Source organism: Emydura macquarii, unplaced genomic scaffold (genome assembly GCF_026122565.2).
Source record: "Emydura macquarii macquarii isolate MOO-44397 ecotype Brisbane River unplaced genomic scaffold, CSIRO-AGI_Emac_v2 contig_3114, whole genome shotgun sequence".
In the NCBI taxonomy this organism is placed as follows: Eukaryota; Metazoa; Chordata; order Testudines; family Chelidae; genus Emydura; species Emydura macquarii.
Window position 1 is genome coordinate 5580782 of NW_027133251.1, and position 72089 is coordinate 5652870.

The following is a 72089-nucleotide window of genomic DNA, read 5'->3' on the forward strand; positions in this document are numbered from 1 at the left end:
GTATGTAGAAAACCAGAAGCACAGAAAGATGTCAAAGGTCAGTGGCAGGTCTAGGAATGGTGACTTGTCTGCATAGTGCAACAATGCACACTAGAGGCGAGTGAATTCTAAAAGACACCGACATGTTCTGCATTAACTGGTTCGTGTTGACATAGCTGGTCTGAACTAAAAGTTCCTGAGGGCACACGAATGAGAAACGGTACTATGTTAACGCCCACTCGGGAACTTTTAGTACATTCCAGCAGGGCCTGAAAGGGCCAGTTAGTATGCGACACATTGGTTCACTTTAGAATTCACACCCCCCTAGTGAACATTGCCACACCATGTCAACAAGCCCTAAGTCTCCTGATTTCCAGGCTAGTGCTCTACCCATTTAGAGCATGTGGCCTTGCAACTCTAGCTTCTCAAAATCAGTGATAAGAGATACCCCGAGGTGAAAAAACAAATTTATCTCCAGGAACACCCATTTGGATATCCCTGTTTCCGTCTGCATTGCGTAGGTATACTAGGAAGATCAAGCCTTTCCTATTAATGTCTTCCCTAACCAGATCTTGAATATCTAGATCAAACATTCTTCAGACACTTGCCTTGGGAGTCCCTTTGATTAGCTAGTTGCATTGGTGAGAATTTCTTCTCGTAAGGTCAAATTCTGATTTTGTTTATACTTATGCCAAACCAGAGTAATGGAAGTCAGAATTTGGCCCTCAATCTCCAGCCTTAACTTTCCACTCCTCAGCCTTGCCCTTTTCATTCTTGTCCTACCACCTCTTTATTTATACTGTCATGTCTTTGACGGGATTTGAGGTGGTGATCATGGCCTGTTGATTCTTATATATTCTGGTATTACTCACATCGGTGTTTTCATACTGGATCCAATCAGTGCTCCAGGCAGTCCAGTATCCTCACAGTAGAATCAGATACTTAAAAAGAAGGTGCAGGCCGTACAGCTGCTCTATTTTGCACCACCTTGGAAAAGCCTCTAATAGCATTCAGCTTCCCTCCTGCTCTGCCCCTCCCTAGGGAACATTATCCCCTCTCCAGCTACCCACCCAGAGCACTGTGCTACTCCAGCATTACTGAATTTCATCATCCATCATAGCCACAAAGCTGACTGAAAAGGAGCTTTCTACAGAGCAAACTCAGCAGCCAACAGGGAGAGGGATTGATGTCTCTGCACCAGGAAGTTTTGGCCAGCAGAGTGCATCTGCAATATGACACGTCCTCAGCAGCAGCTGCTCTAGTCACTCCGTGGAAAGCCTCACTTTTAGCAAACATTTTGGGTGTGATAATGGACTCCCTTTATTACTGTGATTAGGCAGCAAATTATTCCATGATCTGGAATGAAATCATTATTATTATTTATTATTTACCGAGTGCCAACAGGGCCGTTAGCGACGTTCATATGTATAAGGGGACTGAAGCAGATTACGGTGCAGCACAGATACAGACAACACAGTAAGATGCATACAGCCAGTAAGGTACTAGTAAAATTTTGGGAGTTACACGAGATCTCATAGAAGTCAGTACCCACGTCCTGGAAGTGTGCTTTGAAACAGGCTTTGGAAGAAAGCTTGCCTGGTGTATGAGAAGAGGGGAACTATTCCAAGTGTTAGGTACAACACGGAAGAAAATATAAAGATAAAATAGCCATCTCTCTTGGATGGTTTATACACAACAAATCCTGCATATTGGCAAGGGGTCAGACTAGATTACCCTGGCAGTCCCTTCTAATCCTGTGGTTCTGTGATTCTATGAAAAGGAGCTAATGAGAAGCGGGTCTTCGAAGAGCTAAGGAAATATGGCAGGAGAGTAGTTATTTATTTTGATGTAAACATGGAAAGATAAAAGACAATTATCCCAGGTTCTAGATGGCCTGATTGATAGCTAAAACCACAGGGACCCGATTCCTTGACATGCTGTTTCTAATGTAGTCATTAACACCATTGCAGAGTGGGCATAACCCACTACTAGATCAGCGTGCATCCCCTTTGCCATCACTTTGCACTGGTGTAAAAGATGTAGAGCAATGGAGATTCAGGCCCATATTCTGTAATAGGTTAGTGGCTAATCCCCTCCCACCCTTTCTGCATCTTGGCTATTTGCCCTGTACTCTCTTTGAAGCAGGGGCTGTTTTTGTTTTGTTTTTTTTAAATTATGAGTTTGCAAAGGGCAAAGCACTACAGGCCTCTCATGCTGGCAGGGACCTTTAGATGTAATTGTATGATGACTAACTAATACTAAATGATAAAGGCAGCCTTTGGAGGCAGTGGCTAGGTGTAAGGTAAGATACCGACAGGATTATTGCAAGAAGGGGTTGATTGATTATTTAAAATGTATCTATCTCAGCAGGTTTTTATAAGGTTACTCTGGTATCTGATACTTCCATGCCCTTCACCTAGGTCTCCTTGAGCTCACCTCTTCCATAGGCCTCTTGGGTCACCTGTTCATATTCCATCCTTCTGGTCTTTTCCCCTTCTTCCCCCTGGACTGGCTTCCTGCCCCAGCTCCTAGTATTACAGCTCCAGTTACTCCAGCATAGTTAAAAGGATTACAGTCTCATTTGATTTAATGGAGTGTGCACAGCTATATTTCATTATTGCCAGAAAAATCCATATGCCACATTTTAAAAAATAAATCCCCACCAGAAATGTTGGAAACCTTACAGACTTTGATTGAGTTGCCCCAGGTCAAGTTGAACATCTGGGAAAGAACTTCTCACTAGGAAGCGTTTGTGCATCCATGAATACTCCTGTGGCCAGCTCTTGGAATATGTTTAAGGGAAGCTGCATGTAAATCATGTGGATATCATTAAATATTTCCTTATGCAGTGCATTTTGTTGTCTAGTAGACATTCCTGCCATGCTGAAAATTCACATATGTCATTGTGGTGCCAGGTCAATGTTAGCACATAGATTGATACATCTGGTCAAATATTTTTTGCCAGGTACAAAACTCAGCAAATTTTGCCTCATGCCAGCCTCCCCCTCCCCCCCTCCCGCCTTTGGTGTTACAAAGTATTTTTTTTTTTAAATCACTTGATAATCTATTCAGGATTTAAGAATAATGAAAAACCCTTTGAAGTTAATGGAAAAACACTTCCGTTGCCTTCAAAGGGTTTTGGCTCAAACCCTAATTGAAGAAGATGACAAACAAGCAAAACGTAGACTATGGAATACTCATAAAGTAATGGGCATGCCTTTGAATATTGTAAAAAATGATCCAGTAATAATAATTACAAGTTGATCTATAGTAATTTAATTTTGAAATTTATCATTGTTCCTTGGGGGAGGTACTATAAACGTAAATAACCAAATGAGCTAATTGATAATATTTTAGTGCTAGAATATAATTCTGTGATGAACATGTGTATTCATGATTATATACTGAATATATATTCAGCTGAATCATACAGACTAGTTTGAATACTTCATGGACTTGTGAATATTAAAGGACTTAAAAATGGTCAAATCAAACCAAAGCCCTCCAGACTTGCCTAATGTTCACAATTTTTTCCTTGCATTTGACCAACTCTATATATCATCCTCTTCCTGTTGCCAAGGCTTTGGAGGAAGTATATCAAACGTGAAAAAATACAATCTTAAAGAACTTCTTACATTCATAGTTCTAACTACCTCAATATTGCACATTTTTTTGCAGAATCTCAGTTACTCAGTAGAATTCATCCTATAGAAAACAAAATTCCTGGTGGAATTATAAATCTGTAGGACTAGATAAGTATTTTCTGTCACTCAGAAGGGCCCCCATGTGCTCTACATTTTCTTTTAACTTATTACAGTGGTTGCCATTCAAAAGTCAGCATTTTCCCCAAAATTGTTGCTATGTGATCTGGGAGACCACAGCCATTTTCTCTTCCAAGTCCTTGGAAATATTGCTGTAACTCACATTCCACTGGATAAGATGATTGGTAATAATAAATACAGGCGTTACCTCATCCACCACCTAAAGGCAGCCAGCCCTGGTGTGGAGGATGGCAACAGGGAGTACATAACAAACATCACAAGGGGAAGAGAAAGTTTTAGGCCAGAGGCACCAGGATACTTCACTACTTCAACAGTATAATGCCATCCAGGAGATTTGGGCTGAGATTTTCAAAGGGGCATACCAAAGTTGAGCACCCAACTCTCATCGACAGAAAACTGGGAACCTAATTCCCTTAGGCCCCCTTTGAAAAATCAGACCCTTAATGATCTCACATGACCCTTGGGTTTTGAGGGCTCTTTCAAAAGACTTGCACAAGGTAAGCTGCATGGCACTCAATTTCTAGTATATACTCTGATGGATGAAGCACTGAGCAGACTCTGGTGGGATTGGAACCACTGATTCAAATAATTAAAAAATAGAGGAGGTGCAGAAGAGTGGGTCTATCCCTCGTGCACCACTTCAGGGCAGGGTATAGGAGGCTCTGCTCATCTAGCGACCCCTCACAAGAACCACCCAGACCAGTGGTCTATTTCCTGTGCCTTAGGCCCCCCATGTGCTCACTTGCTTTGCTGAACAGGAGCTTATTGAAAATATTCAAAGGAAAAGAAATACATTCAAAATGGCCTTGTTCCCAGATCAGAAATGTCACCCAAAAAATGTTTTTCTCATTCTCTACAATTATAACAAAAAATACATTTTTATTTCATTTATCATTTTTTCTGCCCCTTTCCCATTCTCTCTCTGTTTTCAGGGGGAAAAAGAAGGGTTTGGGGAAAGGAAAAATCAGAAAAAGACAACTGAAAAAAACAAACTTTGAAACTGAACATTTTAGATAAAATTTCACAAAAAAATTGGAATAAGCAAAAAAATGAAAATCCACTGAACCAAACGCCTGACATTTTTTTGCAAACATTTTGATTCTTTTCATTTTTTGACCACCTCTAAGTGTTTTGCTCAATCGGGGCCAAGCTTAATGAAAGATGGTGTCGTAAAAGGCGGAGTGGAAATAATGGAGTGTGTTTCTGATCGTGATACTGTAAATTTAGGGTTAAAGAAAGCTGCTGCTAAAATTCCTTTTGTCTAAACTCCCTGTTTAGTCTGGGACTTGAATAGAAAAGGGAGCATCTGTTCATCTGCTATAATAAACAATGACTCCATCCCCTTTGTTAAACTTGGGCTGTCCTCCACCTTTAAAACTTCTCATTGATTTTACATCCATTCCTCTGATGTAAAATCATCAGGCACTGATTTTACATCTGTCCTTAAACAGCTACTGCTGAGCTAGTCTTGGCTTCTGGCACACGTGCTGAACGAGGATTTCTCCTGTGATGGCAGATGATGTTACAATTCGGACAGATCTATTAGATGCCTTCAAATTCTTCACATCTACGGTAGTCGCAATGAAGAAGTGAACATTGATCAACAGTTCCCAAGCAGTAGAGTCTGAGACACTACTCTATTTCCCTAGACAGAGAATAGGAGATGGACACCTTGTCTTGGATATTCTTTATGATAATTTCTATCTAGGTTACCACTGTGCAGTGATCATTGGTAAATGAGCACTTTTAGGCCCATATCCTCAAAGGTATATAAGTGCGTAACTCCTATGGAAACCACACTGAGTGGACCCTACATGCAAGCACAGGGGTCTGCATCATCAGAGCTCACTGCAGGACTGGAGACTTAAACGGCAAATGCACGGAGGGAGACAGAGCGAGCATCCAAATCTAACCTGCTTGACCTCTCTGCTAGAGTGGCATCCATCCCATCCAGTGAGGCAGGAGGCACCAATGTGCTAGATGCGGACATCTCCCCCTTCAGGCAAGAGAATAATAGTAAAGGGAAAAGAAAAGCAAGTAAGAAATGTCTTCATTTTATTTAAAATGACCCATTAAAAATCATTATCAAATGACGAGGTGTACCCAAGGTACACAGAGATAGACAAAGATCAGCAAAATGTACAGCAGAAAGAAGAGTATGTCTTGATTCTCTTTACGCCCATGAACAGAACAGCAGAACTGTTGCTGCTACTCTTATGAGTATGAGGTGAAAGAATCTGATCAGTGGCATGTGCTAAATGACTCTGACACACAGTCATCCAGGGCAGCTGTCAAGTAACACAACTTTCTTCGGCTCGTCTTTTCAGAATTAATTAACAGAAGTACAGCCTTTACTACTCACTCAGTTGCCAAGGCAAACTTGGAAGCAATCTTGTGCTTCCCCCTGCTTCCTGCTGTTCCCTCGCAAGCCCCTAGAGAAGATAAATAAGGCAGTTTGTCCTCTCCAACCATCAGCCTTCCCCCATTAGCAGCTCTAATTCGTGAATTAGGAGAGGCATACGACAAGTTTCTGAATGAACGTAAGAAGGTGGGAGGCCACTTTGGAAGTGCCTGGTTACAGACCTTTTCTAAGTAGATGCCACTCCATTGATTTTCATGGATAGAACGTCCAATTATACTAGATCTGAATCTGTCCCCATAAGTTCACTTAGATGAATCATTTGAAACCTACCATCTCTAACTCGAACTAAGTAACATTAGGAAAACCTTAAGAGGGTTCAGAAACCCAACCCTTCTTTACACCCAGTGTGAAATCAGAGTCAGGCACCAGGTGCTTCTCTACACATAACTCTTCACTCTGGAAGTGTTGTAAGATCAGGCTTTCTCAAGAGATTTCGAGCAGTGGGGCCCAGTTTTAGCCAGCCTTTGGAATACCAGAGCACAGTTTGTCTCACAATAGTTCAATACTCTCCGTATCATCCAAAATCTGTAGGCAGTGCAGAGGCGCAGATGAAAACCTGGCACAGAAAAATTAACTGAACGTTTTGGAATTCAGAGATGTCAAAGCTTGGTTTGGATTGAGTTTCAGGCAGACATCCAAGATGCTTTGCATTTTAACTGAACTGGTTAACTCATCCCAGCTTTTATTTGAATCGGTTCACTTGTCTGTGGTTTGATTTGAATGGGTCCATGCATCCCTAGGTTTGCTTGGGTTTTTTTATTTCCCTGACCTACTTCATGCATTCCTAGCTTAATCTGGACTTTGTCCACCCTTCCTTGGCTTAAGTTATTGAATTTTTTATTGCTCCTGTGGCAAACGGCATCTTTTGAGATCAGACCTCCATTTCAGAGTGACTGAACTACGGGGGAAGGTTGTTTTCAAACTGATTCACAATCCAAAGACTGTCATGGACAAACACGTTTTAAGGACAGCAGAGTTCTAAAATACTTGTGGTTCCAGCAAGTGCCTCTCTAAAATGTCGTTTGGTTGGCTTTGTTTGTTCTTCCTTCAGCTTGATGTTTTTCCCTTCCCTCTGCACAAGCTCCTCTTCCCCTTCATAAAACCATATCACTCTTGATAAACTTTATCTTGAAGGTCTTGCGGTCACTAATAATACACTTCTTATATTCCTATGCCTCGGCCCCATTGCTTTTAAAATGTAGTCCTCAATGCAATGATGTCAGAAAAGGGAAAACATACGATCAACTACCCATGACCCTTAGGATTTGAAAATGTCACAAACACTGAGTTGCAGGTTTTAACTGCCCTTCTCTTTCCCTTTGTCCAACCCCCCCTTCCCTAAATGTGTGGGTACTTGGTGTTACTCAGCTTCTGATTTTTCTCTCCTCAATTTCCATGCCTAATGAGCCTGAGCTGAGTTAATAATGGATGTAATAAGTAATGACTCATTGTTTTGGGGCCTGCACGTCTCCCTGTGCAATGGAAGAGGAAGCTAGGGCTCCAATGCTATTTGTTCTGCCATGTCGCTTACCGCCAAGCAATGCCACTCATCAATAAAAGGCAAGATGACGGATGAGTTCATTTAATGGAATTCCTCCGAGTGAGCTGCAGCCACTGCTCTTCAGTAGGGTTGCTGTTTTGACTCTCTCTTTCTCTCTCTCACTCACCCCCACCCTTATTTTTTAATATTCAGGACAGTTGGAAAGCGTGGCTGGCTGAGCGGGCTTCCATTTGTGCCAGCAGCTCCTTCTGCTCTTCACAACTGCTATCCTAAATCAAATCAAGAGCTTTGAGCAGGGAGATTAAACTGGCACCACCTGACAGTAGCATCTCATGGCATTCGTGCATCTTGCCTTCCCTCTCCCCCCCCCCTCCACCTCACCCCACCTGCACACACTCCTTTTATTTGTTTATTTGTCTATTTGCATCTTGCCATCAGCGGGTGGGTGTGGAGGCAGGATGGGGAAGCATTTGAGGAGAATAGGATTTTAAGTGTTCTCAATATGGCCATGTGCAGGCTGAATAACTAAAACAAACTCGTTCCTTTGGAAAAGTATCAGGCTCTGCCTTTGCGCGTAATCCACAATCCTGCAGGTTTCCAAGGTTGGATCCGCTGAACAGGTTATTGTTGCAGTTTCCATGAGCATGCATCTGCTCTGAAGAGCGGATGCTTTTATTTTTTTTTTCCATTCAAACCCCTGCCATCCTCACCCGCCTCCTCTGGTTTGCCTGCATATTTGTGCCATGTTATGCACTTGCTTCTTACCCCCCCTGTCTCCGATTTACCCGGGTAGAAAACTCACTTGGGTCAGATCCTCAGTGTGGCTCTCTGGAAGTCAACGGAGACAAGTCACTTCACACCAGCTGAGGATCTGGCCTCACTGACTTTAATGAGATCATTTCTGATTTACATGGGAGACAGAGAGCTTGGAAGCAGACCCTGAATGTGCCCCAAAAAGACCACTTCATTTGCCAACTCTGAGACAATTTTAATGTAAAAATATATCCAGTAGGGCTTGAATCTGTGAAATGCTGAACGCCCTCAACTCCTGATGGAGCAACAGGACCAGCCCTCTGATTCAACTCACTTGTTTCTCCCATTGATGTATAAGAGTTCTCAGCTATTTGCAGTCTTGTCACTTGTTCTTTGGGTAACGTGTTTGCATTATACACATATTTAACGATTACCGCCACTCAAGTTACTAAAATCCAAGGACCAGATACTCAACTGGTGTAAATGGCAATAGCTCTACTGCAGTCAATGGTGCAGATTTACACCAACTCAGGATCTAGCCAAAAGTCTCTTGTGCAGTGGAAGCAATTTTCAAATACTTACTCATGCTTTTGAGATTTAGCACAGAAAGGCTAATAGGAGGAATGGCCAGTTTTGTGCAGTTTGGAGAGAGCTGTAGATACAAACCTGGGGCTTAGTAAATGCTATGTGGATTAAAGATTTGTCAAGGAGGAAGGGAGACAGCATAATGTGATCTGACATTATTTAGTAAGAGGCTGTCCTGGTGAAAAACAAGGAGGGAGACACATTGTTTTCTGGTTCCAGGGGGATTTACTAGAAATAATAAGGCACTTCTCAGCTAGTGTAAATCGGCATAGCTGCACTGACCAGTTTAGACCAGCTGAAGCTCTAATCCACATAGCTGAAATTTGGAGATGGGAAATTTAGACTGAATATCAGGAAAAAAAACAACACCCTAAAAAAGAGCTCAGCTACATAGTGGGCTAGGAATCCATGGAAAGTGGTGGAAACACCAATGCTTCGGTCATTTAACACTATATGGATAGAACACTGGAGAAGACTGCATAAGGAACAATGATGGGAACATAAGGTGGGAGTAAAGGGGGAAGGATGCTGGGGCCGGTTTTGTTTAATATCTTTATTAATGATCTGGAGGATGGGGTAGATTGCACCCTCAGCAAGTTTGCGGACGACACTAAGCTGGGGGGAGTGGTAGATACCCTGGAAGGTAGGAATAGGATACAGAGTGACCTAAACAAACTGGAGGATTGGGCCAAAAGAAATCTAATGAGGTTCAACAAGGACAAGTGCAGAGTCCTCCACTTAGGAAGGAAGAATCCCATGCACAGCTATAGACTGGGGACCGATGAACTGGGCAGCAGCTCTGCAGAAAAGGACCTGGGGGTAACAGTGGATAAAAAGCTGGATATGAGTCAGCAGTGTGCCCTGGTTGTCAAGAAGGCTAATAGCATATTGGGCTGCATTAGGAGGGGCATTACCAGCAGGTCACGGGAAGTGATTATTCCCCTCTATTCGGCATTGGTGAGGCCACATTTAGAATATTGTGTCCAGTTTTGGGCCCCCCACTACAAAAAGGATGTGGACAAGTTGGAGAGAGTCCAGTGGAGGGCAACAAAAATGATTAGGGGGCTGGAACAAATGCCTTATGAGGAGAGGCTGAGGGAACTGGGCTTGTTTAGTCTACAAAAGAGAAGAATGAGGGGGGATTTGATAGCGGCCTTTAACTACCTGAAAGGGGGTTCCAGGGAGGATGGGGCTAGGCTGTTCTCGGTGGTGGCAGATGACAGAACAAGGAGCAACGGTCTCAAGTTGCAGGGCGGGAGGTCTAGGTTGGACATTAGGAAAAAGTTTTTCACTAGGAGGGTGGTGAAGCACTGGAATGGGTTACCTAGAGAGGTGGTGGCTTGACAAAGAGTTTAGAAGCTGAGGCTTGACAAATCCCTGGCTGGGATGATATAGCTGAAGTTAGTCCTGCTTTGAGCAGGGGGTTGGACTAGATGACCTCCTGAGGTCCCTTCCAACTCTAATATTCTATGATTCTATGAATACATGACTGAATAGGAGGCTCTCCCAGATGGAATAATTCTCTTTTGTCTGTGATGAATCTAAGGCGATCAACTGGCACCTATTCTCTCAGGAAGTCAGCACTGAATTTGTTTTTCACCTCCTACCCTAGAGCAACAATGCAGACAAGACTCCCTCTGTCAGCAGCTGAAGGAGATGTGGGTTTGCAGGGAGGGCAAATATAGGCAGCTAAACTGGGAATAAAAAAGGGATATGAAATAACTCACAGAGTAAAAGTATATTAAATAACCTATAGAGCAATATACAAAAGTATATTAAAAAGCCTATGGAGGAAAGACAGCCAAGAAACAGATTAACAGAGCATTACATTTTATTGTTGAGCACAAATGTCCCATTCCTTTCTCTGAGTTCCTAATCAGCATTTTTCATTATTTCCCTTCCCCTGTATCTGGCTCCTATGCATCAGTGCCCATAGCAACACCTCCAGTAGTGCTAAAAACTAGACACTGAAAGAGCATTCTCAGGCACAGAGCTGTGCCAAGGCCTACATTTGATCCAGCAAGAAGAACGCGCCTGCCCAGTGGTACAAGGTCATAATAAGAATTGTCCCTTCAGGGCCAAACAGTCTTAGCGATGGTCCCCCACCATTCTCCCCTACGAACTTGGCTCATTTTGATCTCAGTTGTTATTAAGCTCGTTTGATGCTGCAGTCAGAACAGCTCATTTACTTACAGAGATAGTTATTCAGAAAGTGGATGCCTACAAGGAGAGTCTGAGTGTATGAGAGAGGAGAGGGGATTGGTTCGTTTTAAGGCCTCATTCTTTTGAATTCTAGAAAAAAATGGATCTTTTCTTCAAGGGGATATTCTTTATTTTATTTTAGTTTATTGCCCTATGCCATTTTACTCTGTATTTTTCAATGGATGGGAATGAAGGCAGGTGATTTGTGTTCTCTTGAGGGCTGGTGGCATCTCTGGAAATGCTTCTGGTACTGAAATAGACTGAAGTGCAATTTTTATACTGGGATTGTTTTTTCTACATGCTCATCCTTTCTGCTCCCCCACTCCCTCATTGCGGGGGCTTCCTCCTCCTATTTTTGTCCAGATTGTAACCCCCTGATTCCCACTCATGGATCATGTGAACAGCTGCTCACCAGGGTGTATCTTTTGTGGTTAGCACTTGACTGGTCATGAATGAGGACCAGATTCAATGCTTACTGAAGTCATTGCAAAGTCTCCAGTTCACTTCAATGGGTTTTGGAAGGGTATGTGGGTAAATGAGTAGATGGGAAACAAACAGGTGAGGAAAGGGGGAAATGGGAGGGCATTTAGGCAGCTGAATAGGTAGCTGATGGGCAGGGGGACTGATGGGAAGTTGGGTGAATGGCTAGATGAACTTTAGATTAGTTGACTGGGGGGTAGCGGGGTTCAGAGGTGTGTGAGTAGGTAAATGAATGCCCACATATGTAGTTGAACAAACTTTACTGAGATTCTTAGAAGAGTGACTCCTCACGCTACATAGGAGAACATTGGCGTGAGAAATTAATGACAACATATAAAAGTACTGCACTGCAAAAACCTTTAAGGTAGCATTTGGTAGGAAGAGTGTGTGAGTTTTGGGGGGAAGCTAAACAATTAGTGTAGATGGAAAAGGGGCAGAATTCAGTGTTCTGAAATCACAAAATGTCACTGATGTATTTTTTAAAAAACACAATAATTAGTGGCCAAATTCTGCTCTCATTTACACCAGTGTAAATCAGGTGTAACTCCATTGACCTCAGTAGAGTGACTTACAATTAAGAGTGGTGTACTTTAGACCTTTATGAGTCTGAAGTCAATGAAGCTATGCTGATTTATGCTGGTGAGGATCTGGCTTTATGAGTCTTGGTTCTGTAACGCTGGTTTATATAAGACAAATCATCTCTGGGGTTTTTTTTGTGATTTTCACCATGATCACTATGACCAGAAGTGCTGTCAGCATCACTTCTCAAGAGCTTTTCCCCAAAATGTTTCATAAAAAAACTATAGCCCTATAAGCAGGGACCCACAGGGAGATAAGAAAACCTGCAAGACGTATTGAGAACCAAGGAGAGTGGAATAGAAAACACAAATAGTGAAAACTGGTAAATCAGTATGTACCATATATAAGCTATTCTTTAAGTCATGTCTTCTGTATAAACAACAATGGAAGCTGAAAGGCTGACCACAGGACTACTTCTTAATTCAATTCAAAATAGCCATGACCATTGAAATTCTACAAGGGCCCAGACGGAGTCAAAACATGTTCCGGTTATGCTCCTCCCACTACCATGACCTCCAAGAGATCAAGCCACATTTTGAATGCAAGGGCCTGATCCTCAACTGATGCAAACTGACATTGCTCCATTGACTTTAATGGAAACACACCAATTTACACCAATTGAAGATCTGTCCTGGTCCCTGGACATGAAAACCAGCAGTGTGAGTTTTCCTGACAAGACTGCCATGTATTTCTGCATATGTATTTGATCAAAGTAAGACTTAATACATTCTTCATGCTCATCAGGACAATAAAGATAAGAAAGTTGTAAGGAAATGCACTACTCCTTTTAAAAGTTAACCAACCAAGTATCTGCAAGAAAAATATATTTACTCACAATGTAAACAAGAGATCAAGCCTTTGCCAGAGTTTTTTATGCACAGTTTTCTCCTATCCAAACAAGCAAACAAACAACTCCTGACAAAGACAAAATCTTTTAATCTGTTTGAAGAATATTCTCACCTTTCTTCCTTCTTTGTTCTGCTTTATGTTATCTACTGTTCATTCCTATTACCTCTTTATAGCTGTTTTGTTTAAGTTCATACCACAAAGACCTGTAAAAGAAATTTATGGCTCTTGGGGTTTCAGCAAATTCTAAATAACCATAACATGAACACGAAGCATTAATTAAAAGACACTGGAGTCTAAGTTATAACAGAGATTTTGACATTTAAGCCCTCTGCACCATGTAAATTAAAAAATGGTATGACAAACAGTGAGTAATTTGATGGTCAGGGGTTTATAATGGATACCTTAATATCTCTGTCATGAAAAACTGTCTGTCCTTGGTTTAACCCATAGAGAAAGGCCCAAGGGCATGGTTCATAAAGCATGACACCGCCTAAACATTTTTGTAATAATTCACAGAGCAGTCTGGAGTTTGCTTTGCATACACTTGAAACGACACAAAAAAGGAGAAAATTTGTGAACTAGACGCATTAGTGCAAAGATAAATTCACCGCATTGTTATTTCCTCTGGCTTAGGTCTCCCTGGCTGGTTTTTGAAACACTCTGATCCCAATACGCATTTCATCCAATGTCATGGCAGTACTGTGCAGTTCGTGTCGTGCTAATTCATTATTAGCATAACTGTCATTTGCATTCATTAGCACCTAGAGATCAAAACAAAGATCAGGCCCTATGGTGTTGGGTACTGTAGAAAGTAAGAGACAATCCCTACCCTAGAGAGATTACACTCTAAATAGAGAAGACAGACAAAGAAAGTAGTGGAATCCCCATTTTGCAAATGGATGTTGAGCCAAAAAAAAAAAAAAAAAGACTTATTCCCTTTCTCAGCAATGTACTTAGGCATTTGATTAATTTTGAATATTGGCTTCAGTGGAACTAATTTGTGCTTCAGGTCAAGCATGTGGTAAATCCATTGCTGAGTTGGAGCCCAAATAACTCATCCAAGGTCATATTGGAAGGCTATGACAGAGCTAGGAATTGAACCCTGATCAACTGAGCCTCAGTTTAGTGTCTGGACAAGGTGATCCTTCCTTTCTAGGTCATGCCTCATGAGTGAAGCTGTTATTCTTTACCTGTTCATCAGAACCAGCACACTAGATGGGCTTTTCTGCAGAAGGAACTAAACACCCTAGCTAGAAAACAAGCAAGAAAACCCCACTTGGCTTGCTAACTCTTTATGAGTTCTTCACCTTTGCTTTAGATTCATTCTCTCACTTTCCTCGTGTACCCTTCCTGCTTTGTGCTGTTATTTAATATCCCGCCAGTTGTGTAATTTCAGCTCCCAAATTGAATAAGACATTCTCTCCAGTGGAACTCTCACCTTGACAAATAGCCAAATAGTAATTATTATTCTTTTCAGAGCCTGAGCTATGGAATCATGGCTGTAATTTCCAAAGCTTGAGTGCCGAGAAATTTATGCTATACTTTCCTCCGTCGGAGTTTTCATCTGAGATCGTATTTCAAGCCCTCTCCTTTGATGATATGATTAAGATAATTCCTTTATAAAGTTTGAGGCTCTGTGAGATATTCAAGAAGGAACCGGATAATGCTTAAGCTTCATTTTTCCCCCTCTCTGAATATCAGCAATGGAGGAACGGGGTGCAGGGAATAGAGATTTTCTGACAGTTTTTAATACTTTTAAATTTGTTGTAAGTTAATTGTTTTTACTGTGGTTGAACCTTGAGGCCCCAACGCAGATGGGGTATTGTGCCAGGTGCTGTGTAAACATATAATAAGAGGCAGTCTGCACCTGAAAGAGCTTTTAGTTTAAAGACAACATATAGAAGAAAGGAAGTATTGTCATCCTCCCTTTGCAGATGGGGAAATGAAGCCCAGGGAGATTAAGGCCAGACATGTAAGGTTATTTAGGTGCTTAAAGAGACAGATAGGTGCCTAATAGGATTTTCAAAAGCACCTACGGTGCCTAACTTCCATGGGTTTCAATAGGCCTTAGGCACCTACGCACTTGTGAAAATCCTCCGAGGTGCCTATCTGCTACTTAAAGTGCCTAAATACTTTCTACAATCTCTCCCTATGTGACTTGCTCAAGGCTTCATAAGAAGCCTCTTGTAGATCTGGGACATGAATATAGACTCCTAAGTCTCAAATGACTGCGTTAACCATAAGACCATCCACTGTAACTGGATAAATATTGTAAAGAGCAGAGTTGTGCGTTTGTGTGCCTCTACTGAGTCGTCTGAGAAATGTACTTCTCTTGCTAGGGGGTGTTATAGATCCTACGGTGTATTATTAACAGCTAACAGAGATTCTCTTTCTGCTGGAGTGGTTGAGGTTTGTGCTTTTGGACCAAGAGGATTAGAACTATGCACCCAGTGTCATCATGAAGTTCCATTTGGTCACCACCATATACTTTTGGCAGACGTGACATGGATTTCTTACAATATGAAAATAACATGGTTTTCTCCTGTCACACTCAGTTAATTTTTTCAAACTGGGTGAGCGTCACACAAATGGTCTACACTTGTAACACATGCAACACACTGTCATGGGGTCATATAGCTATTGACCAATTATCTTAAGAGCAGTATAAACTATTCACATGTGTGGATGATCCTTTGAAATATTTACCCCCTTCCTGTAGAATGTCCAGAATACTGCATGATATCTCTGAAGTCACCGATAACCAGGCAATCTCTTCTTATCTCTTCTGGTCTCACAAGCTTTTAAAACATAAAAATAAAAAAATAAATCATGGTCAGTAGTTCAATGCCATTGCTGTAGGATAGCGTTCTTCAGGAAGTGTCATTGAACATTCAATAGGTGACATTGAACTGAAGCCCAAGTTCAGCATGAGGGGCCCTCTGTAGCTGTAAGTCCTGTCTTCGAAATGATGTGCACTATCCTGCTCATAGCTAAAGCAGTGTGAAACTCGGCCATTTTCATTTGCAGGAGATTCTGAAAGCTTTTTGGTGGCTTCCGTTTCTGAGTCCTTGAACCATTTGAGGTTCTCCTTGAGTTTTAACATTCAAATGAACCAAAATCCTGGAGCAGGTTTGCTCAGATCTTGGTGCGTAGGGGCAGAGTTTCAGTTTTCGAATGGAAATCACAACTGGGTGGGTTTCACCTAGATAATACGTTTCAGGATTTTTTTATTTATTTTATTTTTTTTGCAAACTATAGTACTTTCTTAACATTTGTGTAGTCATAAGAGGCATTCAAGATCTCAAAAGTTCAGTGAGATTCTCATCTGATTCATTTAGTTGTCTCCGTGTCATGGAGACCTGCTGAAGTTGGTTGAGAAGCTTGCCTTTCAGCTAAATTAAACAGTATCGTATCTTGGGGCCATTGAATTTATTGGTCAATAATTGTTTTGCCATCACTAGAGTTATTGGACAATTGCGTCACAATGTAACTAAGTGTGTGTGTGAGTAACTCATTATACCCTTAGTAGGGAAGATAGAAAATTTATTGATGAAATGCCAATTGGTTAAAATCCAAACTATGCAAAGTGGAACAGTTCTATCAGGAGAGATCTCCACTCCAGAATAGCTAGGTGGTTAGAATTCAGGTTCAAGCCCAGAGGAGATACTTTGAACCTGGTTTTCCCGCATCTAAGGGGAAAGCTCTATTTCCTGAACCACTGTCTATTCTGTTATCTCTTTCCTTTCCTTTTTTTTTTTCAAAAAATAACTGAAATGTTTTGGTTTCATCATGACTCAGGACAGGAAAATTTTTTGAAATCTCAAAATTGTTCATAGGATGGGGAAACCATTTCCTGATCAGTTGTAATGCTCAGATCCTGGACTGCCTCATTAAGGAATTGCCATACCAAATTGATCTAGTGCTCTATCTAGTCTAGTACCCTGACTTGGATAGCAGCCAGCATCTGAAGTTTTGGACTAAGGGCAAGGAACCCTGTAGTGATATTTATGGAATGACCTGACAATGTGGAAAATTTCCTCCTAACCCTATCAGCGAGTGGCTGACTTATGCCCTGAAGCGTGAGTGTTTATCTCTCATATAAAGATATTTTCATCCTTTATAATGCAATTGTGGATGTTGTCATCATCAGGTCATACCCACATTTTTAAAGTGCTTTGAAACCCCAAATTTGTCCTAAGAATTAAAATTATTTCAATCCAAAATTGGGGACATGCATATATTGTCCTATACAGACACTTTCTTGTATTTCTCTAAAACATATTTAGACTTTAGAGAACAGATTAAAATTAACTGTTTCAATGGTGAACAATACAGGAGGTATTTATTTTCTTGCCAAATACTAGACTTGCCCAAACATTTTCTTCACCTGAATGCACTCAAAAACGATGTGCACATTCCATCAGCAGTGAAGGAGATAAAACCTCTCTTTATTACAGCCACAATGCTTAACTAGAGAAAAGAAAGACCCGAGCTGTGTTACCTCCTAATCTGAATAATATGTATATTAAAGCTATCTTCTTGTTATGATCCTATGATAGGGCTTTATGGACTCATTGTTCATGACATGTACACGACAGATTAACACATTTCCACTACTGTCTCCACTGTCTCTATAAATTTCAATTATAGATTGAAATATTATACACATAGTTATTTATGTACTTTGTACTGCTGGAAATACTTTTTGAAAGAAATTCTTTTTCCTTTAGCGTAGGCAAAAGGCAATGGACTGTCCTCTCTTTATCCCCAGCGTGGGTGAATCACCAGTAGTGGGAGTGTAAGCCACTGAACAAAACTCTTCCTGAATAAGCACATTCTCCTTGCACATTTAGGGTCAGATTCACCCTCGTCTTGCACATTGTTCAGGCCTCAAATCAGCAAACCATTTAAATGGCCATGACACTTTAAGCATCTGCTTAAGTTCCATTAGAATGTGACTTAAGCACATGCTTAAATGCTTTGCTGAATAAGGATTAAATGCTAAATGGGGGCAATAGTCATTTTCAGGTGTAAATTGTTCTCACTTTGAATTAGTAGCAGCTTACACCCATTTTACACTAGTGCCAATAATTATGCTAAGGTGCTGGCTAATGCTGAATTGGGCCCTGAATCTGATTGCTGACAAGGCAACCAATTATTGACAATTGTACTGGTGGCTCCTTTTTTGTGAGTGATATAGACATGTGCCCACTGCAAAGTGGACTGAGGTTAACAGCTCATTTCACATCAGCTATTAATTACCAATTACTTTTGTTCACTCCTGATTTAAAGTGGAGATCTCTTGGTGATAGTCGCAAATCTTCATTACCAATTCCCCAAAGCATCCAGTATCCCCTACAATGTTTTTTTCTCTGCATAAAAATTCATTTGGCCTGATCCAAAATGCATTGGAATCAAATTAATTGGATCAAGCCTGTGATCAGGATGACTGTTAGTTCTGCCAGCATCTATCAAACTTTCCATCACAACCGTGTGAACATAAGGGGTGAAATCCTGGCCCAATAGATGTCAATGGCAAAACTTCTGCTGAGTTCAAAAGAGCAGAATTTCACCCAGGGAATGTCTGTCATCATAGCTAAGCATTGGAAGGATAAAATTCCCTGCATCCTTTACTTTCCTTCCAGCCTTTCCCAACCTCCTGTTTCACTTGTAATACCAATAAAGTAAGGGAAAGATTTTAACTAATTTCCTTAAAATATGTTTGCAGCATTGCCATTTCTCAGTGCTATATTTACCATTCACATAACATCTGTTAGATGGAAAAAATAAAAAGTTATAATTCCTGTTACTTTGGTCTGTTGTCAATATTGCTTGAATGAGATAATGCTTTTCTTCCCCCCCCCCCCTTCTCTCTCTCTCTCTCTCTCTCTTTTTTTTTTCTTCCCCTGTCCTTCAAGAAAATTGTCCTTTTATTTATTTTTGCTTTACCCGAGAGTGGCAGCTGATTTTGAAGTGTCAGGCCATTATTTGTTTTTTTGGATGTTACCATTTATTGCAAAGAGGATAAAATCAATGTGACATTTCCAGAACTATGATAGATGAAAATGGTGAGTGGTCTTTAAACGCAGAAGGCTAATTTTTTTAAAATGTCACCAGTGTACTATTTCAGACTTTGTCAAAGATAAAACAATAAAAGTTATAGACATGAAAACTAATAATATTTCACTGGGTAAGCTATAGATAAGGATGATGTACACTATGCAAGTTCTATATGTCTCTCTCTACCTAGTATGATAGAACTGCAGAAAAGGTGTTAAACATAATTTCTTTGGATTAGTTGATTAGAAGATCTTCAATTTTTAAGGTACTGATCTTACTGTCAAGTGTGCTACCATGGATCTATGTACTGGTATGTTACATTGTTGGGAACCCACATGTGCTCAGGTGTTTCATGCTACCTCACCTGATTTCCACATAGTACTCCAATAGTATAAGAATATTTTACCTACAGGTCATGGGTTCAAACCTGCCATGTGTTGACCATCTGACAGCAGTTTGATGAGCAATGTGAAATTGCTCCAGTTCTAAACAGATTAGGGACCATGTAATAGAAACTATAACACAGCTGGAATTTCTCAACAGACAGTCCAAACAATGAATGGTTATGGAGACTAAACAAGTATCCTTCCCTGGAAGAGACCCCGTAGGTCAAGATTGGACAACAGAGCTGGGTGCCCATTGGCCAGCCACTGTACACGCCTCAGGTGGGGCACCCGCTTTAGGCCCCAGACTTGGAATTAACAATGCAACCCACCCATTGTAAAGCCCAGGACTGGAGCCTAAAGTGTATTTTAAAGTACCATGCCCACTCATATGGCCAAGTTCCCTCTGGGCCAGTTCCCTTGAGGTCCGCAGCCCTAAAACAGCATTGAATTATGTCTATGGTGTTTTACAATTAATCCCTATTGTCATCATTATCATCATCAATGATGTTGAATCTGAACACATTACATGTCAAGCTTCATGTAATATACCCAACTTCCAAGAAACTAAACTCACAGTTTTATGAGGATGTGCATCTATCTAACTGGATAATATATGTTCATAGTTTTAAGTTCCACCGGTGAGGTTTACAAGTAGCTAAATACCAGATGTCAGTATTTACCATGCCACAATTGATGCTTTATTTTGCAGCAGTGAAATACTGCAAGAAAGAGGAAATAGCACACATAGCAGTTTAAACTTGATGTTGGTTTTACAGCCTCATTTGGGGGAGGAGGGGGAAATAACTTCACAGTTTAACTGCGGATTAAATCTGATCTGATTCAGCTCTAATCATCTCATTAGAAGCAAATTAGCATAAATTAGGAAGCAATTTGGGGAGAAGTGGGTTGAAAGACTCATTATATTAACTCCTCCCCCACTACTTCCTCATGCACACATACACAGACCAAGATACAGAAAGGAAGTGCAGATAATTTGTCACAGGCCCTATTTAGCCCTTACAATTCTCTGAAAGGAGGCAATTCCGTTTTAAAGGTCCACTTCGGAAGCCAGTGACTAGGCCATATTTTTAATTCAAATAGAGAACAGAGCACTGGATGGTTTCAGAGACTGTAATGAGATATGAACGTTTTGCTTACAGGTCATGGGTTCAAATCCAGATGTAACAGTTAGTGACCATAAATCACTGACTGCTGTTTGCTGGGCTGCATGAAAAATGTCAGTGTTCTCTCTCTAGTTCCGAACAGAAGCCATGACAGCTTCTGATATCTGAAATCTCTGTAGGCAGGGGTTACTAGAGAGGTCAAACAATGAATAGTTATGCAGAATAAACAACCCTCCTACAACTTTGGGGGGGGGACCCTTAAGGTCAAGGTTGGGCAACTGGAATGGGGAATCCATTGATTTAGACACCATATGCACACGTAGCAAGAGACAGTCACTGACCCGAAGAGCTTACAGTCCAAATAGATGAGAGAAAGAGAATGGAAGAAATGGTGTGGTTTTATTGACAGAAGAAACCGAGGCACAGAAAGACCAAGTGATTTGCTATACGTCACACAGTTCAACGATAGTACAGCCAGGAACTGAACGCCAATCTCCCATGGCCCAGGTCAGTGCTTTTACTAATACTCCATCCTTCCTCTAATGTCAAGTTTGATCTATCATGAAATTCCATCATGTGCAAAAAAAACCCACATAGGTTTTACCAGCAAAAATAGTGACCTGCCCAGGAAGCCTTAATTCACCATCCTAGTGCATATGCGTTACGATACAGTCTTTAATTACATTATCATATACTATTGTTTGCACAGGATGTCTACCTCAAGAGAAACAGTCTCCCTGATCCTACTTCCAGCACCAAGTGCCACAGAAATCTATAGCAGCCAGAAGAGCAGCAACTACAGGGAGAGTCCTGCTAAGCCATTGCAGCCAGAGATGAAGCATACATAGTTACTCTGGGGATATTGCATGCACCATCCAGTTGGCACGAAAGACCTAAGGGAATGGAGCATGCTCAGTATCAAAATCTTCAGAGAATTTTGCTGCCAAACTCTGACAAGCCCCTACTGAGCATGTGTGAACTGAGAGTTTTTTGGAGGCCTATAACTTGGCCAACTTTGGGTGAACTTTCACAGGAGTGGGAAAAGACACATGTCTGACACAAGAATGATGATTGTGCAAAATTTGACATCCCTAATCCAAACCCTGGAAGCGCTAGCGCTTCTCAGTCACACAGATGTAAGGATTATTTTTAATGTGGACAAAACAACGTATTTTTCCCCAACCTCAATCTTTGAAATGACTAGTTCCAGAGGCGTAGTTGTGTTAGTCTGTATACAGCAAAAACAACGAGAGTTCTGTGCCACAGAACTTTTGTTGTTTTTTAAATGACTGAATCATTTTAGCTGAGAGAGAGAAATGTGGAATAATATATAATAATATTCTAATACTACATTATAGCAATATATAATATATATTCAGTTTGAAATTTTTTTAAGTCTGGAAATTTAAACCATTGAAAAAAGGGTCATATAATAGAAAGGGCTAGGCAACCTTACCTCTGCACTGATAACGACACTGCCTACCATTTGACATTAAAACAATATTCTCAGGATTTAGATGATTTCACAAAACCTTCGGAAACTCAGAAGAGACAATCCCTGCCACAGTACCACTTTTAAGCATTTAAAAATATTTGACTTTAAAAAGAATATTTTATGTTTAAATGGTGACCAGAAGGTAAATAGTTATATATAGTTAATATCTCAGATCAAAACTGAAAACCCAGCTGCCTTTAACTCTTCAGATTTGGGTAAGTGAATTATTATTTTGACTATGATTATACAGTTTCACCATCCTTCCAACAAAACAATGTCTGCCTTAGGAAACAGCCTTCATGTTCAAGTATCTGTCCAGGGAAAAAAATGCTCCATTGTTTTGATCAATATAATATGGGGTGTAAAGGGTCAGGAAGAGCCATCACACTACCAAATTAGTAAGAAAAACATTCATTTCAGCGGTACTGGCCATCCTAAAGGACTGTCTCCAGTGCACCTCAGAGATCTCAGTTCCAGGCTGGCTAGATGTCTTAATTGAATTGACTTTGCTGTAGAAAGTAGAAAACAAAACCATAGAAAGCATTCCAGGAAGGGGGGGGCGGGTAGGTGGGTGAAGGGAATCCATGATGCCTGCTCAGATCTTTTGTCCAACCTAAAAATGAATCAGCATACACTGACCTATAGGAATGCATTTTCCAAACAGTGTGTCTGCAATTACACATGTGGGCATTTGCATGTTTAATCTGCCCATGCAAATATCAGGATTTGAAACACATTTGTGGCACTGTGCATGTAAGTAATGTATTTACCACTTCATGTCCCTATTACTGTCTTCTCTCACTCTGAGCCTTTTAATGTACTTTTTACCCAACTTCTCCTGTAGCGTTGGTTCTTGTTGTGATTTATGTTTCCACTACCCTCCCTTACTGGCTCCCATCTCTCTCTTATTAGTATGCCTTTTCTTCTGACTCTATACTCAGTCTCCGTGGTTTTCTCCTCTTTCTTTTTGTCTAAGGGAAGCAGCAATGTCTAGTGATTAGAACAGGTTCATGTAATCTCCCGTGTCTCACGCTATCCATATATAAAATTGGGGTAGTAATACCTACCCCTCTTTGTACAGTATTTAAGACTCTCAGGTGAAAGTTTGCTATTTACAGGAAGTATAAGGCATCATTATTTGTTTATCTGTCTTATTTTCCTCAGCTTTTTCTATCTCCCTCCAGCCTAGTAATGAATGGTGTGTCTTGTTTGCTTTGCATCTTTTTCTTTCCCCCAAATCTGCCTGCGTTTCTCTCTCCCTTATTCTCTAACTCTCCTTCCCCATTCCATAAACCAGCTCTTCCTTTCCTCTCCCCATGTGATATTTCCCTCTGCGGTTTGGACTGGTATATCGCTGTGTCACCCCAATCCCCCCACTCCTGGGGCCTGTCGTGCACTTGACCCACTGTGTGAACCACCCACTCCTGGGTCACCCCACGCACAGACTCCTGCAAACAAGCGACCCCTGTTTTAGTGAATGAGTGCTTCTGACCAGCCACTCATGGGATTATGCAATGGTGTGAACCCCACCCACTATCCCCAGTCCCAGATGCAACCCTAGAAACTGTCATCTTACAGAGTTCAGTGCTGCCCACTGAACTCTTCAAGCTCATTGGTTAGTCACTCTCAACGAAGCCTCTACACACACCCAAACCAGAAGCACTGTTTTTGATAAAACAAACAAATAAATGCATTAAATACAGAAAGATTTTAAGTGATTATAAACCAGAGGAATATAAATCAGATTTGATGAGGAAGAAATAAAAGCAAATCACATTCTAAACTAAACTTAGCACTTCAGTAGTCTTACAGCCTTTAGATGGTTCTCACCATAGGTTGGTTGGTCACCCTCCAACCAGTCTCCCCACCGTGGGCAGTCTTGATGTTGTCTTGTAGCTGTATTGCAAGAAAGAGATCCAGAGACCAAAATGCCTCTTCCTGTAATAGATTTCCCCACCGCTGCCTGGGGTCAGATGATCAGCAATGTCTGCCAAGGCTTCCTCTAGTTGAATCAAATGAGCATCACCTTATCAGATACCACAGATTGGCTATCTGCCATCGTAGGCAGTCTCATCATATAAACTGTATAAACTTATTAAGCTCATTCTTGAAAGAACTTTGGTTTTTTTGCCCCCACTGCTCCCCTAAAAAGGCTGTTCCAGAACTTCACTCCTTTGATAGTTAGAAACTTTAGTTTAATTTCAAACCTAAACCTATTGAATGCCAATTTATATCCTTTTTTTTCTTGTGTCCACGTGGGTGCTTAAGTTAAATAACTCCTCTCCCTCCCTAGTATTTATCCCTCTATATTTCTGTTCACTCGGCTTTTTCCATTTAGGCCTTAGCCTGTTTTACAGGCCTTAAGCTCTCACTTCTTACTACACTAATAATTTCCCATGTGCAACTGTATCAAATGCCTTACTGAAATCCAGATAAATTAGATCTACTGCATTTCCTTTTCCTAAAACGTCAGCTATTTTCTCAAAGAAGGAGATCAAGTTGGTCTGGCACGATCTACCTTTTGTATTTTATCGCAATTACCATTCACCTTTATGTTCTTAATCACTTTGTCTTTCAAAATTTGTTCCAAGACATTCAAACAAATGAGGTCAAACTAACAGACCTGTAGTTTCCCAGATCACCTTTTTCCCCTTTACTAAAAAATAAGAACTACATTAGCAATTCTCCAGCCATAGGGTACAACCCCCGAGAATACAGATTCAATAAACATCCTTGCTATTGGCCTTGCAGTTTAGTGTGCCAGTTAATATTGTTGGATGAAGATAATCCGGGCCTCCCGATTTAGGCCCATTAATCTGTTCAAATTTGACTTCCACCTCAGATGTGGTAATTTCTACATCCATATCCTCAGTCCTATTAGCCACCCTGCCACCATCCCCAAGCTCTTCATTAGCTTTGTTAAAAACTGAGGTAAAGTATTTGTTTAGGTGTTGGGCAAGGCTAAGATTATCTTTAATCTACACCCGATCATCAGCGGTTAGTGGTCCCAGTTGTTCTTTTCTTGTTTTCCTTTTACTTCTGTGTCTATAAAACCTTTCACTATTGGTTTTAATTTCCTTTGCCACGTTCAACTCTGCTTGGCTTTTGGTAGTTCTCACTTCATCCCTACCCTTTCTGACCTCCAAGAGGTAGCTTTTCTTGCTGATCTGCTTTCTCTTAATCACCTGTTTGAGATGCTTGCTCATGCAGCATGGTCTGTAACCCTTCCCTACAATTTTTTCCCCTTGCTTAGGATACAGGCTTCAGACAGCTTCTGAAATACACTGGAAAGGAAATATTTTTACCTTATAAAAATGAAACAAAAAAGTCTAAATTAATATTTTTGACTTTTTCCCCATCTAAAATTTCAATTGACACGCTTCCATAAAATGTTATGAAGTTAAGGAAACAGCATTTTTTCAGCTCTATCCGCCACTCCCCATTTCTCCTTTTTCCCTCTCAACCATCTTCCCTCCTTTTCTCATCTCATCCCAAAGGTCTCCTCCTTCCTTATCCAGCATCTAGGTCTTCTTCCCCTTTCCTTGGGTCAGAACCAGCTCTTGGACTATCCTGCTGTGGTCACAGTTCTCCCATCAGGACCACACAGCCAGCTGTCATTACCACTTCTGTTGTGTTCCTGACTTGCTGTTCTTTGCACTTCTCTGTTGTTCGGCAGGAAGCAAATGTCACTCCATGCTGAACAGCTCAGGGTAAGTCTACACTGCAATCAGAGACGTGACTGCAGCACATACAGACATAGCTTTGATCAAGCTAGCTACATTAAGAGAGTAAAGCTGTGATGGCAAGAGACAACAACATGGGCTAACCACTTGAGTATATACCCAGGGTTCTGGGCAGGGTTGTACAAACCATGCTGCTGTGGCTTCGCTGCTAGTGTTACTGGAGCTGGCTAGATGAAAGCTAGTCCAGGTATGTCTACACATGCAGCAGTCACACCTCTGATTCCAGTGGAGATGTAGTCAACAAGGATCATTGGGGCTGAGATGCAGCACTATTGGAGAAGAACTGGGAATGAGTCAGATAGCCCCAGTATGAGTTCCACAAAACTCAGTGTCCGTAAACTAGGACTTTTGGGTATATTACACACAGGAAAGAGAAGCTGGTGCAGACTTGGAGACTGAATGAGAAAAATGCTTTATAGCACAGAATGCAAATAATCAGGTAATTTACTCTGTAGCTGTACAGTAATTGCAGAGTAATTAGAATAATTGCATTTCACCTGCAGGACATGCACTTATGGAAGATTGCATTTGCATTAAATATTCAATATATACATTTCAGACTAAATCTATCTCTGGTGCAATTCCACACTGAAGCCAGCAGAGGTAATACAGGAATACCTGTGGCTCCTAGAGTTAAAATTGGTACAAAGGAACATTCTGTCAGTGTTTGGCCTTTCACAATTAATTCTCCCATTTGCAGCACGTGATGGGTTCTGTTGTGAAAATTGACATCGACTGGACAAACTGCTCCCAGGTTAAGTTAAACTTCAAATCATTTATAAACAAATGTCTCCCCAAACCTGGCAATCATTCACTACAGCAAGCAATCAAACTTTTCACTTCTGGCTCTGGCTCTCACAGACCCCGCTTTGCTCCGAGACCAAGGCCTTAACTCCAGCTGCTCTGTTCCACTGAGGCAATGCAAAGCAACAAGAAAGCTGCCCTAAAGGAGCAACTGAAATTGCCCTGTTTTGGGGGAGTCTTTGAGTGGTGTAAAATTTACATAGCTGGCTCTAAGATAGCCACCTCCTCCCATGGGCATAGGTACAGGGGAGAGGTTTGCTAGCGGCAATAGGGAGCATGATAGACCAGAGGGGAGGAAGGCAATCAGGTGGTTAGTGCAGTAATCTGGGACTCTGGATATTGGGGTTCAGTTCCCTGCTCTGTAGCACACTGCGTGGCCTAGGGCCAGTCACTTAGAGTTTGTCTGTACGGCGAGGCAATGTGAACTACGGGGGTTTCTAAAGCACACTAATGTGCTGCACGCTAACTGGCCAATTAGAGAGATTTTGGTTCATGCCAGCAGGGTCTATGCAGGCTAGCTAGTATGCAGCTCATTAATGTGCTTAAGAAATCACAGCCCTCTAATCCGCATTGCTGCACCATAGAGAGAAACCTTTAGTCTCTCTCTCTCTGCCTCAATTCTCCATCTGTAAAATAGAGATAACAATATTCCCTCCCTTAAGGGGTGTTGTGAGGATAAATACATGACAGAGTGTGAGGTGCTCAGAACTATGGTATTGGAGGCCACATATATATATATAGCACACAATAACCCTGGAGCTGCTCTAAATTACTCTGAGGGCCATTTTGCTTCTGGACAGCCCTGGATCAGAGGGTATTGGAGGTGATGTAAAGCCGTCCTCCTCTTCCCCTACTTAGCTGTGCTGAGTGCAAGTTCAGCACACTTTCCCTTCAGCACAGGTGAGAATCGAGCCCCGTGTGTTCAACGTAGACAGAGCCACAAGTTTACTGTGAGTCACTATGCAAGTAGTACCACAGCAGTCCAATATACTTTAAAGACCATCGTCTGGCCTCTTTTTTATACTGGTGCAAATCAGTTGAAGTAAATGGCACGTATCGGAGATCAGAATCTGGCCATAAACTTCAATTATTGCAGCATAAATTGCCTTACTACTTGTTATAGTAGGGATTTAATGGGAAATAAGACCTTTTTGTCAAAATACTGAATTTCAACAAAAAACACAAAACAGAAACAATAATACTCCATGAAAATGTTTGGAAATATTGTTCTCCATTTTTTAAACCAGCTCTAATTATTATATATTATCAGAAATATAGTAGTATCAATAATTAGCAGGACTCTTTTTGTCGGAACGTTAAAAACCGGGTTCAATAGGATTTTCAGAGTGAGGATCGAGGTTGATTTTTATTTTATGCTAATTGAGTCCCCTCTGATAATGTATCCATGCCTATAACTTAGACCAGGGATGGGCAAACATTTTGGCCTGAGGCCACATCTGCATATAGAAATCATATGGTGGGCCATACAGAGGGACAGAGGTGGAGGGGCGTGGATATGAGGGGTGCGGGGAGTGGCCACCGTGCAGTGATCCATGGGGCCACTGGGCCCTTGTGGTGGGAGAAAGGCTGGAGGGGAAGGGGCGAAGCCGGGAGGGGGGAGCGGCTGCCACATTCCGGCCAGGGCACCGCTGGGCACACGTGATGGGAGAGGGATAGAGGGGAAGGGATGGGGCTGGGAGAGGTCACGGCCTCCGCTGTGCCGCAACCACCGGTTGAGCTGGAGGGCCTCATTAAAAGCTCAGATGGGCTATGTGCGGCCCGTGGCCGTAGTTTGCCTACCCATGACTTAGATACATCTCACATGCACATATCCTACATAGCTGGTAGAAGAAACCTGGTCTTTCAGCTCCAGAAATATACAGCTGAAGAAGATCTCCCTACGGGTATCAGAAATAGATTGATTATTCTTTCTGTGGTCCTGAGAGAGCGACACAGCATCTACATGTACAAAGTTAGTGCATTGCACACTTTCTGTTACAGAGGAAGTACTGTCTAGTGACTAAGCTGTGCGTCTCATCCATGTGAAGCCCCAGGTGCTATTCTCTACACTACTGCAGACTTTGTTTCTGGCCTTGGTCAAATCACTTAATCTGTCTGTGCCTCAGTTACCCATATATAAAATGAAGATCATTGTAATTCTCCACCTCGCATGAGTGTTATGGGGATAAACACAGTGAGGCACTCAGAAACCATGGTAACAGAGGCCACATAGGTTCCTAAGGTTACGTAGTACTCTGACACAGCTTTGCTAAAGCAAAGATGTAAGGTACTTAAGCACGTGCCTAATTTAAAGCATGAGAAAAATCCCAGTGAAGTTAGAAAAACTGCTCAGATGCTGAAAGTTAGGCATATGTTTGTGTATTCTGCTGAGTTGAGGACTAAGACCATTACTCTACTCTTTCCCCATCCTTCTGTATCTGGAAATTGCATACTATGTGGTTCAAAAAGACATGAGCTGTGGTTAGAAACCCAATACACCGAGGCATGATCTTCAGTGGAGCTACTCTAATGTACCCTGAGGTAACTGAGAGGACAACTGAGAGCAGAGTTAAGACCTTGTCTCTGAACTTCCTTGCTATGTTGTAGTTTAAATCAAGGGCGGCTTCTCCCCTCCTTTACATCTGCAACACAGAGTTTAATTTGGCCAAATCCTGAAGTTCTCAACTAGGTAAAGTCCTTTTTGATCTCAGTGGAATTTTTGCTTAAGAATGACTACAGCCCGTAACAGCATAAGTATATTTCACAACGGAGCCAGGCAACCTGTTGAACTCCATCCATTTCTCTATCCTTGTAAGTTCTTTAGTCTCCTACTATTTGTCTCATTGTTTTTTGCAATCTGTTCACTGCTCCATTTTCCATTGTCGCTATCTTTGATAGTGTCTGTTCTGCACATTAATTGCCCAGTGTATGTGCTGAAGGAATTTCTCCTGAGTCCCTTAGCACCTAGTCCTTTCTTAGCTAATTACTATGTACCATACACGGGAGCTATTGGACCTCAGGGTAATTATTTTGTTGACAATGTGCAGCAATAACCATATAATAACAATGCAATTATAGAGCATTTATGGAGTTATTTGTGCCATGTCACATAAGGAGTCAGCAAATGTAATTTACCTTTTATCCCCAAAGAGGACAGAGCCTTAAGATCAGAAGCAGAGTTCTCATTAAAAGTCCAGGCACAGAAACTAGCTTAAAAAAAGTCTTAAATACTAAATACACTAAACCAACCCACATTATTTTTGTTTGTTTGTTTTGTATCATCCCCTAGAAGTCCAGTGCTGACAGCCGATTAACTGTCCTAAATGGCCACAAAACCTAAATGTCTCACCCAAATATTCTAAATAAATAAAGAAATATATACATAAAAATGTTTCCCATCAAGTTCTATCTGTCTCTTGCCACTTCTTATCTGTTCAGATCAAATTCCTACCAGGTGCTGAGTGATTAAGAAGCCCAAAAATAAAACTATTATCTATCAAGCTAACATTTCCTCACATCATCTGTAGTAGCACATTGGCTGCTGCATGGATGCTCAATCATGTCTAGTGTTGTAGGGTGACATTTGGAAAGGAGCCATTCTGCTACAGATTAGGAAAGGAAGCAAAATTTAGCGGGGTGGATATGAGAAGTGAAGAGAACTGACAGATAAGAGATGAGGAGGGGTGAATTGACACATTGAAGGATGCTGTCTGGAATAGGGCAGTGTGGCTAGAAGGGGGCAGGCTTTGTGAAGGAAAAAGGAAGGCAACATTATTTTAATAGTATTGGGCCTTTTCGCCAAAGACGGGTATATTACAGTATATATATTTCCTTTTTTTTTTTTTTTTTCCCAAATAAAAGGGGATATAAGCTTTCAGACCAGCCTTCGTACAGAGTAAGCCTGGAGCCAAAATGTTTTATTCATGAATGATATCTTTTATATATAACACATAAAAATATGAAACAATAAAAGTGATATATACCTAATAATGAGTGAACCAATAAACCCCATCAGGCAACTTAGCTCTGGAAATGGAAAAATTGACTTTGTATAACAAATTGTAGAATTATTAATCCTGTTTGAAACCCTTTTTATATCAGACCATTTACTTTATTTTTTACTACTTTCAACATTCTCCTACGTTATATGTTTGTGGGGAGGGAGGAAGCGAGGGGTGAGTACAGTGTGCTCCCAAATGTTAAAGGGCTGGAAGCATTTTTTTTAACAGAAACCTTCTGGGTAGGGGGGTAAGGGGGAAAGAAAGAGCTGAAGTATATAGGCCATTCATCACCAGAGTATCTGTGCTCCTCACAGACCAATGATGAACTAAGCTTCACAACACCCCTGCAAGGCAAGGAGATATCATCATGCCCATTCCACAAACGGGAGCTGAAGCACAAAGATATTAAATCACTCAGTAACTTTGGGTGACTCCGTTTTGGAGTTTCCCCCTTGTGGAGCCCAGATCCTGATTTTCAGAGGTTCTGAGGATCCACAGTTCCACCCAAAGTCTATAGAAGTTCAATACAACTCGGGGTCAGGTCCAACATACTTAACCTTGGTCACTGTATCAGATGCACAGGATAGAACTATGGAGTCTTGTTGCAGCTGTGTTGGTCCCAGGATATTAGAGAGACAAGGCAGGTGAGATGATATCTTTTAATGGACCAACTTCTGTTGGTGAGAGAAAGAGACAAGCTTTTGAGCTTACACAGAGTTCTGTCAGGCAGGGGTGTGCACTGGAATAAAAATGTGGCTGCTTTTGGAGGGGCACTTTCTGTGCTCTCTGCAGGCCAGAGGAGCTGGCTCTCCTCACGGTTCCAGGGCCGGTGGAACTCATTCTCTTCCCCTACCCTCACGGCCCTGGGGCCAGTGGACCTTGCTCTCCCCCAACGGTCAGAAGAACTGGCTTCCCGGGTCCAGAGGAGCTGTCATCTCCCATGGCCCGACCTGGCCCAGATCAGGAAGAACATGCCCCTTCTTCCCCTGTCCTACTGTCAGACCGCTTGGTCTCAGATCAAGGGATCATTCCATGGAGCACAGAGCAGGGACCATGTGTTAAGTGTAGGATGGGCGCATTTTCATCCGTTTCCTCCACAGGCATCCCCATATTAAGACCACCTGATCGCAAAGTCACCGCCGTCAGATCGATTTCTCTGGATCGACGTACTAAGACCACCTTCGCAAGTGGCGTAGCGCTGCATCGACGGAAATGCGGTTCCCATCGGCGCAGTGCAGTGAAGACGGAACGCAGAAGAGGAGCCCAGAAGTCGATGGGAGTTACGCAAGTTTTTTGCGTAGCTTGCGTAACTCCCGTCGACTGCCACCGAATCCTGGAGGTAAGTGTAGACAGGGTCTACGTCTCTAGTCTATCCTGAATCTTTGAAGTATTCTACTGACCATAGTGGACTAAGGCCCTGCTCCTGATTCCATTCAAATCACTTGATTTTAGAAGGGCAGGGTGAAGTTCTAAGCCCCTCAGAGTTTATTGGGTCAAATTTCACGCTCTTTTATCATGATGTAAATGGTGCTGGACCAGAAAGTGAGTGTAGGCATTAAATACAACATATGTCATGTATAATGTGATCTGCAAACATGAGCTCCGTTGACCTGATTTTTAGAAGGCTGATTTATTATAGGCTTGCCAATGATCTGACCAGAAGATAGGCTCTTGTTCCAAAATCAGACTACAGAATTAGAGACTGTTGAGTTCAATACTTTGTGTGGACCCTTGGGGCGTGTGGCAAGGACATTCACGCTGAGGACAAAGCCAAGCTTTAGAGAGCTTTATTAAAATAAATGACAGAGTTATTAAAACTGCAAACCCCAGAGACATGAAGGTGTAATACAATTCTATCGACCTTGGTGGTAACATTCCTTTATAAAAGCTACTTAAACTAACATACTCACACCCTTCCGAGGGGACCTGGTAATAGGAGACAAAGGACCAGCCTTGTCTCCAACATGCCAAACTGAGTTCAGTCGTCCAGGTTCCTCAGCCCCAAGATGAGAGAGATCAGGGTCGAGTGTTGATTAATCATGCTATATTGCTAAACGCAGGGAAAGCAGGAAAGGACTACTTCCCCATGGAGTGTTGCCCTCTTATTGGGTCTTGGCACTATCCTAAATATTTATGTCAGTGCCCAACCTTCCATGCCCACATTTTATTTCCTCACCCTAATAAACCTTAGGGTACACATTCTCTATTGGCTACATATTAATAATATATCCAGACATAGTAATAGCTATGAGCTCATCCTTGAAACCATTACCTTTGGCTTGAATCGTTGCATCCATGTTCTATGTGCTGTACCTTTGTGGTTACTGGTATGTTCCAGAATCTAGGTGAACACATTCAGTTCTCCATTCAGTTCCCCAAAGAGGTAACCGGTAGGCCATTTACATATGCCAGAGGTTACAAACACTTGTGCTAACTTGCTCAGCTAATCATACAGGATGCAGGGCCTGTAGGTTCCTTTCATTACAGTCAAATATAATGAAGTGTGCCCTTATTGCCAAGAAGCAACATAACAGCATATTGTGCTGCATTACTAGGAGCATTGGCAGCAGATGGAGGGAAGTGATTATTCCCCTCTATTCGGCACTGGTGAGGCCTTGTTTGGAGTACTGTGTCCAGTTTTGGGCCCTCCACTACAGAAAGGATGTGGATAAATTGGATAGAGTCCAGAGGAGGTCAACAAAAATTACTAGGGGGCTGAAGCACATAACTTATGAGGAAAGGCTGAGGTAACTAAGCTTGTTTAGTCTATGAAAGAGAAGAATGAGTGGGGATTTGATAGCAGCCTTTACCTACTTGAAAGGGGGTTCCAGGGAGGATTGAACTAGGCTATTCTCAAGAGTGGTAGATGACAGAACTAGAAGCAATGGTCTCAAGTTGAAGTGTGGGAGGTCGAGATTGGAGATTAGGAAAAACTTTTTCACTAGGAGGAGGTGGTGGAATCTCCATCCTTAGAGGTTTTTGAGGTGCATCTTGACAAAGCCCTAGCTGGGATGGCTTAATTGGGGTTGGTCCTGCTTTGAGCAGAGGTTTAGACTAGATGACCTACTGAGGTCCCTTCCAACCCTAATCTTCTATGATTCTATGAAGTAATGCATACTGGCATTATTCAGTACAAAAACAAACAAAATATTATAATCAATAAAACTAATAAAGAATAAACAGATTATGTAAGAAAGCAACCTTTCACGCTAGTCCCATTTGCTACAACTCTCCCCTCATGCTGCACGTGGTTTTAATTAATGGCAATGGAATCTAAGACAGCTAAAATCCTGGACAATTCTAAAATATAGCCCACAGTGTTGCTCTAAGATCCAAGTTCTTTCCTGCTTAATCACTGAGTCCAGTAATTTGAACAAAGCCGTCAGGCTTGAATCTACTTTCCAGGATAAAGTGCAGGTAAAGAGGTTGGTTTTTAGGCAAGTATTATGCCAGTTCTAATAAACAGTCAATGTAATAAATAACAATAAAAAAGACACCTGTAGTGGACTCTAGATACCCATAGAACATAGTTAACAGTACAACAAAACCTCAGCAGCAGTCAAACCACTATTCAAAGAGGAGCTCTTCCAGCCATCAGCATACAAAAAACCCTCCTTTCCATCCCTTCATCATTCTGGGAAGCACAACCACAGCCCTCCCTGGAAACCGTGTTCAACAGATCTCTTCTGCTGCTTTCCCAGAAAGTCATCAAATCCATGCTGTTTCACCCCCAGATGGGGGACAAGATCTAAAGTTCTGGAGTCCTCACAAAGAACACCCTGTCACTGCCCCTTCTCTTTTGTAACAAGAATGATCCACCTTGAGTGACCATGCTGACCGCAGTTATGGTAGTATGAACCAGGGAGGGAGTTACAATGGCATATCTAAGTCCCACTGTATCAGTAGAATCGCTTGGGTTCGACTTTATCTTTAATGAGTCAGATCCATTCTCTGGATGGTGGGATGCTTGTTTTATGATGTCTACCATCCTCAATGGGTAGAAATTTAGTGCAGCCTTCAATACCTCCTATAAGGGTGATTCTACATCCTCTTTTGCTTCTTTTTTCCCCACTGTTTTAGCTGTTCTTCTGGTTAAAAAGTATTTCCCTGCCCCCAGCCACCAATTCATGAAAACAACTGATAAAGAGCTGCCTTGTAGTTAGCTGCACATGCTATTTTTTTATTCCAGCTGTTTACAATATGGATAGTTCAGTGACATTCAGAGCCAGGAAGGACTAATACAAGTTCAGGAATTGGAGGTTTCCATACTTTTTGCAGCTTCTATTAAGCCATGTTGTGAAGACTCAAAAGCTAGGAGGCATTATAAGTCAGTTACCTCCAGCAAAACACATTTATTTGGAAATTTAAACACTTAATTAATTAATTAAACACAATTTTAAAAGAATTGCATAGTGTCAGTTTTCCCCTCCATGGCCATAGTGTCGAGACGGTCTCTCTCTCTCAATCCACTGTTTCCACATTCCTTTCTCTCTGTGTCTCTTATCCCTCAAGCTTTCCTCCTCCCCTTCAACTTCATCCTACAAAAAAGTAGCCTAGGGCATTGAAATCAGCAAAGTGCTACTGCAATAGAAATAAATAATAATGAAATGTACTGGATTATTTTTACTTTACCTCCTGGCTTCAGTATTAAAAAACAAAACAAAACAAAAAATGTAAGACCAGTCATACTGGGTCAGACCAATTGTCCATCTAGCCCAGGACCTTGTCTTCTGAGAGCAGTCCATGCCAGATGGTTCAGAGAAAATGACCAGGACATGGCAATTTTGAGTGATCCATGTTTTCTTGTCCAGTCCTAGCTTCTGTCAGTCAAAGATTTAGGGGCACCAGAGCTTAAGGTTGTATTCCTGACCGTCTTGGCTAATAGCAATTGATGGACCTATGATCCATGAACTTATCTTTTTCTTTTTTGAATCCAGTTATACTTTTGGCTTTCACAACCTCCCCTGCCAATGAGTTCCACAGTTTGATTGTGTGTTAAGTGAAAAAATACTTTCTCATGTTTGTTTTAAACCTGCTGCCTATTCATTTCATTGGTTGACCCCTGGATTTTGTGTTATATGAAAGAGAAAATAACACTTCACTATTCAGTTCCTCCACACCATTCATGATTTTACAGACTTCTATCATATCCCCCCCTTACTCATCTCTTTTCCAACCTGAACAGTCCCCGTCTTTTTAATCTTTCCTCATATGGAAGCTGTTCCATACCCTTAATTTCTGTTGGAGAGAAAGAGATGATTTGCATCATAGGCTATTGGTTCATGTGATGAGTGCTTTTGTAGCACCTTAAATACAACCAGCAGTAACCTGATCATGCATTACCTTATTGGCAAAAGAAAATGCTTAGCGAGGGACAAAGGCTAATCTGCAGGCATTAACGATACTTTATTTTGAGCTAACACTGAGCGTGTTTCTTATATAACTTGATGTCAAGAAAACAAAGTTTCTAAAAGAAAAAAAAAATTTCAATACAACAGGGAGATCCAAATGACTAAGCCCTGGTCTACACTTACCTGGAGATTTGGCGGCAGTCGATGGGAGTTACGCAAACTACGCAGAGTAGCTTGTGTAACTCCCGTCAACTGCTGTGCTTCCCTTCTATGTGGTGTCTTCACTGCACAGCGCCAACGGGAACTTCCTGATCGATTGAGCGGGTCTACACTGACCACTCCATCGATCCAGAAAGATCGATGTGGAGGCGGCGACTTTGCTGCCGTCAGTATGGACATACCCTGAGTGAGATACTGAGCTAAAACGGGTGGCTTTTAGCTTTGATTTGTTTTGCATACCAAGCCCTGGAGACAATGGCTGTAAGTCACAATAGGGGTAACTAGAATGTGTGACATGCTGTAAGAGAATCACACACATGGCTGGTCCAGAGTAGGAAGGACCAACCCCATGTTTATTCTGTGGCAGAGACTATTCTGTTTCAGCAGCCTGATCGGAGCAACCATTTGTGAGCAGGGAAGAAAGTGGATACAAAGTAATCAGGTTAATGGACCATTGACACCTAGCTCCCACCTCTGCAGTTTTAACAGTGATATTTTTCCTTTCAGCTCCTCTTTCTTCTCAACGTGGTTTTGTTCTACTGTGCCTTCACTTCCCTGATCTTACTATGGTCTTGTCTACAGGATCAGTTTTCTTTCTACACTGAGAGAGCCCCAGGGCATGGAAACAAAGCCAAGGCTTCAGTTCCGCTTCCACCTGTTGCCCATGACCCTAGTTCTCAAGCCAGATCTCCTTCATCCCCTTAGTTTCTGCTGCTGAATCTTCCTAGCAGCCTAAGTTCTGGCCCTGAGCAGTTCAAAGCCATATCAGAAGTTGTCTGGGCAGGAAACATCTGGGGTTGAGGGGAAATGGAGATGGGAGAAGGAAGAGGGACTTGTGATAAGGAAGGCAGGTAAGAAATGGGGACACTTACCTGGAGTATGGGGATTAAGAGGCAGGACGTATTGTTCGGCAGTAAGAAGAGATGAGTTAATCTATGAAGAAGAACCAGAACAAGGTATAGAAAGAGGGGGAGAGAAGCCATGGTGATAGGAGACATATAACGATGGAGGAGATAGACTATCAAGAGAGAAGACTAAGGAAATGGACAGAAAACAGAAAGGCAAAGGGTACAAGACATGATACAGCCAGAGAAGACAGCGTTGCCAACTCATAATATAGGCATAAAGTCTCATGATATTTGGTGCTTTTCTTAAAGCCCCAGCTCCTGGAGTCACGTGATTTTATAAGATTCTCAACTTTTACTTAAAAAAAGAAAGTTGATAGGATTCATGTTTATGGAGAAAAACTAGAAAACATGAAGGCTTAGCAATAAGAAGGCATATAACATCTCACGGTTTTTAAGTAAAGATGGATGGAAAATATTCATCCTCTTCCACCTCCATGGAAAAATTGACCTTTCAGTAAACATTTAATGTAGCAAAACCACAAAATTTCTATTTAAACAAGAAAATTTTAAACCAAATATATTTTAAGCCAATTTCATGTTTTTCCAGGGCTGCCTCATGGTTCTGAATGCATGAGTTTGGCAATGTTGAGAAGGAAAAAGTTTGTAAAGGAAATGTCTCTGTGAGATCTATAGAGATTACTGTAATACGTGTAATTAATACACACTCTTAAAAAGACTACCTCTGCCTCATTGATTCACCATCTCTTTCCAGATACCCACTACAACACACAGCTTTTGTTTCCTGTCCATATACCTCTTACATCTCCTTGCCCTTCGCTATTACTTTGTTATTAATCTCTGTAATGGTGACATTTAACTCTGGAACTTATTCTGGGGATGCTGCTCATAAGAAAGATGTGATGGCAAACACAGCTGTAATCTGCTACAATTACAAGGGAGGGGAGAAGCAGGCTTATAAAGAGCAGTTGCAAAGTGTCCATTTCCAGCCTGGCAAATCACTTGTTTTAATGGTTGCCTTGAAAGGATTTTTATTTAAACTTTTCCACACGGACGGGAAGTCTCAGAGAAAGATGCTCATTTGCATGTAATACTAAAGGTATGAGCCCTGAAGCAAGTCAGCAGACTCACATGCAGACTCTAACGAGACCATTAATAGTCACAGCCTTAACTAGGAAGTTGCTAATGCATAAATGGAGCTGAGCGGTTTTCACTGTGATGACCCTGCACTGGGCAAATATTGTACAAAATCTTGCGCCAGCAGCCAAAGTGATTTACATATCTATTTATATACATATTTCTTCTCTCTGATCAGAGTGGACAGCTGGTGAATCCTCACACCTATTTATCTCGCAGTGCACAGTCATCTTCTGGTATGTAACAACTATTTTTCAATCTTGAGGGCATAAACGTAATAATGAATAATTCCATGATAGACTTACTGGACCGATGGGTATCACATTAGGTTTGGAGGAGTGAAAGGAAGGAGGATAGGGGCCGGGAGGATGGCCTAATATTGCCTTTTCAGGGCAGCAAACAGAGAATTCTTTGTAATCTACCCCTGAGGGGATGTGTGTGTGTGTTCAACTTTCTCGCTGTCAGGTAGGTTTTTCTGTATTTCAAAGCTCTCCGTGTCTCTAGTCTTAAACTATATTGGTAGAGCAGTAAAAGTTTTAATCCTCCCTCTGCCCTGAAACTGAGAGCTCAGTGCCGGCTGTTTGAAAGAGACCACTGCAGTGCATAACACACAGAATTTAAGGCATTTTATGTGGTTAGACAATGAGCTCAGGCACTTTATTTTATACAGAAGAGAAATGAGGATATGAATTAATAACCTTATAAATGTAACCCACTTCACACTGAAAAGAAGAGATGCATATCTTGGGTGCTGGAAAGGGAGAGCTGCTGAGGAGGTGGGATTGAAGTTAACACATTCAAAATAATAATAATGATAATTACTACTAATAAAATCCAATACACTGAAAAACAGCAATAAATGGATGAGAACAAGGATGGCTGAACTTCTTTGTTTAAAATAGGAGCCATCTACCCTGAACCTAAATTTAAACTGGAGGCAACTCAGAGATTTTCTTCTTCTCCACTTCCTAAGTGTGGAAATGGACATGTCAAAATACCATGAACAAAAGATGTCAGGCCGCACTGAAATGGACATGAGCATAAAGTATACACAAGAGAGCCGGTCTCAGGAGATTCCCACCCTAATTTTGAACAGCTAAGAAGTGGAAATAGTTTGGATAAAATATGCCTCCAAACTTTGGAGTATGACCTGACTTTTTATGTTCACCTGTGACAGTGACTCAAGGAGAGGAAGGATTGTCCAGTAGTTTGGTTAGTAGCCTAGAGTTGAAAAGACCTGGGTTTAAGTCCCTACTCTACCACTGACTTCCTGTATCATCTTGGGCAAGTCACTTATCTGTTAAGTAGCGCTTCCCTTCCTCACAATGTCTTATCAGAATAAATGCATTAAAGATTACGAGGTGCTCAAATGTTGGGAACCAGATAAATAAATAGGAGTAGGATTGTATTCCCAGCTCTTTGACCCTCGGCAACTCATTGAATTCTTCGGTGCACCAGTTTCCCCCAGCTGTGAAATGAAAGAGATGCCTAGTAGATATAAAAGAATCCCTTGAAGCTAACGTGGTGCAAGGAGTCCCATATGAAGGTACAAAAATATACTTGGGATACCTTTTCCTCTCTCCTTCTTTCACAGCCTTTCCTAATGACACAATGAGCAACTCCACGTGAGTTGAAACCTTCAAATCCACAGTGTCCAAATGTGTTTGATAAGAAGTAACCCCTCTTCTTCTTTTTCATCACAAAAATTGAACTCATAGCAACAACAAGGTTAGAAGGTCTTCCAGTGTGAAACACATTAAATAAAGCTCTGCGCTGCCTATTAGAGAAAGGTGCCAAAGTCCTAGTGTTTGAAAGAAACTCCCTCTTTAAAGTTTCCCAGCTCATTAGCAGTTCGAATCAGATTCTTTTTTCCCATCTAACCTAGATAATTTGGCAGCCTGAAGAAGGGAGACCAGGCAGTATAAATTACCTTCCCTACAGCAGAGGAAATGTAGCCCTGTAGAAGTGAGGTTGGGAACATTCTGAGGGGCTTCCCTGCTGGAATGGTGATTAAATCCACCACGAGTTGCCGCCTGAAGATATTCAAGACACTGGAATAAAAGAATGCCTGCTCTTTCTAATGATTATCGCTCAATGGTTCATTGTGAGTGGTAACCGCCCTGCTTGGAAGGGTTTCCATCCATGTCCAATTAAAAACTACCTGATCATAATTAATAAAAGGCTTGTTATATACACAATAAATAATAGATCTTCAAATAATGCACTTCAGAAGCTGTATTTAATGGAGGTCATATGTGTAATGACACCCCCCTGCCACGAAAAAAATCTACAGAACTAAAAAGAGTAATTTGCTAAGTTATGTTTTTACCTACATATTGACTAGCTATTTTTATTTTTTTCTCCTTAAAACCAATAAAGCGCTCATCACTGTCTTCTCTCCTGTTGTCTTAAATGCCAAGGGGATGAACCTTACAACAAAGACTTTGGTGGGAGAACCCGAAGGCAAATCCCATTGTGACAGGGGGCTGGGTGAAAGCAGCCTGAGCTAGCCCCCAGCCACTGGAGCCCTGATGGAGGGGAATTGGGGCCAGCCGAGTGAGCCTGCATGGAGTGGGCTGATGAGGAGCAGCTGCCACGCTCGTTAGCGAGGCCCTCTAAAGGCTCACAGGAAGGACGTGCGGGGAGGGTGGAGGCAAACAGCCTGAAAGGGAGAAGCCACAGCAGGAGGCGAGGCCCCTTTGGGTAGCGGCTGAAGCAGTGAGGGTAACAGCCGGTGGTGGGTAAATAAAGCGCACTGGTGGGAACACAAAGCTGCAGTCTGTGAGAGGCTTGTGGGATCAGAGGACCTGAGCAGCAGGAGAGCCCTGCTTGAACCTGCTACTCCCATGCATCAGGATATAATATTGATCAGTGCTTACGTGTAGCACATCGATAGATGAGATCCAAGTCCTGGGGCTTGACGCCTTCGAGAGCACAGAGCTCTCTGTTGTCACCTGCTGGTGAACGGGGAGAAGAGCAGCCGAGAGCCGCTTAGGAATAGATGGGCAAGAGTGCCATGGGGGAACGAGCTCTCCGCCGGCCTCTGTTGGAGAGCAAAGGCGGACTGCATCAAGGCCTCATTTGCATTTTTAGTTCTGTGACAGCGTGGGGCATTGTGGCTGAAGCACAGTTAAATGTGCAGTTTCAGGGCAATAAAATGCTGTTGACCTTGTTGGAAAATAGGACAAGACACTGACAGCAAATGTGTCTTGGGTCACCCTGAGTGTGACGGCATCAGGTACAGCTGGGGAAGGCAGCCTGGACAAACCGGGGGAAAGCGGGAGAAGTGAGTACTTTTTGTTGGGGTTGCCTTCACTATAAAGGGATCTAGATATCAGTGATGCCTCTCTGAAGAGGGGGGTGGACACTTCAAAGTCACGGATGGTAATAAACAGTGATGGAAATATAGATTGAAGCTGCAGAGAGAGCAGCAGCGGGCCAGTCTGCCTAGCCATTAAAGCTGAAATCACCCCAGCTGGGTCAGGTAGAAAAGTCCAAGCAGCACTAGCCTGCCACCATCCTTGGACTTCTTCAACCCAGGACAACTAATTGTTAGTGGGAAGCTGCGGAGCAGGGGAGTGGCTGGAATGCACCAAGCACTCAGTTTCCAGCAGGGCTGAGGTTGGGACTAGGGTTCAGACAACCTGGCAGATGGGAGACTTTTGCAATGGATATTTTTTACTTTTTAATTCCTGCCTTTCCCAATTTTATTTTGTCATCTTCCCTCTCCCCCTATAACATCCTCTTTGTTTTAGCCCCTGGATTCAGTGCTTGCAAGAGGAGTAGTACAAGGCCACCTAAAGCCATCTAAGGCTCCAATTTTCTGGGTGGAGGTTCAAGCCAGTGTCAGTTAAGTCTTTAAGGCAACCTGTAAAAAATGAACCCAAACCCTTTTATTTCCCTCCACAGCTGACAGAAAAGTTTCACATATTACACACAAAACACCTGCGTTAAAAGAATGAGCGGGTAACTAAAAACGATCAGAATAAATACACACAATGGGGCACAATTAAGGTTTCAGGGGCAACCTTAATTCTGATGTTTCCTAACTTCTGAGTGCTTGACTTGGCGACCTTAATATTCTTCTACCTTGTTTTTTATATAATCTATCTATGCAAAGACACACACTGTGCCTCCCATCCCCAAAGATCCCAAATCCTTTTACAACCACTACTGAAATGTAACTACCTCAGGTATGGAACACAGAAGCCATTCTGTGCTACCACAGTTTTGAACAGGAAATGAAGAGCAATATACTGCTCTTATAACTGCAGGTGAAAATGTGGACAGGCAGAATGAAATCACTCCCATTGGATTAAGGACAGGACACCAGGGCTTATCCCCGCACTCCTGGGGAAAGTGTCACGATAATATCAGTGACTAGATATGGATGACATTTTTCAGACAAAACTTTTGTTCAGATTCAGGTTGACCATAACTTTTTGTGAATTTGTGTTAATGTTGCTGCAATACTTCAGTCAAAAACCCAAACACAACCGCCTTCCATTTTGATATTGCTTAAACAAATCATTTTGATTTTTTTTTTATTTGAAATAACTTTTTGTTTTGAAATTTATTTCAATTTCATTTAAAAAATATTTGAAAAGTTTGAAAACAACAAGCTTTCGGCTTACCAAATGTGCACTGCATGGCCATTCTGGAGCTACTGAATTCACAACTGAATTACTCTTTTCCAGAGTCACTGACGTTGGGATGCAGTTTCATAAGCCAAGACGACCAAGTATGCGGGGTCCCCCAAAATAACAGTTGGCACAGACACAGCATACAGAACCATATAATTTCTAGGGAATCACGTTCCTTCTTCCCCCTTCAAATATAATCCCGAGTTCCTCAGCACTTTAGCATAATGAACCTTTCCAGAGTTTCCCACATTTCTATTCATGAATCTGCCGCTGTGGAACTCTGAGCTTTGCAGAACAAATGAATAGTAACCTTTTCAGTTCACATACTCTCTTGCTCCTTGTGGTGGCGAAGTATTGGGATACTGGTGCCACTGATGGCCTCTGTACAGTTCAGAAGCTCCATCTTCTCAAATTCAACTATTGTTTCTGGAACTTTTTTTTATGGCAACCACACACGGGTAGATCCCAGTGCTTCACAAACCTGCACAACCATGACCCCAACAGTGGACTTTCCAATCCCAAAGTGGTTTGCCATGGACTCTCAGAAGTAAGGTGTAGCCATCTTCCACAGGACAGTAGCAACCCTGAACCGGGATGGCTTCCCTGAATTGAGTGTTTTGGCGTTGGCATTCTGGTGCAAGCTCCTCATGCAACTCCATGAAAGTCCGTTTCCTCACTGAGAAGTTCTGAAGCCACTGTTGGACATCCCAGGTTTCCAAAACAATGTGATCTCGAGCACTCTGTGCTGGTTCTCCTGCACTAAAATCAATGGTCCACCCAAGGGCATATTGTGGCAGTACCAGACTCAAGCTCTCTGGCAATAACTCAAGAGCATGGGTACCAACCTCAGGGCAGACTGTTAAGAAGCAGGGCACAAACCCCAAATTGGTTCTGGGTTTTATACTTAGAGTTCACAAACCAATTATCAAGTGTAAACTCCTCAAGCACTATAACAGCCTTAACATGGAGTCACAGTCAGTCCACTTGGATATTCTGATCCCTCTTGCAACCCAGTTAAGCTTGCCTTTGTGATACATGGTCCTTCCACCAAAAATCACAACAATAGTCAGATTACTCCCAGCCTCAAAGGACCAGTCATTTACCCCAAGCCAACTGCACCTTAGATCTCAGAGCAAAGACAACGCTTGTAGCCAATCCTCTAATAAACTATCTAAATATGATTAACTAGGAAAAGATCAGAGTTATTTACAAGGTTAAATTAGGTAAATATTTACACACAAATGAGTTTCAATCTTAAGTTTTAAAAAGTAATAAAAGCTTCTATAATAAGGAAGCTCTATATGTCCTGTAGGGCTAATCCTGGACAATCACTGGGGCTCTTTTGCTTATGCTCAATAATCCTTGCCTCTCACAGTCCAAGCAACATAAACGATCCAGTTTCTCCTTGTTAGGGCCTTTTATTCCTTCCCCCTTCTCCTTCAAATTGCAAGTTCAGTTGTTGGGAGGAATTCAGTTGTACATCTCCTCTTCAGTTTGGGGGCAGCAGCAATCAAGACTGGTTTGTCGGGAGTTGGTGGGCCTTCTTTTGTTGGGCAGGAGACAACACCTCTTGTGGCAAACTAGTATTTCACACTTGATAATGCTTCTCTGTTGACTGGTGATTTACAGTGACAGAGCAAACCCCTAAATATTGCCTTGTAGCCTGGGATACAGCTATTGTAAGTGAGATTACTGTATACAGCAGCTTACAAGCATTCCATGAATTCTAAACGCTAAACACGTTTACAACTCTAATACCCGTTTTAACAATACTACCAAGCCGGTGAGCCAGCCTGGCCCCAGCTATGTATTTGGTAGTGTTCAGTTGAGGCCTAGGGGCCTTGCCATGAGCTGGCACCTGCTCTGTCAGCATCACAGCCGGCATTCCCCGTCTCTGTACCATGTGAGCTGAATTGTCATTGCCCCTAAAGGCCAGAAGTCTTCGAGGTGTCAGAACGTTCAGCCCAAATTCCATCCAGCATCTCTCCACCATATAACCAGTTGTCCTTCAGTAAAGAGCAGGAACAGAACCAGATCATCAGCCCATTGCTCGATGTCTTCCATCTGCTTTTGCAGGGAATAATAATGGTGGGGGAGTGACATACTGGGCATCTACCAGTGGCAAATGTGTGAAGGCAAGAACCATATCAACAACACAAACAAAGCGGTTTCTGAAGTGCCTTCCCGTGATGCACCGAACCCTGGGCTACTGCTGCTTAAATGATAGCACTATGCCACGTAACAACAGCGGTCGTATGTACGCAGGTATGCGTGTATACACAGCGTTATACACATATCCAGCACAGCACAATGCGGACCCTCCCTGAGGGTATGGGGAGCATTTGTGATCACATACATGATCCAGTACTTGAATATGCGCAGCAGTGTAGACATAGCCTGGGGCACCACATCACACTACAAACACAGCCGATCCTCTAGCTGCACAATCTAAATAGATGTACATAGAAGGGGAATATTACTTTCATCATCAGTTTACCAATGAGGAACTAAGGCATAAAGGAGATTAAGTGACTTGGGCAAGGTCACACAGGAAATCCTCAGTAGAGGTGAAACCACAAGTTCTTCTTTCATCTTTCTTTTTTGGGTGGGATGGGGGATAAAAGAAGTGTAACTTCCTCCCAGAATTCTGCAGTGTGCCCATCTCCTGCATCAGTGTGGAAAGAAACTTAGTGCACCCATCTTTCCCTTTCAACCTGATGTAATGATGAAAGACAAGGCAAAATAGAGCCCTAATTTATCACGGCTTCACATGTCAGGCAGGCAGGTACCTGATCAACTTCAATCAGTGGCACAAAACAAAAAAACCCCATGAAATTCAGAGAATGCCACCTTCCCTGTACAGCTGCATCCTATTTGATTTTATAAACCCAGCAGCATGATATCGAGGTGCACACAGATGCTGTTGTTATTGCTTTCTTTCCTGGTTGTACTGGATTCAATAAAGGAAGAATACCCTCTATGATGTCAAACGATTTTGCGCTCTTGAGTGATAATGCAATTTTATTTTTAATGTCGGCTTTCCTTCATACCAAGGTTTCCATGTAAATCAGGCTTTCTGCAGCCAATTAAAAATCTACTTATGATTAAGCCTTAAGGAATCATTCCATTCGAAGTATCCAAAAGTTTAAAGTGAGACTTTAAAGTTTGTACTAATTGTCCCCTAAAACTTGTCCTTATAATTTAATAAGAACTATTCCAATAGATTACCATTCAGGTAAGTAATGAGTATTGTCAATTTCTACTAACCGTGGCAGAACTGGAGCAGATTTTTTCCAAGTACTGTAATTTGGCCTGATTCTGTTTCCTTTTGATCGTTCTCACTTTCAGATTGAAGAGCTGTATTATTTTCCCTTTGCTGTCTCAGAAAGATCATTCCTATTACTAAATATCAGAATATTTTTCCACGTCTCATTTAATAGGTCCTTAACAAAAAATTATTTGAGCCTAGGAAATTATGTTTTCTCTGGTTAATAATACTTGATAGAAATAAGAGAAAGAGAGTGGGAAAACCATGAGCAATTCTCAGTTTGGAGATAATGCCAGCAATCATCCAGAAGGATTCCTTTCACATTTTGGATGTACATTACTACCCTATGTGATTTTCATATCGTTACATCTGTTTACAATCTCATGGCCATGGTTTTGTTTGATGTGGGCTGGAAAGTTTAATATAGCTTATTGGCTCTTAAAAATGGTGACATTGTTTTTTAGCAGGAAGGCATTGGGGGTGAGGAAGGGATGTATGAGTTCACTGGCGTCTGAGCTTTGAAGCTGCAAGGTGCATTTGGGCACGTTTCAGAAAAGCACATATCTGGAACCAGACCAGTCAAAAAAAAAACGCCTCAAAACCACCACATTTACTGTCTTTTTTCCCCTCTCTCTCTTCTTTATCTCTTGGCTGTATATGAACTGATGTGATACCTGTCAATCAATGCAATGGAAAATGGAGCACCTGGAGTAAGTCTCTGTTTATCTGAGGATGTGCAGGACTGCTTTCTGTTTCCTTTTTTTTCTTTCCCCAGACACTATTATGTTTTCCGTTGCCACCTGACTAAGAACCTTATGATTTACTGTGATAGATACCAATGTGGCACATGTTCAATTTAAAAAAGGGCCAGGAGAGTCCATCAGTGAAGAAAGTTTTACTAGGGAAGATTGAGATGATAGCAATCCTAATTCTAATCCTAATCAATAGCCATAGGAACCCAGCTGCAAATTTTGAATTCAGATTTCAAATACTGCCAAAGTTTGGAGGGTGCTTGGATTCTCAGAGACTTTAAGGTCAGAAGGGACCAATATGATCATCTAGTCTGACCTCCTGCACAACGCAGGCCACAGAACCTCACCCACCCACTCCTGTAATAGACCCTAACCTATGACTGAGTTATTAAAGTCCTCAAATCATGGTTTAAAGACTTTAAGAGAAAGCATCAGCAAATGATCCATGCCCCATGCTACAGAGGAGGACGAAAACCCCCCAGAGCCTTTGCCAATCTGCCCTGAGGGTAAATTCCTTCCCGACCACAAATATGGTGAGCAGTTAAACCCTGAGTATTTGGGCAAGTCTCACCAGCCAGACACTCACAAAAGAATTCCCTGTAATAAGTTAGAACTCATACCATCTAACATCCCTTCACAGGCCATTGGCATATCTACCACTAGTAGTCAAAGATCAGTCAATTGCCAAACTAGGCTGTCCCATCATACCATCCCCTCCATAAATTTATCAAGATCAGTGTTGAAGCTAGCTATGTTTTCTGCCCCCATTGCTCCTTTTGGAAGGCTATTCCAGAACTTCACCCCTCTGATGGTTAGAAACCTGTGTTTAATTTCAAGTCTAAACTTCCTGATGGCCAGTTTATATCCATTAGTTCTTGTGTCCACATTGGTGCTGAACTTAAATAATTCTTCTCCCTCCCTGATATTTATCCCTCTAATATATTTATAGAGAGCAATCATATCTCCCCTCAACCTTCTTTTGGTTAGGCTAAACAAGCCAAGCTCCTTGTGTCTCCTCTCATAAGGCAGGTTTTCCATTCCGTGGATCATGCTAATAGCCCTTCTCTGCACCTGTTCCACTTTGAATGAATCTTTCTTAAACATGGGGGACCAGAACTGCACACAGTATTCCAGATGAGGTCTCACCAGAAGCTTGTATTGCGGTACTAACGCATCAATCTCTCTACTGGAAATACCTCATCTGATGCATCAAAAGACCTCTTTAGCTTTTTTCATGGCCACATCACATTGGCAGTCCATAGTCATCCTGTGATCAACCAGTATGTCCAGGTCCTTCTCCTCCTCTGTCATTTCCAACTGATGTGTCCCTAACTTATAGCAGAAACTCTTATTAGTCCCTAAATGCCTGACCTTGCAATTTCCACTATTAAATTTCATCCTATTTCTATTACTCCAGTTTACAAGGTCATCCAGAAATTCCTGTATGATATCCCGATCCTTCGCAGTATTGGCAATACCTCCCAACTTTGTGTCATCCGCAAACTTTATTGGCATATTCCCACTTTTTGTGCCAAGGTCTGTAATAAAAAGGTTAAATAAGATTGGTCCCAAGACTCATCCCTGAGGAACTCCACTAGTAACCTCCTTCCAGACTGACAGTTCACCTTTCAGTATGACCCTTTGTAGTGTCCCCTTCAACCAGTTCATTATCCACCTTTCAATTTTCATATTAATCCCCATCTTTTCCAATTTAAATAATAATTCCCAATGTGAAACTGTATCAAAAGCCTTACTGAAATCTAGGTAAATTAGATCCATTGCATTCCCTTTGTCTAAAAAATATGTTATCTTCAATAAAAAGGAGATCAGTTTGGTCTGACACGATCTATCTTTTGTTAAGCCATGTTTTATTTTATCCCAATTATCATTAACCTCGATGTCCTTAACTACTTTCTCTTTCAAAAATGTTCCCAAGACTTTTCATACTACTGAGGTCAAACTAACAGGCCTGTAGTTACCCAGATCATTTTTTTTCCCTTTCTTAAAAATAGGAACTATGTTAGCAGTTCTCCAGTCATACTGTACAGCCCCTGAGTTTACAGAGTCATTAAAAATCCTTGCTAGTGGGCTTGCAATTTCATGTGCTAGTTGCTTTAATATTCTTGGATGGAGATTATCCGGCCCCCCCGATTTAGTCCCATTTAAATGTTCGAGTTTGGCTTCTAACTCGGATGCGGTAATTTCTACCTTCATATCCTCATTCCCATTAGTCACCTTACCACTATCTCCAAGCTCATCATTAGCCTTATTAAAAACAGAGGCAAAATATTTGTTTAGATATTCGGCCATGCCTAAATTTTCCTTAACCTCCACCCCATCTCAGTGCTTCGTGGTTCCACCTCTTCTTTCTTTGTTTTCCTCCTATTTACATAGCTATAGAACCTTTTACATTGGTTTTAATTCTCTTTGCAAGGTCCAACTCTACTTAGATTTTGGCCTTTCTCACTTTATCTCTATATGTTCTGACCTCCAAGAGGTAGCTTTCCTTGCTGATCCCTCCCATCTTCCACTCCTTGCAGGCTTTCTGCTTTCTCTTAGTCACATGTCTAAGATGCTTACTCAACCAGCTTGGTCTACAACTCTTGCCTATGCATTTTTCCCTTCCTTGGGTTGCAAGCTTCAGATAGTTCCTCCAACTTTGACTTCAAGTAATTCCATGAGTTCTTCAGTCCAGTCCACTTCCCCAACTAAATCCCTTAATTTTTTTAAGTTAGCCTTTTTGAAGTCAAAGATCCTAGTCACAGATCTATTTTTGTTTATCCTTTCATTTAGTTTGAACTGAATCAGCTCATACTCACTCAAACCAAGATTGTCCCCCACAACCAGTTCTTCTCTGAGGTCCTCACTACTCACCAATATCAAATCTGAAATGGCATCCCCTTTTGTTGGTTCAGTAACTATTTTGTGAAGAAATCTGCCAGCTATCACATCTAGGAAAATCTGGGCCCTATAATTACTACTAGCACTTGTTCTCCAGTCTATATCTGGGAAATTAAAGTCTCCCATAATCACACAGTTCCCAGTAGTATTTTCTTCATTAAAAGCCTTAAAGAGCTCTCTATCCATGTCCAAATGAGATCCTGATGGTCTGTAGCACACTCCAAGCACTATCCCAGGGGAAACTGTAGTAGTTTTCTTCCCCAATGTGATTTTTACTTAGATAAACTCTGTCTTATCCATTCCATCACTTCTAATGTCTTTACAGTTAACCTCATCATTGATATACAATGCTACTCCACCATATTTGCCTTTATATCTGTCTTTCCTAAACAGCACATACCCTTCAATATTTGTTCACCAGTCATGACTACTATTCCACCATGTTTCTATTATCCCTATAATATCTGGTTTCACTTCCTCTACCAGTAGCTCTAGTTCCTCCATTTTGTTACTCATGTTCCTCGCATTGGTATGCAAACATCTTAATTTTTGCTGTTTGACTTCATTCATGTTCCTTACCTCATTTGGCACAGTCATTCTACTGCCAATATTGCCTATTAGACTGGTATCTACACCACCCTTCCTCTTAATGTTCATTCTGATCCCCACTTCTGTGTCCTTTCTTACTTCATTTTCCTCCCTCTCATTGCTAAAATCAGGTGTGGAGATTACCTGAGCATCTCCCCACCATCCTCTCTAGCTCCCTACTTTAAAGCTCTCTTTAGTTTAAAGTTGTGCCAGCCTTCATACTAGAAGTTCATTTCCCTCCCTTCTCAGGTGAAGTCCATCCCAAAAGAACAGTCCTCTGTCCATGAATGACTCTCAGTGACCATACGTCCCAAAGCGCTCCTTACAGCAGCACTGCCTGAGCCATCTGTTGATCATCAGAATCTTGTCACACCTTTGTGGTCCTCCTCTAGGGACAGGTACAATCCCACTGAAGATCACCTCAGCCTTGATTTCCTTAAGACTCTTCCCCAGCCTGTCACAGTCTCCTTTGATACGTTCCAGCAAGAATCTAGTTATATCATTTGTACCCGCATGAAGAACAATCAGTGGATTCTTTCCCGCTTCAGTTAGGATCCTCTTCAGCCTCTTCAGGTTCACATCCCGTATCTTAGCACCCCCCAGACAGCACACCCTTCTGTTCCCTGGATCAGCTCTGGTTACAGGCCTGTCTGTTCTTCTCAGCAGGGAGTCCCCAATCACGTAGACCTGCCTTTTCCTGGTAACGGTGCAATTCTCTGGCCTATCCCCTGTTCTTTCTGGCTGCAAGTCATCTCGTCTACTATTATCCTTTGCAAATCTCTGGAATGTTCCTGTATCCTTCTGAGGCTCTTATTTGGTGGTATCACTATTGGCTCATCCACTCTTTGTATAGGACTAACTGATCTTCTCTTCTTCCTTGCCCTCCCGCCTTCAGTAACCACCTGCTATGCCCCTTCTTCATTTTCCAACTCCACAAACCTGTTTCTGAATCTATTTCTCCTTCATTAGCCCATATTTTCCTCTGCCTCTGCAGATGTTCCGTTGCCTGATTAAGTGGCTGCCTTTATGAGGCCCCTAATTAGGGAAGCCCCGCCCCCTAATTAGGATCAGCTGATCTCAGTACACCACCAAGTACCAGCTCCTGCAAACTGAAGGGAAAAAATAAATAAATAAAAATAAAGACATACAACTCCACAAAACTCACCCACTGCCAGTAAGGCCCACTTAGTAGCTTTAGTTTCGGTCCATTTCTATTTAAAAATATTTATATATAAAGAAGGAATGGGAAGCTGAACAGTTCCATGAATTAGTAATAGGATTCAAAGCCTTTTATAGCTGTAAGGCAAATCCAAAGGGATAATAGTAGGCATCATCTGATGACCAGTTGGTGGCCCATGTAAAATGGATTGGGTTCCCAGGGCAATGTGCTCAAATGTTACATTGATAAGAACAGTAAAAGTAAATGGACAGCATCTTTGGAGTTTATATCACAAACATTAGCATGGAAATCAATACCTTTTATGACAGTCTTAGTAGAGAGGCAAGAAATGAATGTTCTTCCGAATCCGAGGTAAGCCAGAGATGGGACAACTTGTACTGTAGCTGCCCACCTCCATCTATTCTATACAAAGATCACAGGCTGACTTAGATTTAGTGGACAGAGAAGTCAATCCTGTTCCCAGAAGCCCCTCTGTGCTTCCGATTCCCCTTTTGTACAATGAGGCAAAAGATCTATCTCCACCTTTGTAGAATCCTTTTCAGCGTATGTTTGAAGATGTCTATATGAGTGCAAAGTGTTATTGAGTATTAATGGAAGGTATCAATCTTCAGCGCTGCCAGTTTGGCATCTTTCACAAATTGCACTTTACACAATCTCCACCCAACAGAAAACGACCAATTCTAGATCCTCGATAATGAGCAAATCCTCCACTAGAATAAATTAGCATTGCTTAATGGACAAAGCTGATTTATAACCATTTGAGAGCCTGCCCATGTACAATTGGTGGATAAATTATAGTAAATATACAATTAAGGCTATATTAAAATTATAAAGTGAGTATAAGTGTAGTGTTAGTCAAATGGTCCTTATTATTTGTATGCCAGTAGTGCAGAAAGCCTCAGTCAAGGACAAAGACCTCATTGTGCTTGGTGCTGTTCAAACACAGAGCAAAAAGTTGATCCCAGTCCCAAAGACTTTAGTTCACACACTACTGCACTAGTCATCACCTATGCCACCCCTCACACTTGGGAGGAGCTCCTTGTAAACACCCACAAAGCTCTCTCATTCTCCTCCTTCAACTGCCTCCTTAACACTCTCCTTTGCTGCGATGCCCCCACAAAACGAGACAACTGTTAGGCTGCTAGAGTGCCGAGACCACTGCCTATCATGCTGACCATTACTGGCCCATTGTTTCCTTGCACCCCGCCCCCATCTGTCTCTCTCCATCTGTCGTCTTGTCTTGTCTAAATGTGTAAGCTTTCTGGAGCCTGTCTTTTTGTTCTGTGTTTGTACAGTGCCTAGCACAATGGGGCCCCCAGTCCACAGGTCGAAGGCAAAGCATCAGAGAAGAGGTTGCAGCTGCTGTCCAACAATGCAGCACATCTTCCCAGCTTGCGACTGCCTTTCCTTCGCAGCGGCCCTCCCCCAGTGTTTAAGTTGTTTTCTCCCATCAAGACCCGTAGGGATAAGGGAAATTACAGACAACCCATCATTCTAGCTTGGAGTCAATACTGGTTTGTTGCAGATCCTATACCAAAGCTTTGATCTGTAAGTGTCATGGGGTAGGCTGATGAAGCATAACAGACTTGTCTACATGAACATTTGGTTCATGGCAAGCTGCACTGTATGAATCTACCTCACATCGGCCTGTCGTAGGCTGTCTATGTGGACCTTGCTGACGTGCAACAAGCTCAAAACACATTAACAAACTGTTAATGGGCGTCAGCTGGGTCCACACAGACAGTTAACGTGCAGCAGGCTAGTGTGGGGTAGATTCACACCCCAGCTTGGAGCAAACCACATGTCCATGTCGTCTATGCCTTGGCTGGCCTGATAGAAACAGGGTGACATTAGATCATCAGTCCAAGGATTTTGGTACCTTGCCCAGGATAGCCAGTCTGGCTTGGGAGCAGCATTTCCCACTATAACTCAGACTTATTCTCCATGTTCTCTTTCTTCTGCTACTATAATAGGGGCTAAGCCCTGGAAAGGAAGGATTGCCCAGTCATTATAGTTCTAATCTGAGGCTTGGAAAGCCCAGGTTCAAATCCCTCTTCAACCACAGACTTCGTGTATGACCTTAGGCAAGTCACTTACTTGTTCTGTGACTCCCTTTCCTATCAATAAATGGGGATAAAAGCACTTCCCTATCTCATAGGGGTGTTGTGATGCCAAGTACATTAACAATTTGAGGAGTTGGATTACTGTGGACATGGGAGACACATATGTACCTTCGGTAGATGGCTAGATGCAAATGACAACGGGAGTCTTCCCACGGTCTTCAGTAGGCTTTGGATGAGCCCTGTATTCAGGTATCTTTCAGTGCAGGAATAAATATCATCCACTGTGCAACTGACCCTCCCACCCCAGTGACATGCGAAGAAAAGGCTGAGCAAAACTGTGGCCTTCTGCTCACTGTACAGCATCAGATCTGTTCCCGCCTTTCCTGTCTGGCATTTTGCACCGTACATTTCTCCTCAGCCCTGCAGCCTCGTTATGCCGTTTGATATATGTGGGGTATTAGCATAGATCAAGACTATCCAAGGAAAGATGTGAATTGGGACTGGCATAAAGTGAGTGATTGGCACTGGTGATGAATTCTTATTGTGTCAAGATTTTGGGCATGACATTTATTGGTAAACCCATCCAAAATAATCCCACTCAAACCTGCCAGATTTGCTACAAAGTGATATGCTCCTGGAGATCCTTGCCAGAATAATGATTGATGCCCGCTGCCAATCAGTGCTGAGACTTACTTCTTGTACACAACACACAGCATTTAACAAAATGGAGAGATGTATTTGATGTTTAATGAATAAGGTTGCCTGCAGTTGTTCATTTAATAGGTATACACCTTTATTCACTGGCAGGCAACCCTGGGCAAATCACTTGACCTCCTTCTGCCTCAGTCAGTCAATCATTTGGGTAACATTAAAAAAAAACAAAAACAACACACAAGCTCTCTAAAAATCAGAGGCAGCACTGGAGAGAGGATTTGCTGGGTAAATAGCATTACCATCACATCCCCTCTCTCCCGCAAAACACCTCTTTAGCTTTTGTGGTCACAGAATATTCCATTGATGGCCATGGGGAAATGCAGAGGTTTTCTGGTCAGGCGCGAAGGGCTGTAAAACACGGCCACCGTGAAAAAGGAATGGAGAATTGTGCGTTTTCCATGTGCTGAGCACCCAATTAGCACAGGTTCCAGCCCCCAGTGCAACAGACCATTCCTATTCAGCAAACCGCTCAAGCAGGTACTTAACGTTCGGTTGTGCTTAAATCCTAATGACTTCAACGGTCCTTAAGCATGGGCTTAAGTTTAAGCACGTGGTAAAGCACGTACTGAACTATGTCTATGTCTATGAATGTCTACCCAAGGAGCAAGCCAGTGGGGAATCAGCCCCCTAATGGGTATGCTGGGTCAGGGCATGCTGGGACTGGTTTATGGAGGCCACCAGCAAAGGCAGATGCAGTCAGTAAACTCCTAGTTCTTAAACCTGAGTTTCAGTGTAGTAATCACAGGCTCAGACTGACTCAGGGCACAGTATTTATATAGATGCTATTTTTCTCTCGTATGCAAGAAGAAGCTCACCTGATAATACTAATAGCGGCACTTACACAGCACTTTACATTTGCAAAGTGCTGTACCAACAACACATAAACTACACCCTCGTTTGCTTTATTTCTTTTACTGCTGTTACAGAGCAGATTTCCGAGGACAAGGAATAGGGAAAAAGCCCCCTGTAGTTTAAGTACCTGATCCAAATCCTACTGAAGTCAATAGAAAGACTGCTTTTGACTTCAATGAGCATTAGGTCAGACCCTAAATCTACTAGTGTATTCGCTATTCTCTGGAGTTGAGATACTCCTTTCTTCAAGAAACCCACTCCCTTCTGTCAGAGTTTTCCCTGTGTTCATCTGGTTGTTATATTCCTCTTACCCTGCCCATCTCAACCCTCAGGTGAAAATGCTACAGTAGCATTATGTTCCATTACTCCACGCTTCTAAAAGTATCACTGCAGTGTTTGGAGCCTTACTTGTAAACACAAAGTAGTTGCATGTTTTATTAAGGATAAACTATAGCACTCCATTCTCCTCCCCTGCACACACACACCATACTGATGCTAAGCCAAATGCATGTGGAAGCTTCTCTGGAGTTAACACAGCTACCAAGCTTTATTAGCGGGTAGGACCAGGGACAGTTTGATCTAGAGAGGTGCTGAGTAGAGTTGATCAGTGAAACTTCAATAGAATCATATTCCATCATAATTTGTAGTTCTGTTGAAACGGAAAGACTAGAATTTTGTTTTGGAAGAAAATTGGGTGCAAAAAAAATTCAGCAATGTTGAACAGTCCTGTTTGGACATTTTTGGAGTGACAACATTTCAATTTTTTTGTTTTGAAGTAACTTTTCTTTTTCCTTTTAAAATTTTTGTATCATAATATAATGCAGAATCTTAAAAAAAAAAAAAAAAAAAAAAGTCGACATCAAAACAAAATGTTTCAATCACCTGCAAAATACATTTTTCTCCAGAATTTTCCTTCACCAAATTTTGAAATCTCGACACCCATTCACAAAAGACAACTTCCCCACCGCAGCTTCTGATAGGACAGTGAAGGAGGCAGGCTCTTGATCAACCCCAAAATTCTCTCTCTCCATCTCATAAATGATTTGCTAGTCTCAAGCACTGGTGATCGTCTCAGTCTTGCTGACCACATCAACCATTGCACTGAAAGCTTACTTTCTAACCTCATACTTCTGGGTTATTTTCATTTTCCTCCCACTCTGTACTACTGTCATTATTTATCTGTATTACAGCAGTGTCAAGAGATCAACTCCACATAGATCAGAACCTCTTGGGACAGGCACTGCATACTTGCATAGTAAGAGACAGTCCCTGAGACTCTTCACTGCAAAGACGAACCTGTGTTACTGAGTCTCACAGGCCCGGTCAATGTACTTGACCTTGTGGAACTTGGGCTGTGGGGCTACAAATGTCTGTATAGACTGAGCCTGAACATCTACTTTGCCATTTTTAGCCCCAAAGCCATAGCCCCGCGAGCCCAAGTACATTGAGCCGGCCTCTGAGACTCGATACTGCAGGATTTGCTTTCCAGTGTATACAGACCCACAGAGTCAAAGGTCTCACTATACTGCAGCTGCAAGGTCTGGTAAATAGCTGAGTACTATTAAAACAGCAGCAGTGCTATGGCAGATTTTCCTTTACTTCTCTCCCCGCCATCGCTCCAGCCAGCTCTGCTGAGTTTTCAGAATTCCCTAGCTTATTTTTCATTATCATTTCTACCAAACAGCCCCTAGTTGCTTTTTTTTTCCCTCCATGTTCTCCCTTTATTTTCTAATCCCCTTTAAAACTAAGCAAGTCTTTCACTCACAAGGTTCAGCTGACAGAATCCACCTCCAACAGAACAATCAGTAAGCTCGGTTTGTGTCCAGCTATGTCCTAACAGAAATGTGCACATCATATTAGCCAAATGCTAATCTGTATTAACCAGACATCTGACTTGTGTCTTCCTTTACAAAAAGGCTGCTTCGCCATCATTTATAAACTGTTTGACCGAGTTCACATGAGTAACTTTACTTTTGCATTATTCCACTGGCTTTTTTAGTAGCATGCAGCTTGCCAATTAAAGCATTTGAAGTTGCTGAATTATTTTGCTGGGTGTAATATTCGTGCAGGTGTATAGAGAATATGCTGCATTTAATCTCTAATGGTATGAAAATTGCTGGCACTGTGGAATTTGTCAAACACCCTCCCCCCCAGTGATTTTAGAATCTAAATGCAAACTCATTACGTAGCAAGAATGAATGTGGCATTTAAATTAATTTCATGTCACTGACAGGCCATGCTTTGTTCATTGATGGGAGAAGCTAAATCGTGTATTAGAGCTATAGAATGGCTTTAGCTGGCTGACCAGCACAGAATGGGATGCACAGATTGATCTCATCTGTGATATAGTTGGCTGACTGCTGGGTTTTTTTTCCTCCTGTTTTGTTTGCTTGCTTGTTGCTTTGTTTCAAAGTATCTCTACCCAAGAACCAGCAGAGTCCCTCTCAATCCAAACCCTGTAGTTTCACACTACAAGTTTCCAATGGCAGCCAATCTGGAGGACTGCATATATCTACCCCTAGACAGCTGCATTATGGAGCTAAGAGAACTGCATCTAAATTCATGAGCCGATAAAAAGTAATCTGGATAAAATCCTTTTTTATACCAGAATATACACTGATAATCACACCCCCTTGAATTACAAATGTTCCATAACCATTCAAACTGGTATCAAGTTACTGACATTATTTGAAGTAATGACATAATAAAACACACTTTAAAAGACAAACCCATAATTTACTTACTTCTCGCTTAAAAATGTTTCAGAAATCTTTTGAGATCATAATTGATGAGATACCAGATTTCATAGACCATCAAAGACTTGAATAGGTTTTAATAAACCAGGAAAATTAAAGTCACTTTAGCTTAGTAGCTGGCTATAGATTCTGTCTCTTCCCCCTCCTCCTTCTCTTTGCCCAGCTTTTCATTTAACAACTTAAATCTGCAGCTAAAAATTAATTAAAACCTATAGTGACCCACAGTTTTTCTCATTAACAAAGATTTGTTTTTCCCTTGGAGGCGATGCTGCAAATCAACAAATATTCATACCCTTAATTTGATATTGTTTTAGGGGAGGTGCAGTAAAAGGACATGTTTAAAGAACCCAACCAAGACAACGAAGTAGGCTGCCTGCTTATGGGTGAATATACTTTACCTACCATCTTCCTTGCACTATACCAGGGGTTCTCAAAATCTTTTTTGCTGGGACCCCCTTTGAAAATATTTCAGGATCTGACACACCCCTCCCCAAAAAAGTGATGACCCCCCATGCCATGCCACCCCTCCTTTTGTGCTGCTGCTGGGGGCGGCACTGCCCCCATAGCACCCAGCCAGCAGCTGCTGCTTTTCGGCCACCCAGCACTGAAGGGCACAGGGCTGAGAGCCAGAGCAAGTGTGGGAGCTGACAGCTTTCAACCCCCCCATAATAACCACACAACCACTTGAGGGGTCCCAACCCCCAGTGTGAGAACCCCTGAGCTATACAAAGAGTAATGATTGATAACAACGGCACACATGAGGACTATATGGAGGAACCTATACTATTTGCCTCCCTACCTACATTGGCACCTGCCAGTGGAGGATCTGAGCACTGCACAGAAGTAAAAAATCACAAGGATCTCTCTCTCTTCCTGTCATGTCAGAAAGGAGCCATACCTTGCAGTCATCCACTTATTTTTATTTCAAAGTAAGATGAAAGAGAATGGAAGTTCAGGATGCTTTATCTCTGTTTTTGATCTCCTGGAGACATGTAGGTCCAGATCATCAGATGCACAGAGGTGGACAATTTGGAAAGTCATAATTGTCAAACGCATCAGGAAATTGTAAGGAAGAAAATCCACAATCTAAGGAGATTGGTTGCATTCTTGCCTTCAACTAATTACTAGTTTGTATTACTCAAAACCATGCAAAGGTATAACAGTGAATGAGCCACCAAATCCTGCTCCTCTAACTCACATGAATTGTCTTTTGGGGTTGCTAGTGCAGGTAGAGGAAACAGGATTCAGTCCTAGAAATCACACTCATTCACTCACTCACTCTCTCTCTCTCTCTCACACACACACACAAACACACACACGGCAGTCATAACTGCTCATGTGAATTCTGAAATCTCTCTGTTTTCACATATGACAAAGGAAAGGAAATTAAAATGATTTATGATGAAGATCAAATATAGAAAATGGGAGGAAACGTGCACCTGGACAAACTGACTGAAGACATGGTGTGCTATAAAAGAGAAAGGTGTATAGGACGGTAGGAGTGTAGCAAAAATATAGGATTTCAAATTGATGAACTTCAACTTCATTACACAACCCTGCTCCTGTTTTCACCCCTTACCACTGTCCTCTTGCACAGGAACACAGGAATTACCATATTGGTTCAGATCTAGTGATCTAGATCTGGCCACATACCAGATGCTTTAGAGGAAGGTGCAAGAAACACTTCATTAGGCAGTGATGGGATAACGTGCCCTCAGAGAAAGTTTCCTCTTGACTCCTCATAGTTAGAGTTTGGATTAAGACTTTTCCCATAAAGGTTTATATCCCTTCCACACTCATTCACTTTTCCTCTCTCTCTGTCTTCAGGCCTATCTTCCATGCTCGCTGAAATACAGAGGACTGCATCTCACTCCTTTCATGCTACACCGCCACCTTCTCCTACTGCACATCTTTCCCTAAACCCCACCTTGCATAGACATTCAACCACCGGGTAGTTAAATAATACTGCAGCGCTGGGAGATTACATTTTCATCTGCAAAATAATAATCCCTTGATCTGGATGGGGCAAAGTTTTGCCTCATGTTTCTGAGCCCTATTGTCTGTCAAAGTGAGATAGTAGGTAGCAATTACATTGTCATCCATGTCTTGTATGGCATTTAGCATGCTGAGCCAGATCCTGTAGATATATTGTTCTAGCCCAATGCGACTGAGATCAGAATCTGATCCAATATCAGCACTCAATAGATACTAAAAACTGATAATAATATAGATACATTAGACCAGTGTTTCTCAATGACCAGTCCATGGACCGGTGCCAGTCCCTGAGATCTCCATTACACAGCTTAGGAAGGCAGCAAAGCCATCCCTGGTATCAAAAAGGTTGAGAAACACTGCATTAGACCACTTGTTAAGTTTCCAAACACCTTTGTGCTTTCCCTCATGCTGCCCCACATACGTGGGGTAAACATCCGCAAAGCTACCTCATTAACCACCTTCAAATCCCTCCTCAACGTTCTCCTTCGATGTTTGCCTACAAAAAAAACCCCAACACTTAACAAGGGTTAGGCGGCTGGTGCTCTGAGCCCACCGCCCATCATGATGGCAAACATTAGCCCTTTGTTTCGCTGCACTCTCCCGTTGGTCTGTCTGCCTCCATCTGTCGTCTCTTGTCTTGCACTCAGATTGTAAGATCTTTGGGGGCATGGACCATCTTTTTGTTCTGTGTTTGTACAGTCCATAGCATGGTGCTTCCTGCTCCCCGACTAAGGTTCCTTAGTGCTATGGTAGTACACATATATAAATAATTAATAAAATAATAATAATAATGATAATAAATTAAAGAACACGCCTCATGCAGCTGAGGTCATGTTTTCTTTGAGTACAGCCTATTAAAGAGAAGTGGCACTTGCTTGCATACTGCACTGGGCATAAAGAATTAATTCACTACTAAACACCATGGAGTAGTACTTCTATGCGTTCCAGCCTGGCACTCAATCTCATACCAATCCTTAATAAGGTAGATCATTTTCCCCTTTCTGCTTATATATATATATAAATATATCAAAACACAACTGCCTTGGAATCCATCTGTTCTATTGACAATGTATTCAAATTGCAAGCCAGCATTTAATGATGGCATGTTGAAACTCAACAGCATGGATGATGAGAGAGCCTTAGGAGTCACTGAAATGAAAGGGCCTTTCTCTTAATTTCAATCATCAGAAGACTTTGAACAGAACATGACATCTTAGCCATCTGAGCTTTTTTCAGTGCGACATTGGCAGATACACAATGCTCAGCTCTGTGGTACCTAAATAATTGAGGCTTTGAAACATCAAAGCGCTGACACCTTCAAACACTCAAGTAGCTTTATTTGAAAGATTCTTTTCACGAAAGAAGACTCACTCTGCCATTTGAGCTCAATGAATCTCTCCAAAACATAGTGCCCCCACTTTAGATTGGAATGCATTGGTTGTTTATGACATATTGACTAGCAGTGTCCCAGGTGCAGAAGGCATTTGATTAAATGCATGTCTTTGTGATAGCATGATATACTACAGAATTAAGGATGACATTGGAAAAGAAAAGTCATTATAACAGCAACTAAAATTTTCCAAAGATTTCACAGTTTATCTTATTTTATTTTATTTGTGGACTCTCAGATTGTTCCAGGAACAGGAACTGAGATTACAGGCTCAGTATTCATCTGTGACATACACTTTTCAAAGGACATGCCAGTGCTGACTGTGTCTTCACATTGACATGTATTGTTTTTGAGCTTTGCAATGTTGCGATGCTAATTCAGCAGCATAGCGTGCCTTTTCCTGTCCATCCACCCTTTACAAACGACACACACTACAAAGGCCGTATCCTACTCTCAACGTCTCCAAAGTTCAGGGTTGTTTGGATCCAGGACTTTAGTTTTATTGTTATTGCCATTTATTCTTTTCCCCAGTAGCAACCATTAGGTGCTAGGTCCTTCCCAAAAGCACTTACATTTCATTCTAGTCTTTGGGCTACTCTGAAGCTTTCATCTATATATAGCTTTCACCAAATTTCAGAGTATATTCAGACCTGTGGGTTTGGATAGTGGCGATTTTAGGTAAAATACTTAGATCACAATAAGAATACTTTGCTCTTACATAGCAATAAATCTCACAGTGCTTTACAAAAGAGGTCAATATCCTAATCCCCATTTTACAGATGGGGAAAGTGAGGTATGAAGAGACAAAATGACTTGTCAAAATCACACAACAGCAGAGGGGCTGAGCCAGCAATGAGAATGCAGACCTCCTTGGTCCCACGCCAGTGCTCCATCCACTAGGACACACTAACTTCCTGTGGGTGTGTACGTCCTCATTCAGTGACCAGGTCTACCACCCTTACCCTAGGCAATTGAGTAGTAGCTGTTGGAGGAGTAAGGTGCTCTTCAGTGTAAACAAAGTTGGCCAAATCATGTCCTAATTAAAGACACTTTGAAAGTCCCCCTTAAGAGTTCTGTTGTGGCTGTGGGGCCATTCACTGTAATTCTGCAGCTGACACTTTGGCGTCCGTACTGGAATACACACCTATGTACTCAACTAGTATTAAATTACGGAGCAGATGCTCCTGAATGGATTCTTCATCTGGAAGGATAAGAAAGATGCACATAAACCTCTACACTCCCAACATGTGACATCAGCCAACATCCTGGCTACCTCGCAATAAGAGTTCAGAACAGGGCAAAGCACAGGGAAGGGCTTTAGTTACACTAAGAGAGACCGGTAAGAATCACCACAAACTTCACTTCTTTTCATAGCACACTTCTTCGGCCTTGTCTTCACCCACAGAAGTACATAGCACAGCAGGCGCTTGAGGAAAAGGAAATCCACTTGCTGACTTTCTCCTTGGGAAAGAAGAAGAGAAGCACACATGCGAGTCAGAGTATTTAATGCTCTGCTGGAAGTCAGTTAGGCCTGAATAAAACCGGAACAGAACAGAATAGAGTGGTCTAACAGAACACTGCACAACGGTCTTAAAAACAGATTTGGAATAAAAGTAGCTCACTGAAAAACAGCCTTATACGCTTCTGCCAAAAGTAACCTAAGTCCTTTGCCCCATCATTGTGCAGGAATGGGAACAATATGACCTCAATATTCCCCTTGCACCACTGACTCATCCCAGAACTGATACTCTTGTGCTGCAGGTCCCCTGAACTGTAGCAGTATGCCATTACATTCCAGCTGCAATACCATTATATTGCTAGTAGAAAACACTGCAGAGGAACAACATTTTTCAAATAAATATAAATTGTGAATGGCTAAAATGTGGAAAGGCCTTCCAGGTCCTGGGAGCAGGACATTCAAGTATCCTTTGGAACCGATCAAAGTTTTGCACTTCCCAACGAAGGAAAGCACTGGGCTCTCCTTTGACTATTAGTGGGCAGCCCTGCAGGTCCATACAATCAGGGCTGATCTCTGGGACACATCCACAGCATATCTCCACTGAAGACAATAAGGCTCTGCCGATTTGCACCAGCTTGGATCTAACCTACATGGTGCTTTTGGCTTAGAAGAATTTCTCACTTCTTATCCCTTAATTTTCTGCTCTCTATCAGTTGTTTTGTTCTTATTTAATGGGGCACATTCGCTTTTGGTGTAACTTCACTGATGATAGTGGAGTAACACCAAGAATGAATGTGGCCCTCTATCCTGAGGAAAAAATAAATCGTAGGTTCTCTGAGGCCTTGCCATCCTGAAAATCACATCTCTCTGTCAAGAGGATGTTTTTACACCTACTCAGCTGGAATGCAGTAAGGACCGCACGTTGAGAGACTTCATTTTCACACCCACTTATTCATGCATATGCTAATGGTGTTCTCATTAGCAACAGCAGCGCTATGTACAGGACCTCTTACAGCTGTTCCAAGCACGCACACCCAACTGGAGAGTTTATGCGCAATTTACACCTTCCTCCCACCTCAGGATATTTCAAGAGCTGAACATCCAATATATCTTTGGCCATCAACAATGACCACCAAGAGACTTCATGTTCCTTCACATCCACTTATAGGTGTAAAACAGATGGAATACCCAGCAGAAATAGCGTGAGTGATGCTAGTTGTAATTAGAACTTGATGGTGCTGTTACACACACCCACTTAATTAATTTTAGAATTTCAAACTGTGTTTATACTAATGCTCACAAATGTGCCTGGATATAAATGTTCTTAATCCTCAAGAAATAGGGATGTAATAACTAGGTTGCGTTTAAGTAACTATTTAAAAAGAAAAATAGCTTAAAATTTAAATCATATTTGGGTTGTGATCCCTTTATTTTAAATATTATCCCAATTGTTCGACTGATATGCCAGACTCAGAATTACAGCTTCAACAATGGCCAGGGTCTTTTATTGCTAATTCTGAGGCTCTCGACTTATTTCGTGCCTTGAAATTAGTGACGGGCAAATCTCCAAAACTTCAGTGGTTCGATTTCGGCAAACCTGACAGCGAGAGGAAGGCGGGATTTATAGCTAAGGCTCTGGCCTTTGAGCCAGGAGAACTGGGCTCATCCATGACTATCACAGATTTTGGTGTGATGTTGGGAGAACTATTTAATCTCTCTATGCCTCAGAACCCCATTTGTCAAACAGAGGTAATACTATGCCCTTTCTGCCATCCCTTTGTCTGTCTTGTCCACTTAAAATGTAAGCTCTTTGGGTGAGGGACTGGTTTCTGCAGACTGCAGCACAATGGGCCTCTGATCTTGATTGGCTCCCCTAGACGCTGAAACGTATCTGAACGTTGTGAGGTCTCCGCCATTCTTCATATTTTGTTGTGGGGTCATGCAGTGAGGCTTGATGAAACCTGAGATTTTTAAACAGAACTGAATATGCAAGCAGACTATGCGAGGTCTGGAGATAGCAGCCAGCCTGAGACATCAGATTTGGATTTAAGCAGTGCAGCGAAGATGGATGGGCTAGTGAAGGTAAATAAAAAATAATAATGGAACTTGGATAAGGTGGAGTACTGTATGTAGAGGGCCATGAAGGAGGAGCCATGGGGGACAGATGCTAGCGGTATTGCTTGCTGCATCCATTAAAGTGTTCAAATACTGCTATGTTGGATGTGGTATAAAAAAAGGAATACAAGCAAGGATCTCAGTTCTCAAATCAGTTTATTGTTTGGCGACTAGGTTAGGGTATTTATTTTTGCATTCCAAAGTTGCTTTCTTCCATCCATAACTGAAATTCTTTGCTCCTGGAAGTGATGCTCCCACCCCAGGTGAGTTCCTGGTGCTGCTTTAATCCCATGCAGCAAAAAGAAGGCTAGTCGACCGTATGAAAGACCTGGGTTCAATTCTCACTGCCCCCAAAGTCTTCCTGCGTGGCTTTGAGTAAGTCCCTTAGTCCCTCAGTTTCCCATTTGTAAAGTAGGGTGAGGTATCACTTCCCTACCTCACACAGGGGAGTTCTGAGGATCAGTACATTAATGATTTTGAGGTGCTCCAATAATACTGCAACAGGGCCCATATAAGCACTTTAGAAACAAGTCAGAGCCAATTGAAAAAAAAATGACAAAACAGTTTATGAGAAAATGCAGTGTAATCAACACAGAAATGTTTCCTAGGAATGTGTCAATTTACCGAAATGTTAGACGGGAAAAGTCCAAATAACTCTTTTTGAAATTCTCACTGCATGTCGATAATGTTGAAAAAAGTGTAGTTTAGACTTTTGTTTTTATTCCGTTACACTTTCATATTAAAATATACTTAGTATTATGTTTATATGCATTCTATGTAATATTTTATAGTATCATTCTGGTTGAGGAGTGAGCTGCACCTATGACCTCTCTGTTCTTTCTTGGTACTCTCTCCAAGAGATAGGCCTCTGCCTGAATTTCTCCAAGAGAGGAACCCCACAACTCATTCCACTTTAGACCAGCTAAAGAGTGGATCTCTTTTGCTTCCTATGGATCCATGCTGAACACACGGATCCATGAGTTGAAGTGGCAGAATCCCCAGGTTCTTCTGCCTTGGCCAAGCCCTTGGCATCCCAACCTTCAATGGAAAAATTGGGAAGAAACTCCACCTATTGAAACTCCAGAAGTGTTCTCCCCGCTATGTGGATTTTTCCTGTACAGGGGAAAATTAGACCCTTTATTCTTACTTGGATCTTTCTTGGGCAACATTTCCATTGGTTAGCTGACCTCAGTAAGAATTGAGGAACAGCTGCAGGATTTAACCATATATGATTGGCTATGTAAGGTGTGAACCTGTGCGCTAGCTTTGACACAGACATGGGGAGTTCCCGTTAGCCACAGTAGTCCCTGTGAGGCTTGGGGCTGAGACACATCCCTATGAATCATAATTCCATCCCCACTTCCTCTTTGCTCTGCACAGGCAGCGACTTGCTGATTGTCTATACACACAGGGCAGCATAGCAACTGGGGAGGTGAAACTGAGGGCCTCCTTTCCTCTTGCTCCAAGGAGGGAATAAGAGCACACACAACCTTGTTTACTCCTGCATGGCCAAGGTAGAGGTAGCCAACCTAGGCAGGTGTATAAGAGGAGTTCTGACTCCCCTGCACAAACTGATAGGCCATTTCACAATCTAACCCATGTGATTAAGGAACAACAACTGCACCACCTCGTAAGAGTGCAAATGAACATTCCAAAATCTGCAGGAATCTGTTGGGGAGGTTCCAGTCTCGCGTCTCATAAAGGCTCCCGTCTCATTTCCTAATATGATCTTTGCAGTTATCCAGAAACCGAGCACAAACTGCGTCTGACACCCAGCAGCCTCGATATTAAAAATTGCAGCGCCTAGAGGAAAAGCACAGGGGGGCTTCTGCAGATTCGCCCTCCCCCCCACCTCTTTTTAATTTAAAAACAAACCTCTAATTGGTTTTCATGCAGCTTAAAATTAGGGAAGATTTATGAAAACGGGACTTGAAGGGCTCATTTTCAATGGATTTGATATTATTGATTAACTGATATTTAGGCTCCTGCGGCATCGCTTCTCATTGTGCAAAATAAGCATAAAAATACTACAAGCAATTAATTGCATGCTTTTTGTGCCATGCTTTGAGATGGCCTATCAGTCCTTTATTAATATTAATGAGAAGAATTAGCACCAAAGATCAGGGATCCATGATAGCTAGAAGAACCTGCAAGGACCCCACAGCTCTCATGCTTTATTATTTTTTAATCAAAGTGGCTGACTTGAAGGCACAAAATTAGAGAAATGAGTCTTTTATGATTCCACAATGATTCAAATTAAAATGATCTATACTTGCATAATTCCACCAAACCATTTTGTGCTACTTAAAAACAGTTAAAAATTGCATAAATGCACAATTTAAGGGCTGTGAGTTTTTCTGTTCTTAGTGAATGGGAGGTTGTATGTTTATTTCTCAACTTACACATGTGGTTATGCTAATCACACACACACACACAAGCCAACATATGTGATGGTAACTTTCAGATTGTAAATTAACCTGACAAAGGCAAGGAAATTCTGAGTTAAGGTTGCTGATCCTTTCATAAGCCAATGCAAATTGAATGCAATTGAGCGAAGGGAAAGTTAAGCTGAATTTGAAGGGAAAGAATTATAAACTGCTAGGAGCTGAGATCTCGGCCCGTGTTCTCTGCTGGTCTAAGTAGACACAGTTCCATTGTCTTCATGCAGCAATATAGAGTACCACACCGTTTCTTTATTATATATAAAAATAACAATTGTGCCTACAGGCCCCAAATGAGATCAAGGTACCATCGTACTAGGTGCTGTACATACACAGAGTAGAAGACAACCCCTGAAGAGAAACAAAAGGGTGAAATGACTTGCCTAAGGCCAATAGAAGAATTAGGGATAGAATCTGGGTCTCACAGTAGCACCCCATTCACTAGACCACAGTACCGCTCTTACAGCTACTTTATATAACATATAGGGTTCTTACATATGGCTTTTCATCAGGCTTTTCTCCAGGTACTTTATAGAAGAGGAAAGTCTCATCATCCCCAATGTACAGAAGGGGAAACTGATGCACAACTAAAATATCAGATCCAAACACTTTCCTCTAAGTAACTGATTTGTCCACAGACAGAGACAGATTAGAGGAAATTTTCTGGTATGGTAATTCCCAGTACCTCTCTGAGTGCATTGATCCTCAGCCCCTGCTAACAAATCCTCAGAGAACTTCAGTGAGGATTGAAAAGCATGGTTCAAACATCTGCGATTGGCCCATAATCCACATATCATTGATATAGTACAATAAAACATTACGGTATCCTGCCATTGTGTACTTAGAAGTCCTAAATCCATGGATCATCAATGTAATGGATGGCAACAGTTCCTTCAAAGGTTTTATAATCTATCTCATCAATGTGGATTTAAGGAAACAGCAGATCTCCGCACACACACAGTAATTCCGCATATCAAAAAACCACCTTGTGAGATCGTAACAGAAGAAAGACATTGTGCATGCAAAGGAGCAAGAGCTGAGAATTCTCCGCCTGGAGCCGAGGAGGGGAGCTACTTGTATTAATTCTGACTTTCCATCCTGAGACATCAGAGTGTCCTGTGAACTCAGTTTTCTTTCATTTAGCCATGACAAGAGACTCTGAACAACCTTCTTGACTGCACAGTCACAGCTTAGCCACAACTACATTTGCTTTGTGTGAATCCAGTGCTAGTGACACTCCTGAAGGCTTGACTGTGTGCAAACTGGCATAGCTCCATTGAAACCAATTTGCACCAATTGAGCATCTAGCCCTAAATTCTTCTGTCCACAGGACAAGAGCAGCACAGGTAGCTTCACCAAACTCCATTAACTCTAGGATCATCTCAAAGGGTGAGAAGCTAATTCAGTCCCCATGGTCCATTCAGTCTTTAATTTCTCTGTTGATCTGTGCCAATTGGGATGGTAATTTTTCTGATGTGGACCTTCTCTACACTTGGAATTCAGCCCAGTCCCAATTGTAAACAAGAAGAGTCACAATTTACACTCTTGCCTGAAACGGGGAGAAGTCAATAAATGCAAATCATGTCTTCCTTGGTCTACACTTGTGAGTTACTGCGGTGCAGCTAAAATAGTTGCTGAACTGAGGCTAACCCCAAATATAACCCAGGCTACAGACACCCACTGGATGCAGCAAAGCCACATTTTCAAATGAAAGAATTGCATAATATTGTGTATTAATCGTTTACATTCCCAAAGGCACTTGCCCAGGTTCTGAACTCTAATGGCCAGCAAGTGTGTATGGCAAGCTCAGCAGTATTTTAGAGGACAGAATAACGATGAGGAATTTGAAATCCTTTTGGCTGCTATCGGTGCCTTTAACCTAATAGAACTTTCACAGGCTTCTGCGATTTTGCTTTTCGAAATTTGCAAAAGAAATTTGCTCGGGGACTGAGACCATGTATGTCAAGCGGTAGCCTGGAGAGAATTTCTACAGCTGACATAAAGTGCACATGTCTCTAAATGTAGGGCTTGATAATGGAAATGCTGACATAACCATAAGTGGCCCTAGTGGGCAATACTATAATACAATGTTATTATGCCATGTTTGCAAAAACACATATTATTCAAGAAGTAGAATTACTGTTTGGCAGCCCCTGAGCTTGTAATGCATTAAATAAACTACAGTTTTCGATAATATTTGCATGCCTCTGTAGCAATATGTAAATCTGACAGTTTCCTTCTTGGAAAAGCTGAAATCCCTAATGAATCGAAGGGCCAAACATGCACATAAAACTCATGATTCACACTTGCCTCTCTCGTTTAATTTTTCAAAATGTAGTTTGCATTTTGATTATGCTACAAAATGTAGCATGGAGGGCAGAGCAGGGAGAAAAATAGAAATGTGTGTACGACATATTTTTCATATCAAACAAGTTGATTTACTTTAATAATTCCAGGAGTAACAAGTAACGTAAATTGATGTTTTGAATGCCTTCCAGGTATGTGCAGCCAGGTTCAAAGAATGTGATGTGTTTATACTTGTATTTTATAGGCTGATTTCCCCTCCCCCTACCCCCATCACTAGTCTTACAGGCATGTAACTCCACTGGCTTCCATAGAGTTACACTTGGTTTACACTGGTGTAATTGAAATCAGAATTAAGGCCCATATGTCCATGCTATGGAAAGCATCCAAAGAACTAATGTATGCTGTGTAACCCCACATTCAGTTATGTTGACAGGAGATGCTCTCCCGTTGACATAGCTTACACTTCTCGTTCCGGTGGAGTACCACAGTCGACAGAAGAAGTGCTCAGCAATTGATTGAATGTGTTTTCACCAGACCCACTCAATCGATGCCGCTGAATTGATTGCTGTAGAGCTGACAGAGCCACCCAGTGTAGACAAGCCCTCAGTTTCATTAAGCATAAGAATGGCTATGCTGGGTCAGACCAATGGTCTGGCTAGTCCAGTATCTTGTCTTCTGATAGTGGTCAATGCCAGGCACTTCAGAGGGAATCAATAGAACAGGTAATCATCAAGTGATCCATCTCGTCACCCATCCCAGTCTCTGGCACAGAGCATTTCCTGCTTATCCCGGCTAATAGCCATTGATGGACCTATCCTCCATGAACTTATCTAATTCTTTTTGAGCCCTGTTATAGTCTTGGCCTTCACAACATCTTCTGGCAAGGAGTTCCACAGGTTGACTGTGTGCTGTGTGAAGAAATACTTGCTTGTTTGTTTTAAACCTGCTGACTATTAATTTAATTTGGTGACCTCTAGTTTTTGTGTTAGGAGAAAGAGTACATAATACTTCATTTTTTACTTTCTCCACACCAGTCATGATTTTATAGACCTCTATCATATCCCTCCTTAGTCATCTCTTTTCCAAGCTGAAAAGCCCCAGTCTTAGTCATCTCTCTTCATATGAAAGCTTTTCCATACCCTTAATCATTTTAGTTGCCCTTTCCAATTCCAGAATATCTTTTTTGAAATGGAGTCACCAGATCTGCATTCAGTATTCAAGATGTGGATTTACTCTGGATTCATGTAGAGGCAATATGCTATTTTCTATCTTGTTCTCTATCCCTTTCCTAAGGATTCCCAACATTCTGTTAGCTTTTTTGACTGCCGCTGCACATTGAATGGATGTTTTCAGAGAATTATCCATGGTGACTCCAAGATCTGTTTCTTGAGTGGTAACAGCTAATTTAGACCCCATCATTTTATATGTTGAGTTGGGATTATGTTTTCTAATGTGCATTACCTTGCATTTATCAACAGTAGCGTAAGGAGGCTTCAAAAGTGGGAGGAAACTGCCCCCTCAGTATGCAACGTCCACAGCCAATGAAGAATTGGCATTATGGCTCAACAGTAATCTTTCTTCCAGCATACCAGGGGTGTGGACAGAGAGCACAACGTTAACCATTCTCTTCTTCCGAAGGACCACTGGCACTATGGGAAGTAGAGTGTGATTTATAGGAGACCTAAGGTTTCTGTATCTAACACTGAAGTTCAGGCTGGGCAAGTCCTTTATGGCCCCTAGAATATGGAGGACAGCAAAAGTGACTTAAAGCTAGATTAGCCTCTCCACTCCTGCCCCAAATATAGGAACCAAGTAGCTAAGCATCAGGTTTTCATACCGAAAAAATTGAAAATTTTTGGATGGAAAATTGGAGGCTTGACTAAACTAAAATTTTCATGGAAAGCATTTGCTTGCCTTTTAATTAAAAAAAAACAAAAATTGGTGTAAAACTGAAAACCCAAACAACCCATTTTGGTTTTGGTGTTCGTTTGGATGAAGACTTTTCAGCCTTCATCCAAAAAAAAAAAAAAAGTGTATTTTTGCCAATGAAAAGTTGAAATTTTCAATGGGAAAAATGCTCCATATTCCAGCCAGCTCTAGTCTAAAGCAATACAAATAATTAATAACAAGGGTAGACAAAAGAGGGTGGATTTCTTCCATAACTGTCAAGAGGAGACCAAAAAAATCATCTTGAAGTTCATCATCCAGAAGTGAATATCCTCTTCTTCTGCCCAAGGGGAAGCTGCCTCCCAGAGCAATTTCTTAACAAGATACCACAAAACAGAGAGGTTAATAGTTAACGCTGCTAGAAGTCCTGTGATGAAAGCTGCTTTGCCATGCAATACCA